The sequence below is a fragment of the Macaca fascicularis genome, chromosome 8 (genome assembly GCF_037993035.2).
Source record: "Macaca fascicularis isolate 582-1 chromosome 8, T2T-MFA8v1.1".
Lineage (NCBI taxonomy): Eukaryota > Metazoa > Chordata > Mammalia > Primates > Cercopithecidae > Macaca > Macaca fascicularis.
The window spans coordinates 30,377,454-30,449,542 of NC_088382.1; the positions used below are offsets into that span (position 1 = coordinate 30,377,454).

At 43.8% G+C, this 72,089-nt stretch overlaps 1 protein-coding gene across 4 annotated transcripts; it reads right to left on the reverse strand.

Moving 5' to 3' along the window:
• Window positions 1-36,787: 36,787 nt before the first annotated feature.
• Window positions 36,788-57,866, reverse strand: STMN4 (stathmin 4). 4 transcript variants are annotated; one of them, XM_005562896.4, is made up of 8 exons: window positions 57,813-57,866; window positions 44,272-44,362; window positions 42,954-43,049; window positions 42,234-42,314; window positions 41,612-41,820; window positions 40,481-40,672; window positions 39,738-39,791; window positions 36,788-37,392 (listed from the first exon to the last, which is right to left on the reverse strand). In XM_005562896.4, the coding sequence occupies exons 2-7, from the start codon at window positions 44,282-44,284 to the stop codon at window positions 39,771-39,773; spliced, it is 612 nt and encodes a 203-aa protein (XP_005562953.1). In that variant the 5' UTR covers window positions 44,285-44,362; window positions 57,813-57,866; the 3' UTR covers window positions 36,788-37,392; window positions 39,738-39,770. The 4 variants fall into 4 exon arrangements, with proteins under 4 accessions (XP_005562953.1, XP_005562955.1, XP_005562952.1 ...); XM_005562898.4 differs by lacking the exon at window positions 42,234-42,314; XM_005562895.3 differs by lacking the exon at window positions 39,738-39,791.
• Between the last annotated feature and the right edge of the window lie 14,223 nt (window positions 57,867-72,089).

A 72,089-nucleotide genomic window follows, 5' to 3' on the forward strand; every position in this document is an offset into this window, starting at 1 on the left:
AAGTAAATGTGTGGCTCATTGATTCTTATTTAGGCTGATAATTAAAGTCATTAAGCTGATCCACTAGGTTTGAAAAGGAATAATGCATTGATTACCAATGAAATCTAGGACAAATATTAATTTGTAACTAAAATATCCTAAGTAGAAGTCAATTGTCCACCTTTGGGTAAAATAACTTGTAGGCTTGATCAAAAGGAATCTGTCAATTTAGCATCAACTGGAGAGTTAAAAAAAATATGGAGGCCGGGCGCGGTGGCTCAAGCCTGTAATCCCAGCACTTTGGGAGGCCGAGACGGGCGGATCATGAGGTCAGGAGATTGAGACCATCCTAGCTAAACCGGTGAAACCCCGTCTCTACTAAAAAATACAAAAAACTAGCCAGGCGAGGTGGCCGGCGCCTGTAGTGCCAGCTACTCAGGAGGCTGAGGCAGGAGAATGGCGTGAACCCGGGAGGCGGAGCTTGCAGTGAGCTGAGATCCGGCCACTGCACTCCAGCCTGGGCAACAGAGCGAGACTCCGTCTTAAAAAAAAAAAAAAAAAAAAAAAAAAATATATATATATATATATATATATATATATATATATGGATAGATAAGCACCAAGGAAAAAGTCAGCCCATGTTATAGGAGCAAGACAAGATGGTAGCTGAGCCAATGGATGCTAAGGAATTGGATAAGATAAATGAGCTCAGAAAAACAGGTGAACGCGAACCTTAATCACCTAACAAAAAGTGGCCATTGAGCATGAACAAGGTAAAATTGTGAAAGCTTCTATTTTATAACGAAGTAAGCTTCCACCTATGACCCTAGGAGCACTGCCAGCCAAAACACCTTTGCTAGATTTATATGGTTTGTGAGCCTAAAATACCAGTACTTGTGTGTGCTGGAAATAAAAGAATATAAAGCAGAGAGGGAGAGGTGGGAGGATTTGTCAGCTCCAGATTCACCAAGTGGAGCTTGGAAAGAGTAGAAATTTAAAAGTGAGGATGTTTAAATCCCACTCTAGATATTGGTGTCTTTCCCTGTTATTTTCTTCCCACCCTGCACCCCAGAATTCCACTGTTGTTTGTTGCAGTGACATTGGGAGAAAGGCAAACAATGGAAAAAGAAAGTAAACGGAGAAGTAACATTTATTGAGCACCTAGCTGCATATCAGGCACTTTGCTGTTTTATTAAATACATTATTACACTTGATTCTCAAAGTACCCCATTCGGTGAGTTTTATCATCCCCATTTCAGAAATGAGAAAACAAAGACTCAGATGTATCTTCGCTCATCTCGTGCAACTTGTAAGTTGTAGGGAAACATTTTTGAGCCTAGATCTGTTTAAATCCAAAATCAAACAGGGGCTGCCAAATTTGAAGACGCCCATGAATGGAAATAGCATAATGTTACCCAGAGGAAAGGAGTCAGATACCTTCCATGTCGTGCCCTGTCACAGGCTTTGACTGTGACAGGGCATCCCCTTCGTGTGCCATGCTATTGTTCTTCTTTGGCTATCAGGAGGAGGTTCAGACATATGTGACCCTTTCCCAAAAAATGCAGGAGACATGGCAACATACACACAATAAACCGTTAGTGAGGATGACTCCCTGGGGAGACAAAACATATACAAGCAAACACTCAGTGTTCTTGCATTTTGGTGGGATTTTAATGGGTTACATTTTATCATCAATCAAAAATTGATTATTCACAAGAAGAAATGTGTTTTTCTGAAAAATGGCTAGCAACATATTGATCCTAAAACATCGGGGAAAATGTGATGAAGTAGAAAATTAATGGAGAGTAGAGAAGTGAAAGTGTTTCAATCTTTTGAGAATATGGTAATAATCCTGGGCTAAGGTACAAATGACTTATTACTAATGTTGTTAGCCATGTCTTGGATGCTGGATGGATTTATCCATTAAAATTTATCATTAAAGATCATTTATAGGAATAATTGCAATCAGTAGTATTCATGAATAGATAATCCAATTGGAAAATATTTCTTAGACGCCCCAAAACAACAATTAGTATTTATTGAGCCTCCCTCATGCACTAAGCCTTTGCAAGGTTAGTGCCAAAGAAAAAGAACTTGGCCAGGCGCCATGGCTCAGGCCTGTAATCTCAGCACTTTGGGAGACTGAGGCAGGTGGATCACCTGCGATCAGGAGTTCAAGACCAGCCTGGCCAACATGGCGAAACTTCGTCTCTACTAAAAATACAAAAATTAGCCAGGCATCATGGCGGGCGCCTGTAATCTCAGCTACTCCGGAGGCTGAGGCAGATGAATTGCTTGAACCCAGGAGGTGGAGGTTGTGGTGAGCTGAGATCATGCCACTGCACACCAGCCTGGGTGACAGAGCAAGACTCTGAAAAAAAGAAAAAAGAAAAAAGAACTCAACACCTTGTTGGGGAGACCTATATAAACGTATTAAATTACAATTGAACCTGTATTTAACATAATATTTATTAACCTTAAAGGAAGAAAATGAAGATAGATTCCCTATGTGTTAGTGACTATTCCATTGGAAGGGTTTGATTGTCATGTGAATCTGGGGGATGAAACAGGATTCTCATATATTTTAATATGCTGTTGTGTGTGGTCAATCTCCAAGAGCATTAACAGGCAATCTTTCCCACGCTTGTTGGACCAATGGAACCTTTCTTCGTGGAGCATTTTTATGAAAACCACACTGAGAAATGTTGGTGGTGGAGATAAAACATGAACAGAAAATGGCAAAAATCCACTATGGAATAAGATAAGCATGTTAAAAGAAGTATTTTCTGTCACTCTCAACACTCCAGTTACAGCTTATAAATCACAGAAGAACATGCAAAGAATAGCGACCACTGCAGTTTGCACAATCTTGGCGGATTTTCATGACCTTGCTATGCCAGCCATTATTATCAAAGGATATAATCTGATAGCTCACAGGCATCGGCTCTTCCAAAGCCATAAACATCCCAACAGCCTCTCATCACTATAGCAACCCTATCCCAATTACCAACCGTAACAGCCTTTCTTGTGAAAGTATACACTTTTGCAGAACTGTTGCTCAAGCTCCAGGAAAGAAAACAGCCAGAGCACCACCTGGTGGGCATAACTCTCTCCTGCAATCTCCCAGACCCCTTTGAGGGGCAATGCCTGGCGCTCAGAATACCAAGACTTCCTTGCTGCACAGATAGATCCTCCCCATTCTCAGAAATAGCGTGACTATAAAGAATTGGCACAGAAATAAACCTCCATCCTTATCTCAATGGAAAACAATTCCCAAGCCTAGTGGGAAATTCTCGATACATGATAGAAAACCAAGATGGAAAAGTAGGAAGGAGAAAGTAGAAATAGAAGCATAAATTTGGTCTTCAGGAAATGGATTTGAGGGAGAGGGGAGGAAGAGCATCAGGGTAAATAGCTAATGCATGTGGGACTTCATACCTAGGTGAGGGGTTAAGAGGTGCAACAAGTCACACGTTTATCTATGTAACAAATCTACACGTCCTGTACATGTATCCCAGAACTTAAAATAAAATAAAATAAATTTTTTTAAAAAAAGAAATGCATTTGATCTGGAAAATAAATATCCCTCATGAACTCTTTAATGAGATCCACTTTATCTACTTTAGTACTCAATGAATAGTGAGGAAATAAGTAGATAAATATAACCTTTAAAATGAATGTTTCTCCCCATGCCGCAAGGGATAAAAGTTGATCAATATAAACATAAAAATAGTTTAAGATAGCCAATTATGAAACAGCAGTCCAGCAATACCCTTGAAGTCAAAGCACTCTGAGCCCGCCTGGTTCTGTGACCCCATAAAGTCCCTTTAATATTTAAATTCATTTGATTTGATAGATGAGTTTCTAGCATCTATACCAAAAGAATACTTATTAATACATCATACATTTTGTTCATGTCTTGTTCGCTTTAAAGTTTCCATTTGTCTTTTTCCTCTGGATTCTGGCAGAATTTTCCACCTTGGTTTGACTATTTTATTCATGGTGGGTTTACTTATTTACTCACTTATAAATAAAAATGTGTGTATATATATGTATAACCAATTCTAATGCATGTCTCAATTCTGATACATATTTATTTTCCTGAAATACTTCCCAATATCATAGGGATCTTCTTATATTTTTTTTCTCTTCTCAGCCCATTTCACATAAATCTATTTTCTTACCTTTTATCATTAATTTGGTCCATAGCTTCTGGAATTTTATTGAGACAAAGCAGATGCTATTTAAAATATATTTCTCTTTTCTATGCTAATGAACATTTCTCAAAGCAATACCAACCATTCCTATGCGATTTAGTGCTATGAAAGCCTTGTTTTGTGCTTTTGTCTCTTTTCAGTCTCAGATTGCATTTTCCCTGTTGACACGTCCTTGAACAAGGACAATTCTACATGACACTGGCATCGGTGAGTCTCTTTGGGGCCATTTTGCGTCTCTCTTGTTTCTGTGGAGTCCTTATGACAGAACATAAGCTAAAGGACTGGCTGGTAATCATCTACATTACCATTCAGTGACACAGTGGCTGGAGGTGACTGAAAAGAAAAAATCCTTGGGGAGCCCCAGGAGGCAAAATCTACCCCTGTGCAGTCTCTTTTGCATATTTTACTGAAGTTTTCCCTATCAAATCCTGTCTATGGTTTGACCTCACTACAAGGTTCCCAGGCGGCTGTGCCTGGCTTTTTCCCTGGCTTTGTTTCTGGAACCACTGTTTTCCTAGGACAGTGGAGGGAGAGCCCCTAGGGCCGCTCTGGCTTTCTGCCTGAAAAAGCCCTGCAAGACCCCAGCCTCCAGTTCCTCCTGCTGCTTTCAGATTAGGTTGCTCCTCACTGGCAGGAGGAATTTCAAGAAGCATGTGTTTCCTTGTGTTCCTGAACCTGCCACCACCTTTCTCCAAGTTAGGGTGTGTGGTGTGCAAAACCCCAAAGATGGCCTCCCAAGATGCCCATCCAATGGAAATGGGGTTCTTAAACCAACCACCAGTCTAGCTGCTGCTGTGAAGAGATTTTGCAGGTGTCATTGAACTCCCAAATCAGTTGACCCGAAGCTATCCTTAGAACAGCACCACAGAGATTATCCAGGTGTAGCTGATTTAAGGACAGGAGTCCTTTAAAGCAGAAGGGAGGGGCAGAAAATTTGAAGCATAAGGATTAGATGGGTCCTTGCTGGCTTGAAAATGCAGATCCCACATAAGCAGGAATGAGAGTGACCTCCAGCTGCACAGAGCAGGTCCCAGCTGCAGCCTGCAAGGAACCAAGGACCTCAGACCTACGACCAGGAGGAACCGGAAGCTGCCAACATGAATGAGCTTGGAACTGGACCTTTCCCATAACTTCCAGATAGGAGTCTAGCCTAGCCAACCCCTTGGTTTCAATGTCATGAGACCCTGAGAGATCCAGCAGAACCCAGGCTAGAATCCTAAACCACAGAACCACAGCTGCTAAATGGGTAGAGCTTTAAGTTGCTGAGTTACAGCGGCAAGAGAAAATGAATACAGGATGTATTCGTGGGCTACTTCTAGAATCCCCTCTGCTCTCTTGAGTTGAGGTTGTGCAGCTTTTCTTGGGAAGGGAGCTTCAAGTCAACCCTCAGTGCCTGCCTTCAATCTGGTTCTATCAGCACGAGATGTAGCAAAAATGCTTTGAGATGGTATTCCCATGTTACAGAAGGGTAAAACTTGGAGATATCAATTTGCACAATATCACACAGCTACACATTTTTAGAGCTAAGATTTAATGCAAGTCCAAAACTCATCTTTTTTCAACAGTACTAAGTTTTGATGATATGGTTTTGCCCATGTCAGAAATGTCAAATACATGGCAGGTGTTTCACCACTTCCTTCTCCTCCTGTACTCACGTCAGACTGCTCCCATCAATCACAGGGTTCTTTTGCACTGAGTCCAGATGAAGTCTCAGAATTCTTCCCAAAACAGGGTCCCAAAACCTACAGTTAGCTCCAGTGATTGAAGCTGGTATAAGAAATGAAAATATATTCCCATCTCCAGACTAATCCACATCAGATAAAAATCCACCACTTGTTTTTCTCTACCCATTTCCTCCTTTCCTTCCCCAGTTCGCTAAACACCTCTTCGGTCTTCTCTTTTAACCACTTACCCAAACCTTTGACCTGGAACGCCACAAATCTAAAAGGCCTTCTATCCAGCAACAACAGCCCTTTGGAGACATATCAAAGTCCTTTGCCAGTTTAAGCTCTGCCTCTGCCATGTGTTGCATTCAGCACAGAATGACAAGGGGTGAGCAGCAGTGTTAGAACAGATGTGACACATCAGCCTACCACTGCAGCCTGACCTTTTTGGAGGAAGCTTTTCCTACCCTCCCAGACTAGGTCAGGTCTCCCAGGTGCACATCCTCTTAGCACCATGTCCTTCCCTACAGAGAACTTATCACTTTTATTCCAGCCTAATTTTCAGGTATTTTTTCTGTCTTCCCCTCCAGTGTCTTTGCTCCATGAACAAAGGCCACAACTGTATTTACCCAGCATTGTCTCTCAGCACCTAGCACAATGTCTAGAACAGCACTCAAAATGCTGTTTGGTTTCCCTGTATTCTGAGATACTCTCCCACCTGCCATGCAATTTTTCCCTAGTGAGCTTGTGGCGTTCAGTGATACCGTTTGCATAAGCACAGAAGGATCTAGGCTTTGCTGGACATCTTTGGCTTTTCATCAATATGTCATCAGTCAGACACCTGAATTATTAAAGGTTACATAGCACCAATTATGGGAGGGGAAGCAGTGGAAGAACAAGTTGCAGAGGCTGCACCTGAGTGCCTCTGTTGAAGAGGGGAGGATGTCGGAGGCTACAGTTACCAGACCCTGTGATCCTTCCATCCTATTGATCTACCATCTCTAATGTATTTCTTCGTGGTTTAAGTTGCCTGCTTTGCTCTTTGAAGATGCAGTCTGGGCAATCTGAAATAACTTTTGAATTAAGAGATTTGAACTGAAATGTTGCCTGTACCACTGTGTGATCTGTATGATCTTGGAAGAGTCACATTCTCTCTCTAGGCATTAATTTCCTCATCTGACAAATGAGGGGTATGGACTAATGGTCTCTAAGGGATTGTCTAGCCCAAAAGTCTGTGATTAAATGAAGGAAACATTAAGTCAATAGATTTGTCAAGAACATGTCAGGATATTATGCCACTATAGTTTGTTCGTTTGTTTGTTTATAATGGAGCCTCGCTCTGTCACCCAGGCTGGAGTACAGTGGCGTGATCTTGGCTCCCTGCAACCTCCACCTCCTGGGTTCAAGCAATACTCCTGCCTCAGCCTCCTGAGTAGGTGGGACTACAGGCAAGCACCACTATGCCTGGTTAATTTTTGTATTTTAGTGAAGATGGGGCTTCTCCATGTTGGCCAGGCTGGTCTCGAACTCCTGACCTCAGGTGATCCACCTGCCTAGCCTTCCAAAGTCCTGGGATTACAGGCATGAGCCACCGTGCCTGGCCCACTATAGTTTTGATTGGAGAATGATGAACATTCTGGGCTCCCCATTTAATCAGCAATATCTGGAATAATAACTGCTTCAGAATTGCCAATTTGCAGGGATAGGTTCAGTCACAGTCTAGTCCTGAATATGAGACCTGGAAGCTTTGTTAGTGGGGGAGGCATTATACTGGCTTCCTACTCAATAGCTGTTTCATGCATCTTCCTTACTGACAGCCTGATCTCCTACTTCATTCTCAATATAGAGACTAGAAGTGCCAATGTTCCCTCTGCCAGCAGAATTCTTCCCAAAACAGGGTCCCCAGAGCCTACAGATAGCTCCAGTGATTGAAGTTGGCATAAGAAATGAAAATATTTTGCCATCTCTAGCCTAACTCATGTCAGATAAAAATCCACCACCTATTTTTCTCGACCCATCTCCGCCTTCTTTTCCCCAACCTGCTAAATACCTCTTTGGTCTTCTGGTTTAGCCACCTACCCAAACCTTTGACCTGGAATGCCACAAATCTAAGAGATCTTCTATCCAGTGACAACAGCCCTTTGGAGACATTGCAAAGTCCTTTTCCAGTTTAAGCTCCATGTCTGCCATGTGTTGTAATCAGCACAGAATGTCAAGGGGTGAGCAGCAGTGTTAGAACAGATGTGACACACCTGCAGCCTGCCACTGCAGCCTGGCCCTTTTGGAGGAAGTCTTCCCTACCCTCTACCAGCCTGGCAACCTGAACATAGAACATGACAGCATGAGGCCAAAAGACCTGAAGAGAAGTTTTCTTCCCAAAGAAGAAGAGGTGAGCAGGAGAAACTTCTTCCTGCTTGTGGATGCAGTTGTGTGAGGATATAATTCTCAAAGCAACAACAGCAGCCACTTTGTGACCATGAGGTAACCAACCCAAATGGAAGCCAATGCAGTAAGGAAGGCAGAACAGAATTTTTTTTTTAATACAGATTTTTAATGATCTTATTAAGCCCTTCAAACCACGTTTAGAACTACCTTCCTCCGAATGAGAAAAACAAAACCAACTGTGAATTCTGTATCTGAGATGCTTATAGCCCGCCTTTCTAGCATAGGGTACATTCACTCCAGCTGGTTTACCTCTTGCTATCAAAATACATAGGGCCTTTGTTGGTTGTTTGGATTTCCTCTCAGTGTTGTGCAGACCAACAAAATTTGGGGGTCTATTAAAGTAAATATGCTTTAAAATTAGTGGTTGCACTGTGTTCTTATTTAACACATCCATTCAGGAAACAATATGAGAATGTACTTTGACCACATCGCCTAAATTTAAAACTCACATCCACCACTTACTACTGCTGGGATCTAAGGAAAGTTACTAAACACTCTACCTTGGTTCCCTTTTCTGTAAAGTGAGGCTATTACTGGTATTTACCAGAAGAGCTGTTCTGAGGCTTTCATGAGTTAGCATATAATGTGCTTAGGATAATGCCTGGGGTAGAGTAGCTGCTCCTTAAAGCTAGCAATTACAGTCAACCCTCCGCATCCACAGATTCTGTATCCATGAATTCAACTGTAGATCAAAAATATATTCTAAAAAAAGGATGGTTGCATTGAACATGTACAGATTTTTCTCTTGTCATTATTCCCTAAACAATACAGTCTAACAACTACTTACATAACATTTATGTGGTATTAGGTATCATAAAGTAATCTAGAAATGATTTAAAGTATATCGGAGAATGTGCAGCTTTTTGTTTTGGGCTTTTTTATATGTTTCTTTAATTTTTTTTTTTTTTTTTTTTTTTTGAGACAGAGCCTCTGTCGCCCAGGCTGGAATGCAACAGCAAGATCTCAGCTCACTGCAACTTTCACCTCCCAGGTTCAAGTGATTCTCCTGCCTCAGTCTCCCAAATAGCTGGGATTACAGGTGCGTGCCACCAGGCCTGGCTCATTTTAATATTTTTAATAGAAATGGAGTTTTGCCATGTTGGCCGGGCTGGGCTTAAACTCCTGACCTCAAGTGATCCGCTCGCCTCAGCCTCCCAAAGTGCTGGGATTACAGGCATGAGCCACAGTGCTGGTCTTGCACAGTTTACATTCTAATACTGTGCCATTTTCTATCAGGGACTTGAGCATCCTTGGGTTTTGGTATCTTCAGGGATCCCAGAGTCAATCCCCCATGGATACTGAGGGATGCCTGTTCTTCATACACTTGACTGTATAATTTTGGGTGAATTACTTAAAATTCCCTGAGTCCTGGTTGGTCATCTGTAAAATGAGAACTATCATACTGCACTCATATTTCTTGTGAGAGTTCCTGCTGATACCCAGTACCGTGCCTTAATACAGTAACTCAGTGTAAAAATGCTGCTTCATCCTCACTGAAGTCAGAACGTTTTTGTTGGCATATCAACAGAGAGTAAAATATTTTGGAGAATTGCTGTGAGCAAGAGTCCTGGTGCTGCTAAATGAACTATGGAATGATTTGTTTCCATTGTGTTACATTTTAAGGCAACGGGATCTGCGATTCAAAGAAATTCTTGGGCAAAGCAAATATCCTCTAATTTATCTTTTCTGCAAACGGGGATTTTCACATATCAGATTTGCCTGAAGAAAAAATGGCTTATATTGGATATGTACTTGTAACAAGGACGCAAGAAACATTTCTCTCAAACATCCAGTTGCAGTATTCATAGAATTCAGGGTTTGGGGCTACCTCCCAAGTAGACTGCATGTATGCTTCTTGTTTCTAGATGGGGATCTGAGTTTTAGTTTTCTATTTTCCCTTCAGTGAGCAGGGAAATAAGTAGAGCCCACTGTATGGCAATGACCCCAGAGCTTGGCAGTTTTGTACGGCTCAAAGAAGAACAACGTTAGAATCTGATGAGCACTTAATGAATGGCCATCCTGTATACTTCCGCACACCCCTGAGGGAGTTACCCCTAGTTTTCTCACTAGTAATAAAGTGGAAATATGTCTACCTCCTTTTATTTTTGGGAGGATTAACACAAATTGTATATTTGAAATACCTGTTCTGCACATGGACACAGGGAGGGAAACATCACACACTGGGGCCTGTCGGGGGGTGGGAAGCAAGGGGAGGAAGAGCATTAGGACAAATAGCTAATGCATGCAGGGCTTAAAACCAAGATGTTGCGTTGATGAGTGCAGCAAGCCACCATGACACATGTATACCTATGTAACAAACCTGCACATTCTGCACATGTATCCCAGAACTTAAAGTAAAATAAAATAAATAAATAAATAAAATAAAAACATTATAGATGTGTTTTACATTATGTATTACATAAAATTAGTAGACAAAATTAGCTCTTTTTCTATTACTTTTAAACTGGGGAAAATGACATTTTGAATTGTGTTATAGGCAATTTTTAAATTTGAAAAATCGTTGTTTTAGGTAAAAAGATAGACATTAATTTAGAATCCTAGTTCAGTATCTGTTTTGTATTTCATAAGGTTAAATTTGAAAATATTTACTTTTCATACCAAGAATTCTGGACCATCTTATTGTTTTATTTGGTATTTGGTATTAAATAAGGTATTATTTTTAAATAACCAATCATCTGAAAGTATTCAGTTTTGAAAAACAAAAATATCTTAAAACAGGTAGTTTATTATTATTAGCCTTGTGATGATTATATGGATATTTAAAGTTAATTGAATGTGCATTTTGAACCCAACATTCCTAGAATGGGGGGAATAAAAATAATTTCCATAAAGAAAAAAAAAAGAAATACCTGTTCTGCTATAAATCATAGCTATTATTACTTAAAATATTATATTTAGCACCTACTTTGGAGACATGGTGAGGGCATGGGATAAAAATATGAACGAGCAACGTTTCCTTTAAAATATCTCTGAGCTCTTTCTCCCCACAATAGGTTCTGGGCTCATCCTGAAAAAAGTTTAAAGAGAGCTGAAGAAGGAAGTTAACTTTTCCACTCTTCTCTCAGCCAGGGACCCGTGAGATGGCCTGAGGCAAGTCATTTGAAAGGTAGATTCACATATTCATAAAATGTTGGCAATAACATCCATTATTCTTATCACAGAGAAGTAACTTTAGTGTCAGATTGATGTAATGAAGAAAAGAGGAAGGAAGGAAGGAAGGAAGGAAGGAAGGAAGGAAGGAAGGAAGGAAGGAAGGAAGGAGGGAAGGAAGGAAGGAAGGAGGGAAGGGAGGGAGGAAGGGAAGGGACAAAGGGAGGGAAGGGAAGGCAAGGAGGGAGGGAAAGGAAAGAAAAAGGAAAAAAGTAATTCTGGAAAATAAAACAAAAATATTTTAAAATACTTAGAAAATATCTTAGAAAAATACTTAGAAAAACATCTTAGAAAATACTTTTAAACAAATTATTTATCTGATGCCCACATACAACTCCATAAAGTATGGAAATTAAAATAGCCTGGCTCTCTTTGTTATGAAAGCCAAGCAGGATATTTTTATAGCCAGAGCCTATTGAACTCAAACAAACTGAAATATTGATTATATTAAGCCACAATGCAATTGCCAAACAGCTAGTCAGGACAGACTCCCAGTTTCTGGTTCAGTGTATAAAGAACTGGAAGTTGTTGGCTATGCTCATAACAAAAAAAAAACACTGAACACACTGAAAATCGGCAACTCTTCATAGATCCATCAGAGAATTGAGGTCATGGGGCAAACCACTGCCCCCAAAATTAAAGAAACAGACTGATACAGAGAATCACAACTTACCAGAGCAGAAACCTCTATAGGAACCAGTACTGGAGTAGCAAAATCTAAACTGTAGCTGAAAGATTGCTGGGGACTCAGCAAGAACAAGTCATAGGGTTTAAAACTCCAAGGGAGGCTAGTCTTAGTAGAGCTCCCGTGTTTTGTGAATTTTTCCTCCAGGATCTCTATCAGCTTCTCATAGTGAAAGTCAGAGAAAAATCCCCTCTTGCTTCCAGCAGGGAGGTAAAATAGCAATTTTGAAGTATGCCCAGAGAATTCTGTTCTTCATAACAAATCCTACTCTCAAAATAAGCTATTTTACCAGATCCTAACTGACTGGGGTTTTACTAAAGCCTAACCAATCTGGGGAAAGGGAAATACCAAAGTCTAGACCCCTCTATCCTTCCTGTCTCACCTAAGGAGGAGAGGAATGAGAAGCACTTGTGTAGGTCCCAGCCCAGGGTACAGGCTCACTACATGACTGAATTCTAATCGTAAGACAACAAGCACTCCCCTTTCCTCCACACCTCACCAATACGTCAATAGAGCTCCTGTTTAACAACAGGGGGATACACATGGAAGAAATGCATATCTCAGACCTTATTTAAGAAAAAGTCTCCAGGGAAACCTAAAGACAGCAGGGGAGAGAAAACAAGGATGCCAGAAGAAATTTAGCCTCTGACACCTACAACTATAACAAACAGTAAACACAGTATAACTCCTCGATAGATAAACTCTCACATTAAAAGCCTGTTTACCACAGTTTCTTTTACCCAATAAATCCTATCAAGCAAAGTACTACAATCATGACAAAGTATCATTACAAAGTATACTGCAACCCAAAAACACATTCTGAAGACAGAGCAATCACCATAACCAGATTCAAATGTGGCAGATATATTGGAATTGTTAAACCAGGAATTTATTTTGTTTTATTTTTTTAATTTTATTTTTATTATTATACTTTGAGTTCTAGGGTACATGTGCACAACGTGCAGGTTTGTTACATATGTATACATGTGCCATGTTGGTGTGCTGTACCCATTAACTCGTCATTTACATTAGGTATATCTCCTAATGCTATCCCTCCCCCTTGTCCCTTCCCCACAATAGGCCCCAGTGTGTGATGTTCCCCTTCCTGTGTCCAAGTGATCTCATTGTTCAGTTCCCACCTATGAGTGAGAATATGCGGTGTTTGGTTTTCTGTTCTTGCAATAGTTTGCTGAGAATGATGGTTTCCAGCTGCATCCATGTCCCTACAAAGGACACAAATTCATCCTTTTTTATGGCTGCATAGTATTCCATGGTGTATATGTGCCACATTTTCTTAATCCAGTCTGTCACTGATGGACATTTGGGTTGATTCCAAGTCTTTGCTATTGTGAATAGTGCTGCAATAAACATACGTGTGCATGTTAGACCAGGAATTTAAAACAGCTGTGACTAATATACTAAGTGCTCCAATGGAGAAAGTGGAAAGATACAAGAAAATATGGGCAATGTAATCAGAGAAATGGAAAAATCTAACAAATAATCACAAGGAAATGCTAGAGATAAAAAACATGGTAACAGAAATTAAGAATGCCTTTGACGAGCTCATAAATTGACTAAACACTGCAAAGGGAAAACATCAGTGAGTCTGAAGAAAGTTCAATAGAAACTTCTAAAACTGAATGCAAAGATTAAAAAATATATATTAAAAACACAGAATAGAATATCCAGGAATTGTGAGACAATTACAAAAAGTATAAATGTAAGTGGAGAAATGATAGTCTTTTCACCAAAAGTTGCTGGAACAATTGAATATATATAGGCAAAAAATGAACATCAATGTATACTCAGATGCTATACAAAAACATTAACTCAAAATGGACCATAGACCTCAATTTAAACCTAAAACTATAAAATGTGTAGAAGACAACATTGGAAAAAAATATTTGTGACCTCCAATTAGATGAAAATTTTGTAGCTATGACACTAAAAGCACAATCTATGAGAGAAAAAAAACTCATTGAATGGACTTCATCGACATTAAAAACTTCTAAAGAAACCATTAAGAAAGTAGAAAAACAAGTCACAGACTGAGAGAAAATATGTGCAAAAAATGTGCTAATTGACTTGTATCCAGAATATACTGAGAATGCTAAAAATTCAACAATAAGAAAACAAGCAATCCAATTTAAAAAATGGGCAAAAGATGTAAACAGAGACTTCACCAAAGAAGATATACAATTGAGAAGTAAGCACATGGAAAGATGCTCAACATTATTAATGATAAGGAGAATGCAAATTAAAAGCAACAATAAGATACCATTGCATACCTATTAGGGTGGCTAAAATTAAAAAGACTTTCTATACCAAGTGCCAGTGAGGATGTGGATGAACTGGAACTCTCATACATTGCTAATAGTGATGTAAAATGTTATAACAACTTTGGAAAACAGTCGAACAGTTTCTTAAGAAGTTAAACATATGCCTAACCATATGGCCTAGCTGTGCCATTCCTGGGTATAAAACCAAGAGACAAGGAAGCGTATGTCCACACAAAGACTTGTCCATGAATGCTCATAGCAGTTTATTTTTATTTCCCAAAACTGGAAGCAACCCACATATTCATTAACCAGTAAACAAATAAACTTTGGTAAATCCATTTAATTAAATATTACTTAGTAATAAATAGACAAACAAATACAATAAAATAAAGCAATGAACCATTGACATAGGAAACAACATATATGAAACCAAATAATTATGCTTAATGAAAGAAGCCAGACAAAATAAAGAGTACATACTATATGATTCCTATTAAGTCTAGAAAATTCAAGCTAATCTGTAGTTACAGAAAGAAGATCAGTGCTTGCCTGGGCGTGAGGAGGAGGAGATTGGTGGGAAGAAAGGAGTAAAAAGGGCCATGGGAAACTTTGGAAAATTGTGGATATAAATTTATACTTGTACATTTATGTCAAAACTTATCAAATTATACACTTTAGATATGTACAGTTTTATTGTGGGCTAATTATATTCAATAAAACTGTATTTAAAACATAAATCATCTAAACACTCCCAATTAAAAGACAGATAATCAGATTGGGTAAAAAATGTCAGACTCAGCTATGTGCTACCTATAAGAAAGCCAGTTCAGCTTTATTTAGATTTGCACTAACATGATACGTCTTTTTCACCCTTTTACTTTAAACCTTTTTGTATCTTTATATTTAAAGAGTGTTTCTTGTAGGCAGTATTCATAGTGAAGAGGCAATACCTGAAGTTTTTTGAAAAATAATGGAAAACCTCAAACTGCAGATTCAGGAAGTTCAGAGAACCCAAAGCTGATAAATAATTCCTCTCTCCAAAAACTCACCACACACTTCGACACATCTGCCAAAAACCAAACATAAAGGAAAACTTTGGAAGGCAGCCAGAGGAGAAAGACACATTGCATACAAAGAAACAGAGTAAGACTAACAGCAGACTTCGCATTAGGAAATATGCAGAAGAGAAGACAATGGAGAGAGATTTTTAAAGTACCACAATACTTCCTTCTTTAGATCTAGACTGAGTAAAGAAAAAAGAGGCCAGAAATAAACTATGAGGTTTAGCCTCAGTAATCCCAGGTGTGAGGCAGCATAGAAATATGAAGGAAGCTAATAGTAATATCTAACACTAACATCTTAAGTGGTTACTATGTGTCTTGTACTATAATAAAGCATTCCAGGCAGCATCAGTAATTTCTCATGCCCCTATGAAGTATTAGTATCTGCATTTTACAGAAAAGATGCAGGCATTAAAATTGTTCATCCTTTTGAGAACCAGAGAAGCTGCATGTGCAGGTATTTCAAAGATTAAGTCCATGATATACCAGGTTGGAAGGCAAGGATACAGTAGAAATCCAGTGTCAAGAGTCACTGGGATCTGAAAGATCAGCATCAGGAGAAAGACGATGGTTGGCAATATGTGAGCAAACAGATGACTGCCGGGAATTAGGATAGGAGTGATCAGAAATAAGAAGATTGAGAAGAGAGCTGGATTAGAAGGAGATCATTAAAGAGAAGAGGTAGAGGTCTTGAGTGGTTCCACTCCACTTCCTTTTACCTTCTATGCAGCTGAAAAAAGAATCTTTCCCAGGGGCATTATCTAAGCTGTCCCAGGACCTGTCATTCATCAACAGTCATTTATTCAGCACTCAATAAATACTGGATGCTAAGAATACAAAGAAGAAACCACAAATATTGTTCTCAAATAGTTTAATTAGAGGCAAATAAATTAAGAGATTAAAAACAACACAAAGTAGCAGAATTGTAAATTCCAAGGGAAGGGCAGACTTTAAAACTACAAAGGCTTCACAGTGGAGATGAGATTTGAGCTGTTCTATGAAACAAAAGCAGGGAATAGGCAGGTAGATGAAAGAGGAGCACACTCCAAGCACGAGGACAGACAAAAAATTGGGAATATGTGTTTCGCAAGAGACAGATTGTAAGTAGATTACTCTGTAGGAAAAAGAGCTTTGCAAAAAGGAATATTAAGTTAGGATTGGTGAGATAAATGCAGGAATGTGTGAACTCTTGAATCTAGACTGTAGGGCAATACAAGATGTTCCATTTTCCAATCATTTTCTATTCCAATCCATTTCTATCTCTATTCTCTAGAGTCCCATAACCTGACAACCAAGATTTACGCTCATAAGACTGTCTTTCTACCTCCAAGTACATAACAATCCCCTGAAATAACCAAGGAAAAAAGAAGGTAAGAAAATTAAGTGCACATTACCATGAATGTTCAAATACTTTTCTTGAATATTAGAAATTTAAAAAGATTAATATCCCATTTTATTTGAGATATTCAAGACTTCTGAAACTAACTAAAAGTAGCCTGATAGCAAGGTATACCTATGTTCTTAAAGCTTTCCATATGGGTAAGGGTATTTCACTCCTGCCCTTTCACTGAAGCACGTGGTATATATGTGAAGAGATGTAGTGACTTTTAAAGAGGCTTAGCATTGCTCAGTTATTCTTTCTGTATCATTGAGCACAGGGCATTTCAAGTGGCTTCAGAAGACTCCCTTCTTTATAGATTCAAGGAATCCAAATAAAATTACCAAGAAGAAGAGACACATGAAGGCTATACTTCCTTCCCATGAGAAACTTAGCCTGCAATGACTCATATACTTAATCTTAAAGTTCCTAGAAGCATCTCCTTTGGGTATTTGAAGCACATCTTAGTTTACCTCATTGAGTATGCACAACATACCCAAGTTCTCTCAGCCTGTGGGAGGCACAGCCAGAAAGTTCTTGGTGTTTTGGAAAGATCGTGGATTCTAGAGTCAAGCTGATTAGAATTTAAATCCTGGTTCTGCCACTTAGAAAAATCTATACTCAGTCTCTGAGATCTTCAGCTGCTCTTTAAAGTGGGTCCAATAATGCCGACCTCCTAGGGTTTCATGATGATTAAACTGAATGAGGTAATATAAGCTACATGCCAGCCGTAGAATAGGCACATAGTGGGAACTTCGTGTTTGTTTTCTTCTCCAGTTTCCAGTATGAAATACAATCTTAAGATTATAAAATTTTCCTTTGGTATTTATAAAGAATGAATCTCAAATTAAAGTAATTCCACTCAAATAATACCACTAGGAATTCAACCAAAAAGACATTTAATATATATTACCATTAACCCATAGAGAAGGCACGTAACAGACCAAGGGAGAAAGTGTGAAGATCTCATTACAAATAAATTTAGAGACAGTTTTCTCCTTCCCTAAGGCAAAAATGTTCCACAGCCTTAATTACACTTTTCAAAATTTGTTTTGATTTTCCCTTCTATTCCTTTGAAATCTTATCTGATATTAGTCTTTAGGCTTTCTTCTCTCCCTTATCTGCCATCTGGAGCGTCTATTAAACATGCACAATGTACACATTCTCTCTGTCTCTCTGTCCTTCTGTCTCTGTTTCTTTCTGTTTTTGTCTCTCTCTCCCGTCCCCCTGCATCCCGCCCATAAAATACTTTTAGTCCCTTGGGAAAAAAAAAAAGTAATTATAATGTAATTCTGTAAAGACGCCCTTCACTACTTTGCTGGCAACAAACTGTGAAGTTCTGAATATGAGAATGTGTGATCATTTCAAGACAGGCTGTGAACAGATTTCTTGTCTTTGCAAATCATTTGCAAATCATTTTAATTACCTGTAGATTAAGTCCAGATTTCTCAGTCTGACATTCAGTGTCCTTCCTAATTGTCCATTCATTCCAGGCTTATCTTCTACCAACCCCATTGTACATGGTCTTCTGGCCACTCTGGATAATGTACCGTTCCCTGAACACAACAGCCTTTCAGGGAATGTTGCCTGGAAATTGTGCATACCATTGCATTTACCCATACATAAGCTCCTTGAGATGCCTTCACCCACCCCACTTCTTTACCCGATGATAGCATAAAAATGCTGAGGATTAATTTTCAATGTCACCCTCACACAGGCGAGGCTAAGCATTCCCTCTTTTGTGCCCCTTGAAAACAACAAGTAATGGAGCCTATCACCCATTGTTTTGGTTGGTGAAATGCAAGTCTTCTCCAGTAGAACACAGGCAGACCTCAGTGATATTGCAGGTTTAATTCCTGATGACCACAATAAAGCAAATGTCACAATAAAGTGAGTCACATGAATGTTTGGTTTCCCAGTGCCTATAGAAGTTATGCTTGCACTACACTGAGTCTAGTAAGTGTGCAGTAGCATTATGTTTAAAAAAGCAATGTGCATATCTTAACTGAAAAATACTTTATTGCTAATAAAATATAAAATATTTTATTGCTAAAAAATAATAAAATAAAATACTTTATTGCTTATAAAAATGCTAATGATCATCTGAGCCTTCAGTGAGTTGCAATCGTTTTTCTGGTAAGTGGTCTTGCCTTGATATGGACGGCTGCTGACCGATCAGAGTGGTGATTGCTGAAGGTTGAGGCATTTAAGAAATTGCTGTGGCCTATTTCTTAAAATAAGACAAAAATGAAGTTTGACACATTGATTGACTCTTCCATGAAAGATTTGTTTGTAGCGTGTGATGCTTTTTTATAGCATTTTACCCACAGAAAAATGCTTGACTTCTTTCAAAATTGGAGTCAATCCTCTCAAACCCTGGTGCTGCTTTATCAACTAAGTTTATGGAATATCGTAAATCCTTTGCTGCCATTTCAACAACTCACAGCACCTTCACCAGGAGTACATTCCATCTCAAGAAACCACTTTATTTGCTCATTCATAAGAAGCAACTACTCATTCATTCAAGTTTTATCATGAGGTTGTGGCGAGTCAGTCATATCTTCAGGCTCCACTTCCAATTCTAATTCTCTTGCTATTTCTACCATATCTGTAGTTCCTTTGTTCACTGAAGTCTTGAATCCCTCAAAGTCATTCCTGAGGGTTGGAATCAACTTCTTCCAAACTCCTGTTAATGTTAATATCTTGACCTCCTTAGGGAGTCTCTCTGAACCTATTCTGGTTCAGGAGGCTGCCCAATTGGCAAAAAATATTAAAATTTAAAATATATATATTTTGACCTCCTCCCATGAATCACAAATGTTCTTCACAGCATTTAGAATGGTGGATCCTTCTATGGTGAATACTAACAATAAGGCCGTTTCACATTCTTATGATTTTTCTGTTCACTGGAGTAGCCCTTTTCATTTCATTCAAGAACTTTTATTTGCATTTACAACTTGGCTAACTGGCAAAAGAGGCCCAGCTTTTGGCCTGTCTCAGCTTTCAATATGCCTTCTTCACTAAGCTTACTTATTTCTAGCTTTTGATTTAAAGTGAGAGACATGCAATTCTTTCTTCCCCTTGAACACTTAGAGGCCATTGTAGGGTTATCAATTGGCCTAATTTCAAATTGTTATGTCTCAAGGAATAGGGAGGTCCAAGGAGAGGGAAACAGACAGGGGAAAGGCCAGTGGTTGGCGCAGTCAGGACACGTAGCGTTCATCCATAAGTTCACCATCTCATATGGACGCAGTTTGTGGCACTCCTTAACAATCACAATGGTGACATTTAAAAATCACTGATCACAGATTACCATAACAGATATTATAATAAGGGAAATGTTTGCAATATTGAGGGAATTACCAAAATGTGACACAGAGGCACAAAGTGAGTACATGCTGTTGGAAAAAAATGGTACCAATAGACTTGCTCGACACGGAGTTGCCACAAACCTTCAATCTGTAAAAAATGCAGTATGGGCCGGGCGCGGTGGCTCAAGCCTGTAATCCCAGCACTTTAGGAGGCCGAGATGGGCGGATCAAGAGGTCAGGAGATCGAGACCATCCTGGCTAACACGGTGAAACCCCGTCTCTACTAAAAAATACAAAAAACTAGCCGGGCAAGATGGCGGGCGCCTGTAGTCCCAGCTACTCGGGAGGCTGAGGCAGGAGAATGGCGTGAACCCGGGAGGCGGAGCTTGCAGTGAGCTGAGATCCGGCCACTGCACTCCAGCCTGGGCGACAGAGCGAGACTCCGTCTCAAAAAAAAAAAAAAAAAAAAAAAGCACTATCTGGGAAGCCCGATAAAGCAAGTCATGCCCGTGTACGCTTCATGATGGCAGGGTCTTTTTTTTTTTTCCCCCATATCCATCATCCCAGAGCTTTTGATGCATTGTTACAATCTCAGGATGTGGGAAGGGCAAGAAAAGTTTCTTTCTCTGTTACAAAGGCTGAGGTTGCAAGTCTGGAGTGAATTTGGATTCCCTGGGGTTAGAGATCCAGGCTTCCTCCACCTGGCACCTCCATGCAGGCCTCTTCTCCCATCTTCACCTCTGGATCCAAGACTGTGATTCCATCACATCAACATTCAGTCCAGCCGATGAGAGGGAAGAGAAAAAGATTACATTAAAAACACTCCTGGAAGTTGTATATACCATTTCCACTTCTGGCTCAGAAATCGGTAAAATGACAATACCTCGCAGGAGCGGAGGCTGGGAAATGTAGAGTCTTTAATCTTTACAGTTTCATTATGCTAATTAAACACAGGTTCATGAACCAGACTTCCTCCAGCCACCAAGACTTGCAATCATTTGAAGTTATGCTGAAGGCAAGTTAAGGTGCAATACGTTTAGCATTCATTAGTTACTTCATCTTCAAGCATATACTTTCATACATATTTATAGCTAGGACATAAATTTAACTGGATCATGTGTTAGGATATTACTGCAGTCACTGCTTCTGAGATTGCATATGTCTACTTTTAGCAGATTGTTCTCCCCAGCTTTGGTTGTTAAACATAGAGCTCCATTACTCCCCTGATGGTGTTAATGAAAAACAACTCATGAGTGAGTTATATAACTTAATTGTAATCAAGAACTTGACCTAGTTATATTACCTAAGGAAATCACATCTTAAATTCACCATGCCCTCAACTGAATACTTTCCTCCAGAACTTTACCCTCCTCCCATATTCTCATCCTGAGGTAGCGTCATCATTTGCCCAGCAGGTCAAGTCAGAAACCTGGAAATCTCTCCATTCAATCACCAAATTCTGTTGATTCTTCCTGTTCCAATCCTTTCGGTTGCTCCATCATTATCAGAGTGTTTGTTCAGTCCTCGCCTACCTGGTCTGCTACACCTTCCCTGACTGGGCTTTCTGCTTCTGGTCACAGCCCCTCCTCACTGCTGTCGGAATGCCCACCAGTTACAAGTGTGCTGCTGCCCTGCTTTCAATCCTCCCTAACACACACAGGATCATGCCTGTGATGGTTAATATCGGATTGAAGGATGGAAAGTATTGTTCCTGGGTGTGTCTGTGAGTGTGTTGGCAAAGGAGATTAACATTTGAGTCAGTGGACTGGGAAAGGCAGACACACCCTCCATCTGGGTGGGCACCATCTAATCAGCTGCCAGCGAGGCTGGGATAAAAGCAGGCAAAGGAACAAAGAAGGACTAGACTCGCTTAGTCTTCCAGCCTGCATCTTTCTCTCGTGCTCGATGCTTCCTGCCTTCAAATATTGGACTCCAAGTTCTTCAGCTTTTGGACTCTTGGACCTTTGACCTTCGACCACAGACTGAAGGCTGCACTGCTGGCTTCCCTACTTTTGAGGTTTTGGGAGTGGAACTGGCTTCCTTTCTCCTCAGCTTGCAGACGGACTATTGTGGGACTTCACCTTGTGATCGTGTGAGTCAAGAACCCTTAATAACTCCGCTTTATATATATACATCTATCATCTATCATATTAGTTCTGTTCCTCTAGCGAATCCTGACTAATTCTATACTCATGCTCCTAACTCCCACCTCTGCTGGCCAAGTGAAAATCCTGGATCCTGCCAATCCTTTCAGCTCCAATTCCTGGCACATCCCCTTGATGCCTTATACTGTCCTTTGAGAAACCGTTGTCACTTTCACTTTGCAAGTGCTGATCCCTCTCCATCTGGAAGACTCTTCACTCCCTTCCCCTAATTCCTTCGTCTCTTTCTTTGCCTGCCTGATCTCCCCTAGTTATCCTTCAAAAGTCAGCTCAGTTAGACATCATTCCTCTGTGAAACTTCCTCTGCCTCCCCGCCTCCCACGCCCCTGTAAAACAAGGCCTTTCCTCCAGTCCACTCACATAAAACATATGCTTTTATTATATGACTTATCACATTATTTTAAAACTCTATTAAATTATCTTATCGATTGCAAGATATTTGAAAACAAGAAATTTTCCTTGTTTCTATTTGCATCCTCAGATCCTTGCACAATTCCTTTTTTTTTTTTAAAGATAGGGTCTTGCTCTGCTGCCCAGGCTGAAGTGCAGTGGCACAATCCTGGCTCACAGCAGCCTCAAACTCCTGGGCTTAAGAGATCCAGCTGCCTCAGCCTCCAGAGTAGCTAGGGATACAGGCACATACCACCATGCTCAGCTAGTTTTTAAAAATTTTTTGTTGAGAGAGCATCTTGCTATGTTGCCCAGGCTGGTCTCAAACTCCTGGCCTCAAGCAATCCTCCTGTCGTGGCCTCCCAAAGTACTAGGATTGGAGGTATAAGCCACAGTGCCAGGCCTCTTGCCAATTCCTAACACATAAGGTCTCAATAAAATGCAAAAACAAACAAATTATCATTCTGGTGTGCATACTTTTATATGGCTGAGAATAACTGAATGTATAATTTGATATTCTGTTTTTTCCAATGAAAATTATATAATAATCTTTTTAAATTTTTATACAGGCTAGTGAGTCAAGCTCTCCCTATAGTCTTAAAATTTTTTAATCAACATTTATTGTATAACTGTCCTATATTTTTAGAATATTTTCGCTATTGAAGTACATTTGCATTTGTTGCATTTTTTGATATTGTATTTAATACTTTGATGAACTTTATTGTTCATAAATATTTGTGTTTCAGAATATTTTATTTAGAATAGATTGTTAGGAAGCATAATTTCTAGAAAGACAAAAAGTAAGTCAATGGATATGGACCCTTTTTGAGGCTTGTTTTATTAGGCGGGTCCAAAGGTAACGGCAAAAACCTTAATTATTTGTGCACCAAGCTAGTAAAATGACCAAACCCATTTGGATTCACACAGGCAGTATATAAGAGCAAGCATCTCATTTTGAAAGAGGTTTAGGCCAACCAGAAAGCATCTACCACAGAATGAAAAGAATTTGAGGAATTGGTAAAGCGTAACATACAATCAGTCATTGAAGGTACACGGGGCTGGGTGCAGTGGTTTACACCTGTAATCCCAGCACTTTGGGAAGCTGAGGTAGGTGGATCACTTGAGGTCAGGAGTTCAAGACCATCCTAGCTAATGTGGTAAAACCCCGTCTCTACTAAAAATAAAAAAATTAGCCAGGCGTTGAGCTGGATGCCTGTAATCCAGCTGGTATCCTGGGAGTCTGAGGCAGATCTTTTCAAATATTTGAAACACCGTCATGAGGAAGAGGAAGCAGATTTTGAGAATAATGATAGAGTAACTTACTACTAGGTCCTGAGTGTTTACTGTGTGCCAGACATTGTGTTATGAGTTTTTGAATCTTCATTTCACAGATAGATAACTAAGACTTCAAAAGCTGTCATCACTTACCTAGTCACAGAGGTCACTAGTAGCAGCTCTGGTATTCATAAATCCAGCTTGCACTGGTTCTAAAACTTGCGTCTTAATCACCACACCAGGACTTCCCAAACTTTCCCATCAAGGTGAATTTAATGGTAAAAAATAGTGAAAGCAGATCCTTAGGGTAGGTGGGGTACAGATGAAGCTAGCCGTCTATAAGCAAGGGAATTCCTAGAAGCTTCATTTTGCTTTTAATCTATGTGCATTTTTACAGTCGCTATGGAAAACAATACGACAGTTCCTCAAAAAATTAAAAGTAGAATTACCATAGGATCCAGCAATCCCACTAATGGGTATACACTCTGTAAGGAAAGAGTAGTAGAAAATAGGACAGGAGGGTTTTCCAGAAGACCCCAGGAGTCCGATGGGTATCTTTCAAGACCTGTGCCTTAATGGTACTAAAAAGAGAGCAAGAGAGAAATCACCCTATGAAATATTTTATGCTTTAGCACTTCCACTTATGTTGTATTTCTCCTTATGTTTTGAATATTTAGCATTCTTAGCATGGCATAGTTTTGAGTCTCCAGATATGTAAGTTCATATAGTTAAAATGCTTGTATTTGCTTGCAACTAACCAAGATAAATCAAATAATTGATAGTAGAATACATTCTATCTGTATAGGAAGTAGGAAGACGAATGCCCTCTACCAACTTTCTGCAGGCTGCCTGGTGACCCTAATAATGGATTTGTATATTTTAAGGATAATTTATTGAGCTATATGCTCTTGACCCAAAATTCTTTGCTATGGCTGTCAAGGACATTGTCCCTCAGATTTTTAACGGACTCTTATAGCTAAAAGCAAGATGAGAAACCAGAATACCCAGGAACTACTTGATCAGGCATCAGCATGATTTCAGCTTGGAACAAGCCTCCCATCAGCAAGTTACTTTTATGTTTGAAACTAGAGTGAGACTTTGATTTAAAGAGAGATGATTGCCTGTAGCTGAACAGTGTGCATGTGTGTGTGCCCTCAAGTGTGTGCATGCATGCATTTGTACACCAGTTTGGTAGATTCCTCATTCTCTATCTCTCCTGAGAACTACTATTCTCATAGTCAAGCTGAGGCTATATTTCTTCATTCTTAATACACATGCTACTGAAAAGTTTCTCAGGTTCTCAGAATTCTTATTAAAAATTATAGTCCAAGGACATTTTTCAGAGTTCAGATTCTCCAATGAGAAGAAAAAAGCTTGATATTCTGATTTTATTTTGGCTTAGAGTGCTTCTTTTCAAAGGAATTTTGTTTTCCAGGATCAACACAGCTTATAATTAAAGCATATCATGTCTGCCCATCTTCTTTTCTCCAAATTAGTACTATTTTGTACTAAAAGAAATTAAAGGTGAGAAATAAAAATTTGGAAAGGACAAAATGTTAATACTATTTATGGATGACCTTATTGAAAATCCAAAAGAATTCAACAAGTATATTCCATTTTTCTATATGAACTTGCTATTTTGAAAGAATTTTTGTAGTTTGTGTCTTTCCAAGGAATGTGTCTATTTCATCTATTATGTATTGGCATCAAGTTCATCGTAATATTCCCTTATTGTCTTTTTAATATGTCCATGGTCATATTTCCTCTTTCATTTCTGATACTGGTCATTTGTGTCTTCACTGTTGTTAACATAATCAACTTACCAGAATTCTCTCAATTTTATTAATTTTCTCAATGAAACAATTTTTGTTCCCATTGATTTCTTTCTATTGTCTTTCTGTTTTTAATTTCATAGATTTCTGCTGTTTATGATTTCCTTCTTTCTACTTTGGGTTTAACTTGCCGTTCCTTTTCCTTTTTTTTTTCTTTTTTTTTTTTTTTTTTTGACGGAGTTTCACTCTGTCGCCCAGGCTGGAGTGCAGTGGCGTGATCTTGGCTTACTGCAACATCCACCTCCCGGATTCAATCAGTTCTCCTGTCTCAGCCTCCCAAGTAGCTAGGACTATAGGCGCACACCACCACACCTGGGTAATTTTTGTATTTTTAGTTGAGACGGGGGTTTCACCATATTGGTCAGGCTGGTCTCGAACTCCTGACCTCACGTGATCCGCCTGCCTCGACGTCCCAAAGTGCTGGGATTACAGGCCTGAGCCACTGCGCCCAGCCTTGCGGTTCCTTTTCTAAATTCTTAAGGTGGAAACTCAGATTATTGATTTAAAATCTTCCTTCTCTTCTAATCTGGCATTTAAAGATCTAAATTACCCTCTAAGCATTTCTTTAATTGCGTCCTATAAATTTTGATGTATTTTATTTTTGTTTCCATTTAGTTTAGAATATTTCTAATTTTCCTTGTGATACATGCTTTCACCCATGAGTTATTTAGAGTATGTTGCTTAATTCCCAAATGTCTGGGATTTTCCAGGTATCTTTCTGTTACGAATTCTACGAATTCTTTCTGTTACGAATTCCATCATGGTCTGAGAACCCAATGTGTGTGCATTCTACCTTCTTAATTTCTTTGATATTTATTGTATAGGCCTGAATATGATCTATCTTGATGATGTTCCATGCACATGTTCCATGTGCACTTAAAACAGAACATATATTGGGCCACTCCTGTAAAGTAATCTCAGCACTTTGGGAGGCTGAGGCGGGCGGATCACAAGGTCGGAGTTCGAGACCAGCCTGGCCAACATGCTGAAACCCCGTCTCTACTAAAGATACAAAAAATTAGCTGGGTGTGGTGGTGCGTGCCTGTAATCCCAGCTACTTGCAAGGCTGAGATAGGAGAATCGCTTGAACCCAGGAGATGGAGGTTGTAGTGAGCTGAGATCACGCCATTGCACTCCAGTGACAGAGCGAGACTCTGTCTCAAAAAAAAAAAAAAAAGTATATTCTGCTGTTGTAGAGTGTGGTGTTCTAGTGGGTCAAGTTGGTCAATTGTTTCTCCTTTCAGTTCTATCGGGTTTTGCGTCATGTACAATATTTGGAAACTCTGTTACTAGATGCACATACTCTTAGAATTGTCATGATATCTTTATGAATCAATTCCTTTATCATTATAAATTGTCCCTTGTTATCTCTGGTAAAAATCCATGTTCTGAACTCTACTTTGCCTTATGTGGATACAGCCACTGCAACTTTTTTTTATTGGTGAATATAAAGAATACATCTTTATTCATTCTTTTACTTTTAACCGATCTTTGTATTTATATGTAACACGGGTAACTCTTGTCCATCAGATAGCTGAGTCTTGCTTTTTTCCAGTGTGATAGTCTATGCCTTTTTCACTGGAGTGTTTAGACAACTTAAACTTAATGTAATTATCAATATGATTAGATTTAAATATACCATCTTGCAATTTTCTATTTGTTCCAGTTGTTCTTTGTTTCCTTTTATTTCACTGTTTCTCTCCTGCCTTGTTTTGGTTTTTTTAGTAGTCCACTTTATCTCCAGTCTTGGCTTATCAGCTATAACTTTTTGTTTTTGTTTTCATCTTGCTTATTGGTGTTACTGTTGTTTTCATTGTTGCTCCAAAGTTTACAATATACATCTTCAACTTATTTCAGTCTATCTTTGAACATTGCACCACTTCACCTATAGTGAGAGACTTTACAACAATATGTGGAAGTTATATGCTATATGTATATATGTACACAAGTTATACATTATATGTTCCTTCTCTCCTTTTGCCCCTTAATATAGTACATTTAAAACCCCACAGTGCATTGTCATTAACTTTACTTTAAACATTTAAAAAAAAACAAGAAAAAATGTCTTTATATCTACTTGAATATTTATGATTTCTGATACTTTTTAGCTCTTTATATAAATCTGATAGCATTTTTCTTCTGCCTGAAGAACTTTTATTACCATCTTGCAGTTTAAGTCTGCTAGCAATGAATTCTTTCAGATATTGATATAAGTGCTTGATGGGTTCTTCTTACCCACTGTCCAGAAGAGCCAATGCCCTGAGAACAGTATGTTTTGTAGCAAAGAAAGAGTTTTGTAATCATAGGACCAGCCCAGCAAAAGGATGAGAGATAATTCTCAAATCCACCTCCCTGATAATTTGGAGGCTAGAGTTTTTCCAGGATAGTTTGGTGGGGAGGGGGCTACGGAATGGGGAATGCTGATCGGTTAGGTCAGGGATGAAATCATAGGGGGATAAAGCTGTCTTCTTGCACTGAGTTGGTTCCTAGGTGGGGATCACAAGACCAGGTGAGCCAGTTTCTTGGTATGGACCACCAGTTGGAGTGATGCTAGCTAGCTCATCAGAATGCAAAGTCTGCAAGACACCTCAAACACCAGTCTTAGGTTTTAAAATAGTGATGTTATCCATAGGAGCAATTGGAGAGGTTACAAATCTTGTGACTTCCAGCTACATAATTACTGAGCCATAATTCCAACCCTGTGGCTAATTGACTAGTTTTACAAAGACGGTTTCAGTCCTTGAGCAGAGAAGGGGGTTAGTTTCAGTAAGGGACTGTTGTCATTTTTGTTTTAAACTATAAACTAAATTCCTCCCACAGTTAGTTTGGCCTATGCCCAAGAATGAGCAAAGACAGTTAGCTTATGAGGCTGGAAATAAGATGGATCAGCTATGTCAGATTTCACTTACTGTCATAAATTTTGCAAAGGCAGTTTCATTAAAAACTTAAAAATGGTGGTAGGCGCCTGTACTCCCAGCCACTTGGGAGGCTGAGGCAGGAGAATGGTGTGAACCTGGGAAGTGGAGTTTGCAGTGAGCTGAGATAGTGCCACTGCACTCCAGACTGGGAGACAGAGTGAAACTCCATCTCAGAAAATAAATAAATAAGTAAGTAAGTAAATAAATAAATAAATAAATAAATAAATGGTCTAAAAAAAAGTCTTTACATTTATTCTTGAAAAATATTTTTGTGGGAGATAGAATTTTAAATTGTCCAGTTCTTTTCTTTCAGTATTTTAAATATTGGCTTCATGACTGTATAAATTTGCTAGGGTTTTCATAGACTGGGTGATTTAAACAACAGAAATCTATTAGCTAACAGTTCTGGAGGCTGCAAATCCAAGATCAAGGTGCTGGCAGAGTTGTTTCTTTGTAAGGCCTCTCTCTTTGGCTTATGGATGATCATCTTTTCCCTGTGTCTTCACACGGTCTTCAATCTGTGTGTCTATGTCCTAATTTCCACTGCTTTTAAGAACTCCAACTATATGGGATTAGGGCCCACCCTAATGACCTCATTTTAACTTAATCACCCCTTTAAAACTCCTATGATATGGTTTGGCACTGTGCTTCCACCCAAATCTCACCTTTAATTGTAATAATCCCCATGTGTCAAGGACAGGACCAGGTGGAGGTAACTGAATCGTGGCAATGGTTTGTCCCATGCTGTTCTCGTGATAATGAATGAGTCTCAGAAGATCTGATGGTTTTATAAGCATCTGGCATTTCCCCTGCTGGCACTCATTCTGTCTCCTGCCACCCTGTGGAGAGGTGCCTTCTACCATGACTGTAAGTTTCCTGAGGCCTCCTCAGCTACGTGCAACTGTGAGTCAATTAAACCTCTTTCTTTATAAATTACCCGGTCTCGGTTATGTCTTTATTAGCAGCATGAGAATGGACTAACATACCCTATCTCCAAATATAGTCACATTGTGAGGTACCAGAAGTTAAGGCTTAAACATATGCATTTTGGGGATATGCAGTCAACCTATAACAATTTATTTCTGATAAAAATGTGCTGTGACTCTTAGCTTTACTCCTCTGTAGTAATGTCTTTTTTCTCTAGCTGCTTTTGGAATTCTCTTTATCACTGTTTTTCAACAGTTTGGTTGGGATGTTCTTTAGTATTCTTTGTATGTGTGTTTTTCTTTTCTGTGTTTATTCTTTTTGTTGGAATTTTAAAATCAGATGCTTTATATTTTTTTCAAAATTTGAATATTTGAATAAGCCATTTAAATTTTGAATATTTTGAATAAGCCATTACTTCCAATATTTTTCTGACCCCTCCCCCAGGGTTCTCACCTCTGGAGCTCAAATTTCACATAAGTTAAAGCACTCTGTCTTATTCCACAGGTCACCAATGCTGAAACCGCCTTTGCAAAATTATGACTGAGACAGTGAAAGATCTAACCTAACCACTTCCATCTTGCTTTTAACCTCCAAGCTGTCCTTGTTCCTTCCTGAGTGTAGGCTGAATTAACTTTGGAAGGAACTTAGCTTATAGTTTATAGTTTAAAACAAAGACAATAACAGCCCTTTCCCAAAACAAGCCTCCTTCTTGCCTAGGGACTAGATTGCCTTTGTAGGATTAACAAAGTAGCCACAAGATTAAAAACTTTGGTTTAGGGGTCATGCAGTGGGAGGCTACAAGATTCTGACCCTCCCAAAACTGCTCCTGAGATCAGTGCTTAAGATATTTTGCAGACCCTGCACTTGATGGATCAGCTGGCACCACCCAGACCAGCACAAGAGGATAGCTTCAACTTCCCATGACTTCATCTTCTAACTAACCAATCAGCAATCCTGGCTCTCTGACTTTTCCCCTACCCAACGAATTGTCTGTAAAAGCTCTGATCCCCGAATGCCTGGGGAAACTGATTTGAGTAATAATAAAACTCCCATCTCCCACACAGCCGACTCTGCATGAATTACTCTTTCTCTATTGCAGTTCCCCTCTCTTTATAAATTGGCTCTGTCTGTGCAGTAGGTAAGGTAAACCCATTGGGCAGCTACAATGCCTTCTTCATTTCTTTAGTCCTTTTCCCTCTCTGCTTTGTTTGGGTCATTGCTATTGTTTTGTCTTCAAGTGTTCTTTTGTGGTAGCTAACCTGTTGTAAATCTCATGCGGTACACTTTCTTTCAAATATTGTATTTCTTATTCTAGAAGTTCCAGATGGCTCTTTTTTATGTCTTCCATTTCTTTTATGTTTTCCAGTACTTCCTTGAACACCTGTATCATGTTTTTAAGGGCTGTTTTAGAATCCTTGCCTGCAAACTCCATTTTATCTGTAATTTCTATATCTGTTTCCATAGATTTTTCTCCTAACTATATGTAACATTGTTCTGCTTCTTTGTATGTGTAATAGATGTTTACTGGATGCCAGGTATTTTGATATTTACGTTGTTGGGTATTGGGTTTTGTTAGATTATTTTAAATTGATTTGGACTTTGTCTCCAGAGAGACAAAACTCATCAAAGAGAGATATATATATAGGCAGAAAGATAAGGGATTTATTAGGACAATTGACTCAATTATGGAGGCTAAGTCCCAAGATAATCCATCTGCAAGCTGGAGACCCAGGGATCCCTGTAGCATGGCTTGGTCCAAGTCCAAAGGCCTTAGGACCAAGGAAATTGATGGTGTAACTCTTGGTACAATGGGAAAGGCCCGAGAGGCAGTAGGGCAAGCAGAGGTGCCCGCTGGTGTGTATCCTGAAGTCTAAAGTATAGGAAACCTCGAATTTTGATGTCCCAGGGCAAAAGAAAGGTGTCCAGGCTCCAAAAGAGAGAGAATAAGAAGTTATCCTTCCTACACCCTTTTGCTCTATCCAGGCACCCAGTCAATTGAATGGTGCCCACCCATGCTCAGGGTGGATCTTCCCCACCCAGTCCACCGATTCATACACAACCTCCTTTAGAAACAGCCCACAGATACACCCAGGACAGCCCAATCATTCTAATCAGAAGCAAAAACACCTGGGTTTTTCTTTCAACAGGAGGAGGAGGATGGGTTCAGTGCCTACGGAAGCTTTGAGAGTAATTAGTGCAATAATTGAGAATAAATGATATTTTACCAGCTATCTGGGCATTCCTTAATCCAGTCAAGTTGACACCCCAAATCAACCATCACACACTTTGATTCTTTCAAGGCTCACTTTTAAGCTTTGTTGGGGTGACTCCAAAGTAGCTTTTTGCTGGGGGAAGGCACTGAGTAGGAGAATAGAGTTAGATCCAAGGACAGAAAGTAAACCAAGAGAAACAGGTCTCAAGCCATGGAGAGGGCACAAAGCAGTAAACCAAATCAGAGCAAAGATCAGAGACTAGCAAAGCTGAAGACTTGCATTCCTGGAAAAGCCAGTGTGTATTTAAACTGCAGAAAAGCTTTGTGTTTATATGTAAAACTGAGCTAGGTTCTCGGATTAGCTCATCATGAACAGGTTTCTCATTTACATTCAGAAGTGAAGAGTGACATGAAACATTCTCTTCATGCACATCTAGCATTCTTGGTCCCCACCCACTCACTGGAAGCACTGTGGCTGCCTGCTCCTTGTGTCCACCGAAATTATTGCCACGCATTTCCAAAGTGCCCCCTGTGGGAAGCATTACATCCCCACTGAAAGCCACTGGTGTAGGATCAAAGGATTTAAAATATGCCTCGCTTATTTTGCCCTTTATTGTCCCCATTTCCTCATCCTGCTGCATCATCAGGGAAATCCAAGGGCCCTTTTCTGTATACACTCTTCCTGGATGATGAGTCCAACCACTCCTGTGGCTGCAGCCACGGCCTTAATGCCCATTCCGATGCCCACCCCTACGTCTCCAGCCCTGCTTCTCCCTTTGTGCCTATTCAAAGTCTGCTCATCCTCCAAGGCCCAGCTCAGATTCTGCCTGCTCCCCTAAGGCTCCTCCAAGCATTTCAGCTGACAGTGACCTGTCCCTCCTCTTGCCCTTGGAGACACTGCCTAAGGCTTAGTTCTTAACTGTACAGAACTCATCAAACTGTGGTCATGATGGGCCTCTGAAAACCTGTGATTAGATTTAGTCATTCCACAATGTATATCTACGTCCAAACATCATGTCATATACAATACATATGTATAATTTAATCTGCCAATGTTAATAAATAAATAAGATGTTTAACAACCAGTTGGAATGGATGCCAGCCATAGTGAAACTGCATTCCCAAAGATTATGGCAGTGAGAGAAATCTACCATCACTAAGTCCATTTTGCTTCAACTTCATAAGCTAACTGCCCTTGGTGTAGGCCAAACTAACTATGGGAGGGATTCATTTTATAGTTTAACTTTTAAAGCAAGAATGATACTAGTTCCTTCCTGAAACTAACCCCTTCCTTGTTCAGGACCAAAACTGCTTTTGTGAAACTAATGAAGGGCCACAACGTTAGAATCATGATAGAAGCCTGGACTCTGCATAGTTAAGTGATAACCAGCCATTGTTCCCTGGTTTGCTTACTGCTCAAGTAGCTGGAGGTCACAGGATTTGTGACTTCCCCACTTGCTCCTATAGATAACATCACTATTGGAAAACCTAAGACTGGTCTTTGAAACATTTTCCCGACTTTTGCATTCAGGCAGACCAACTGAGAGCAGCTAGACCTGAACCTGAGACTCATGCCAAACAGCTGACTCCACAGGGCCTATGACCCCCACTCAGAAACTGACTCAGTGCGTGAAGACAATTCCAACACTCCTATGATTTCATCCCCCATCCAGTTTGCAGCATCCCTTCTCTAGCCCCCTGCCCACCAAATTATCCTTCAAAAACCCTAGACTCCAAGCTCCTGGGGAGCTGAATTTGAGAAATATCTCCCATCCTCCTTCTGGGCTGCCTTGCGATAATTAAGTGTTTTCTCTTTTGCAACATGCCTGCCGTCTCAGTGTACTGACTTTATCTGTGCAGCAGGCAAGAAGAACCCACTGTGCTACAGCAACCATGAAGTGAGGGTTTGGGGGCCCCTGTGGCACCAAGTTTGAATCCTGTAGTCTTTCTGGATTGTGGGGAGGCACAGAGACTCCCAGGGGAGGGGCTGCATAGCTGGAATGGCAAGGTCATCAGCCAAGCAGAAGGACACTGGATGAATCAAGACTGACAATAGCTGTAAACCACTAGTTTGCCCACCCTGGCATATACCAACTTGACATAAATTCTGCCAATGACCAAAAATAATTGAAAATGAGGTTAAAGCTTATTAAATCTTTAAAAAAAAAAAACACCTGGGGAATGATTTGCTAAAATGTAGGGTCCAGGGCCTGGGGAATTACTTGTAGGGTCCAGGGCAACACCCTCAAAAGATACTATAACTCTGGGTGATTATTTCCTTTCCCAAACACCCGAAGCAAAGAAATCTACACTTTAACAAGCTCTCAGAGGGATTCTGATGTAAATTGAAATTTTAAGAGCCATGGCTTGGGTAATTTCATGTGTGTCTCAACTGATTTGTAAACTCTTTCAGTGCAAGAAATGCTTTTTAATGCTTGGAAGCTAGCCCCATGCTGAGCACATAATTAGAGTTTTCAGTTTTTAGTGTCAGGAGCTGGGGATGATTCCAGTTCTGGGGCTGCCTCGGATGTGGGTTTTAGTCTCCTGTATAATCTTCATCAGCCATCTCCATTCTGAGTCTTACATTCAGTGCTGCAGTAAAGTCCTCACAAATGAAGCTTTCAGATAAGACCCCAACCTCTCTTTCCGCAGAAATGCTGCTCTTAATCCCATCCTATATGGTCATTCTGGAGTAGTCACTGCCTGAACATGAAGATTAATAAACCTGATTTCTGTTTTCAAGGGACATCATGTCTAAGAGATGGGAGGGATAGGTACATAAATAATTACACCATAACCTAAGTATATAAGAAATACAGAAACACTGGCAGAGTCGGGAAACTTAATATCTGGGCTGAGTTTAAAAGAAGGAGTAGTAATTAATTCAACCAGGCAGCGAAGAGCAAGCCAAGCAAGGGAACTGCAAGGGCAAAGAATGGGAGTGTCAGTCAATATGGTTTATCAGAGAATGGATGGCCAAGGGCAGGAGATGGATGAGACAGAGTGCTGGGAACAAGGCTTCCTCTTGGCCCGGAGTATTCCAGTGGGGAAATGGAGATGCTATGGGTAAATTTGTGAAAATAGACTCTTGAGGCCATCCATGTGCTTGTCTCTGTTTGCTCAGAAAAAGTTGATTCTTGATGGAAAGGCCACAGCCTCTCTTGCTTTCTCAACCACAGCAGCTTCCTAAAGCCTCCTGGGCTGCAGCCTGGATCCTGGCTCTGTCTCCACGTTGATTCTAAGGCAGTAACCTTCAAAGGGTTTTGACGGCCATCCCCGGATAAGAAATGAACTTTATGCTGTGACCGACACATACATACACAGAATGTAAAATTGAAACACAATTTCCATGAAATAATGCCTCCATTATCACCTGTCATCCATTTTGATATTGTGTTTTTCTATTCTAATCCACTTAAAAAAAAAAAAAAAAAGAAAGGTTGGGTGGGATCCACTAAGTTAATATCAAGATCCAGTGAGTCACCACTCACAGCTTGAGAAATCCTATTCTGGGACTCAAATCCTAGTTTGGAGGTGTCAAGAAGCAGCACACTCCAATGGCTAAGAATATGGACTCTGGGAAAAAAACCACCCAATTCAAGTCCCTGTTCTCCCGTTTACTGCCTGTGTGACCTTGCCAAGTTACCTACCCTTTCTAGACCTCAATTTTTTTTGTCTGCAAAATGGGATGATAAGAGTACCTACCTCCTACAGGTGGTGTGAAGATAAGTGAGATAATATAGATGTAAAAGTCCAGAAAAGTGCAGGGCATCTAGTAAGTGCTGCCTAAGTTAGCTGCTGCCATCATCATCATCATCATCATCATCATCTTTGATCCTCCTGTTATCTTATTTTAAAATAAAGCTAAATAATAGTACCACTGGTGAGAAGGAAAAAAAAAAAGGCTATAACAAAGGGTTTATTTGCAAAGCTGTACAAAACTACATAGTGTGCAGAGCAGAGTAGGAAGAGGCCCTGCGATCCGGTTAACACAGGCAGCCCCTGCACTCATGTTTGCCGGGGAAGGGAGGAGAGGAGCTTCTTTTCCAGCCATGGTTCAGTGTCCTGGAGACCAAGACTGCTGGGTCTGGATGCCTCCTTTGCCTTCTACTAGCAAACAGTTTATTCCCTTGCTCGCATTTTCTAATCTACCTAGAATCTCAAACCCCCAAACAAGCATGGAGGAACTTCTGCTATGGTCTGAATGTTGCTGGCTCCCCCAATTCACAGGTTGAACCCTAATCCCGACACTACAGACTTAAGAGATAGGGCCTTAAGAGGTGAAATCATGAGGACTCCACCCTCATGAATGGGATTAGTGCCTTAAAGAGGCTTGAGGAAGCCCTTTTGCCCTTTCCTTATACCATGTGAGGACGCAGCAAAAAAGCATCATCTTTAAAGCAGATGGCAAGCCCTCACCAGACACTGAATCTACTGGTGCCTTGATATTGGACTTTCCAGCCTCCAAAACTGTGAGCAATCAATTTCTGCTATCAATGACCTAGTCTAAGGTATTTTGTATAGCAGTCTGAATGGTTGTGACTAAGACAACTTCCTTCTTAACAATGCATCTTGGGGACCGTATTAGGATGTGAGTTCATTGAAAGGAAGATTGAGTTTCTTTTCTAGTCAATTCAGTGCATGCTATCCAATCAAGATTAGCCCACAGGGGGCATTTTAAAAAACAAAAGAGAAAACCTTTCAATTATGCCAAAGCCTGGCATGATTCAACCCACCTCCCCCCGGCTCCAGACGCTCGAATGGCAAAATTAAGGAAGCAAAGGGGCATCTGCCATCAGATGGATGAAAGCCAGATTTCGAGAACTTTTTAACAATTACCCAAAGGACACATTTGGGAAATAAAGCACTGGACACTTGGAGTCAATGTTTCATTGGTCATGATGATCAAAAAATGATGGTTCACACACACACACACAGACCTCATCCCACCTGCTGCAGGGCGGAAGCGACACCTCTGGTCCTCACACACCCTCTGGCTGGGCTCTCCGGTGCGCCCTGCAGCCGCTGCCCCACCCAAGGCTCTGTCCTTCACCCTGAAGTTCTACTGCCCTGGTTTTCATCTCCCCTCACCATGGTACCTGGAGGCTCAATGTCCAGGTAGAGATGTGAAAATCAGATCTGTGCTGGGCAGGGTTGCAACGTCCTTGAGCTCTTCTCCATCTCCCTTTCCCAAACTCTCTCCTCTCCCCTCTCCCACCCCATCATTGTTCCCCAGAAACAAATAGGATGGCTTCACTGGTCAATTCTTAACATGTACAAACACCAAAAGCAGAGGAAACGCCCCTTGGCCACCCCCCTCCCCCCAAACCCCAGTGCTGGGAGTGCAGCCGGCGGGCGAGGCTGCCTGGAACGTGGAGCTGCTGGAGCTGTCCGGCTGACCTGGAAAGTTCTTTGGCCTCTAGGCTTTACCTGGAGGCCTCTTCCTTCAGCTCCTTGTTTTTCCTCACCTCCTCGGCATGCTTGTCCTGGAAAGGAAGGGAGGGAAAAGGGCAGGTCACACAAGGCTGCCCCGGGGACAAAAAGGGAGGCCAAGGGGCAAGAGAACCAAAGGCAAAGAGTGGCCACCACAGGCAGTGAAGAGCTGTGTCTGCAAATGCATCCTGAGAGGGGCAGAAGGTGGCAGGTGAGGCTGGCAGGAGGCAGGGGGTGAGCCTACTGGTGCTGCCCCAGGGAGCTCAGGGGCCTGTGGGTGTCAAACTGTGGCAGGGGCCCACCTTACAGTGACCCTGGGCACCCCCCCAGCCTCTCCCTCCCTCACCTGGCCATTCTGTGGTTTGGATTAGATTGTATAGCTTGACTTAATATAAGGAGCTGCTGGGGGTAGTTTGTGCCAGAGGAGCAGGCAGAACAGACAGGCCTCACTGCAAGCATCTCCTACAAGTCACATGCACTTGCCTGCTGCTTCTAGTTCTCATCCATCTCCTTTGCGAGAATTGTCTTATCCCTCCTGGTGAAAGATGAGGACTCTTTGATTTTACTTTGTTATTATTTAAACAAAAATAGAGATGGGATCTGGCTATGTTGCCCAGGCTGTTCTCTCACTCCTGGCCTCAAATGATCCTCCCACCTCTGTCTCCCAAAGTGCTGGGATTACAGGTATAAGCCACTATGCCCAGGTGTGGACTCTTAAAGTACAAATCGACAGAAGAATTTTGAAAATGTTGCCCAACTCCAAACAGTGGACTTTCTTACACCTATCTTAAGAGAACCTTCTTTTATTTCACAGGGTAGAGCAGCCAAAGGATGGTATCTGCCTTTCAAGGCCCGTCTGCAGGAGGATCTTGGCTGGCTCACTTCTCCAACCAGGCCTCAGTTCTCTGATCTTTAAAGAGAAGGGCACAGACAGGAGGCTCTTTCACCCCTCAAGTTCTGTGATGTTTAGTGTTCACCTGCTCACTGTGCAGATTGCTGGGTTCTCTATTAGACGGTGACTTTCCTGTGGGCAGGGACCACATCTTTCTCTTCTTGGTATTTCCCAGTTTCTACTATGGCGCCTTACAGATGGCAAGCCCTCAACAAATGTTGTTCCTCCCAGAGCCTGGCACTATCACATCCAGATGACAGAATCAGCCTGAAGTAGACCCACTGAGACAGCCCAGGTTTTCAGTATAAACTATAAACTACAAATCTGTCCCTGCAGACACCCTAGAACCTTCCGTGGCCTAGGAGTGAGGAGTGGTGTGCACAGGGCAGGGGTTCCCAAACTTTGGTACGTATCAGCATGACCCAGAAAGCACCATCCCTAGACAGCCGGGGTTAGTATTCTGGGGAAGGATCCAAGTATCTGTATTTTTAAATTTCATACCAAGCGAGTCTGGTACATGGGGTAAGTGACCCACACAAACACTGGCATAGCAGGCTTTGTTGAAGGTGTCTGTGGCCTGGTGCACAGGTGGACAGGGCAGAAAACATACACCCAACTCTCACCCAACCTCCTGCCTCCACCAGTGGGTAAAGGGGAGAAAGGGGGCCGAGGTCCCAGAGGGATGCTGCTCCCTCAAATGTCTGCTCTGACATCACACCTCCTTGAGTCTACCCTACCTCCACAGCTATCACTCTACAATATGGACCTTTCCAACCTCTCTGCCTCTGAATCTGCTGATCTCTCTGCCTCTGAATCTACCTCCATTCTTGGGTGAGCTCACTGGGCAGAGCCCTAGGTTCTGCACTCCCTTTCCTTGGCCTCCAAAGTATCTCTTGATGACAAAAGGCTGGCAGGACAATCATGGGCTGGTCTCCCTGAACCACTTGGACTTGGAGCCAAAGAGCTGAGTGCTAGTCCTAGCTTCACTGCTTATTAGTTTCGTGACCCTGGGCAAGTCATTTGACCTTTGTTGACATGTTTTTCTCATCTGCAAAATAAGGATAACACCTGTCCAGCTTGCCTCAGGGACTTGTGGTGAGGATACTGGCGAGAGGAAATGAAAGTGTTTTGCAGAGTCTCTCACGTGCTATATCCTGGGTCAGGTGGAGCCTCAGCGATTTGTTTTGGGTCTGGTCTCAGGGCCATGCCCATCTTAGCTCAACCCCAGGTTTTTGTTAAGAGTTTGCTCCAGGTCATCCCTCCATAACTGGGGAAGCCTGAGGGCCGACCCAGATCACCTCCCTCCCATGTGGCACTTGGTGGAGGCCTTGCCAAGTTTCGCAGACTGGTGCATCAGAGCACAGGGGCTGCCTCGTGCTGCCCAGTTCCAGGGCCTATGCAACATTCAGACCCCTCGTGAAGAAACCAGATCCTTCTAGGACCTGTTGCCAAGGGCCTGAGACTCTAAGTGGATGGGCAGGAAGGAGCGGGGACCACGCTGCTCACCATGGGACGAGGCCACCGATCAGGTCCCGGGAGTCACCGCGCAGCAGGCGGTTCCTGGAAATAAAACACAGAGCTGGAGCTCTCCCAGGAGCTGCAGGAGAAACTGGGGCGGCCTTGAGACTCAGGAAATGAGGCCAACGTGTTCTCAGCAGAACGGGCTGATATTCTGCTGACACACAGAACCAACCCCGGCCTCACGTTTCTCATATTTAGGTGACACCGTTCCATTTATTGACAAAAGGCAACATTGGAAGGACCTTTGACTCACTGGGTCTGTGTCAAGAGGTTTAGAGAGAATCATGTTTCCTGCTCAGTGGGAATCTCAGCTCATCATACCCATGACTTAGAGCCGAGAGCTCAAGAAAGCATCTTTCCTTCCATTGAATTAGTCCATTCAGGGATGAAGCTAGGAATGCACACCTGCTTGTCTATCTCTACTCCTTTGTATTAGATAGGCTTCTTCTAGAGAATCAGACATATACTCTCCCTAAAGCAATGAAGGATTTTAATTGTGTAACTGTGCAGAATATCCCCCAAGGAAACCTTAAGTCTGGTTCCTGTTTCTTGCCTCTGACTTCCCGGATCATCCTTCGGAACTCTCTAAGGATCCTGCCTAAGAGAAAGATCCCAATTTTTGCCTGAGGCTGCTTCCTGCCTGAGATGATCAGTAGGTCCCTGTGTACTTGCTGCAGAAGGAAAACAGCGTGTCCCAGGAACCTCCTCTCTAGCCAGGGACCCCTCACCTTCTCTTGCAGCCGTTCCAACATGGCAGCCAGGTGGGCCTCCCGGTTCTCCTTATTGGATTCCATCTTCTGGGCCAGTTTTTCCTTAGCCATCTTGATGAAGTTGTTGTTTTCCTCAATGGCTTTTTGGATCACCTCTCTCTCATGTTCCCGTTTCTCTGCTAGGTGTTTCAGGAGCTCCGCTTCCTGGTACTGGGGAAGCATAAAGGCAGAAGGGGGCCCTTCACAGTGAGTGCGCCGGGGTTTGTTTTCACCATCATGGCTGAAAAGCTGCACACCCGGAACACTGGCCTCCCTGGGCCTGGTCCCCAGCCCATTAGCAGGAAGCAAGGACATTTCCTAAATTCTCCCCGCCACTTTCAGAGCCTTCCATATTCTTTGATTTTTTTTTCCCCCAGCCTTTTCCTAAATACCTTCACGGCCCTTTTGCTCATTGCCATCATTCATTCATTCATTCATTCATTCATTCTTTCTTTCATTCATTCATTCGCAAACCCTAAATGATCTTATACTATGTGCCAGGCACTGGTCTAACAGCTTGGGGTAAAAAAAAGTCTCATAGAGATAAAACATATATAAATCACTAAAACCCAGACTAGTGTAGACATATGCCTTAGGGTGTAGACAGGATGCACTGAAGGAATTCACGATAGGGGATTATTTTCTGATTGAAAGATGAAGAAAAGTTACACGTAGAATATGGCATCAGAATCAAGCCATGAGAATCCGTAGAAGACACAGAAGGCATCCTGGGCCTGGAGATGCACTACACCATGATCTACTCTCCCTCCTCCAATGAAGAAGCTCTTTCCTTAATTCCCTAGCCTTTCCCTAAATCCTTACTATTTGTCAAAGTCTTATTTTTGCCACCATGCATATAGGGCCACCTCTTGGAGGAAGGTGGTGCAATGTCCTATCCCCCTAACCAAACTGTGAGCGCCGAGAGGTCAAGGGCGTTTAGTTCTTTGTTTCCCTCAATGGTGCCTCATTCTCCACCGCACACTCGGGAGATGCTCCCTAAATACTGCAGATTGGTGATGAGCTTACCCCAGCTCAGTTCCACCACCTGTCTTCTCCACCTCCCTCCCCTTTATGCTGAGAGGGAGGAAACAAGGAAAGGGCAGCATGTACCTTCCTTCGCTCCTCAGCCGCTTCTAGTTTCTTCTGGATCTCTTCCAGGGATGGGTCTCGCCGCCTGGGCAGGGAGGCGTTGAACTCGGGCACCCCATCAAAGGAGGGTGGCTTCAGGATGACTTCGAAGGACTGGCCCGAGGTGCATTTGTTCAGCTCGATGACTTCCATGTCGGAAATGACGCACCAATTCAGGTCCACCGTGTCTGCTACAGAGGGTAGAGAAGGGGTTGCTCATGTCCTGAAGAATGCACAGGCACCCAGCCAGCACGCAGCGCATGCGCACGGAAGTGGGAGAGCTGGGGCCCCAAGCAAGCTGGAGACTGGGGTCTGGCTCAGTCCTGCACCCTAGTACCTAAGGGCGATGGCCTCTGACGGGGCTGAAGGAGTTTGTAGCCACAGTGAGGCTTCAGCCCCCAAGAGTAGGGGGCCCCAGGCAATGTGATTTCCTACGACGCTGGCTGCTTTTGCCTTTGCTTCCCCCACCAGCCTCCTCTGACTGCTGAGCTGCTCAATTTATCATCTGTGGTGACAGGCAGGGGTGCATTTCAGCCCCGCCCACCCCCGGCCACTGCCCATCTGACGCTCGGCCTGCGGAACCCCTCCGCTGCCTCCCTCCTACCCTGCGCTCTTCTTTCTCTCCAGTCAGCACTGTCTTTCCGCTGGCTTTCATCCTTCCTCCTACACTGTCTCCCACACCAGCCTAGACAGAAAAAACAACCTCAGGTCATCCGAGCATGCCTGTTCCTCGGTGCCAGACCAAACCAAACCCATCCCTGCTTCTAACCAGGTCATTAGGAGGTGACCTGGTCCCCGAGCACCCCTGGTGAGGACGTGGCCACCCAGTGCTCCTTGCTGGTGTCTTGGGGCTGTCTGGACTACAGGCCCCACACAGCATGGCTGTCACAGAACTTCCTCTTCCCACCTCTGGACTCTCCCAGAGCGTTCTCTACCCTTCCCAGAGGAGACCTATTGACCTGGAAACTGACTCACATCGTCTCATCTTCTCTTCTGGTCTAGATGTTCCCCACAGGCAGAATCTCTGTCTGGCTCAGCTTTGCATACCCCCCAGTCCCGATTTGCTGGACGAATGCACAGAGGTGACAAGATCCAGTGCACTCTGGGGGCGCCTGATGCAGACCTTCGTGGCCTCCCCCTAGTGCCCAGGCTGCACCACTGCAGCTCAGACCCTCAGGCTCACCCGCTGTGATTTCATCGGCACTGGGAAGGAAACTGTGTCTGGGGATGAGAGTTTCACTGAACTGGGGTCGGGGTGCAGGATCCATGAGGACAGGACACAGGGCCCCCCGCCCCTCACTTTCCTGGCTGAGCCTTCACTGACCTTCATATTTGTAGGAAGACTTATTCAGGGGATCGGCCAGGAAGCAGGAGCAGAACAAGGAAACCAGCGGAAGCTCCTTCATCTTCTCTTTGTAGGCTGCGGAAACATCAAGTCAGGTGAGGATGATGCCTCTCCTAGCCTCAGAAGCCAGCGTCCCCGCGGGTCTGGGGCTCTGAGCAGCCCAGGGTTCCACAAAGGCACTCAAACCACGCAGACCCATGCCGAGGCTGGGGATCCAGGCCTTTTGCCCTGAGCCGTGCTGTTCAGGATCCCTGTGTGGGATTCGAACCCACTCCTGTCTCCTAGCGAAACCTGAGCCTTCCAGAGCATCAGATCCTTCTCCACAGGATGTCTCCTCCCCTTCCAGACCAGAAAGCAAAATGCACTCATGGAAAGGTCCCAAGCAGCAGTGCCTCAGCTCTCTAACCCCCAACATCTGCTCCAGGACATTCGGATTCTTTTTCTCCAGGACACAAGAGACCCACACTCCATTCTACTCCAAACACTTGGCAGCGCTGGCCTGCGGGGTTAAGGAGCTAGATAGGAGGGGGCCGTCCTCACCACCATCCCTCTAGTCTGCCCCTCATAAGGTCAGGCTGTGAGCCTTCTCTGACCTTTCCAACACAGTGCACAGAGCCTGGGGGTCGCTGGTGTCCCCAAAAGTTGGAACATATCCCCCCACCTTCTAGTCTATCTGTGTTTGGGATGTTAGGGGCCAGAGCTGCCCTAGCTCCTAAAAGTCCCTCCCCCTACTGCCCTGGGGCCCGTGTGTCTGGCTGCTCCGACTACAGCCCTTAGCTGACCCCTACCTAGCACAGCGCAGGTGTTCCCCCCATCCTCATTTCCTTGTACAATTTTTTGTTGAGATGAGAGTCTCAATATGTTGCCCAGGCTGGACTCAAACTCCTGGGCTCAAGTGATCCTCGTGCCTCAGACTCCTGATATCAGGGACTATAGGCATATGCCACTACACCTGGCTTCCTTTTACAAATTTGAAAATACATGTAACTGCAAAAATAATATATAGGCATCATAAAGTCTAAAAAAAAACACCACATATACAGATGAGCAAAAGGAAGAAAATCTTAGCTGTGACACATCCCCCACCACTTGCTCAACTTGTCGCTTATGGTGACAAGCAGTGGCGTGCCTTCTGCCACTGCCTGCATGTTCCCATGCCTCCCATCACTACCTGCACCGCCCCCCCCCACCCCGTGTGCTTCCTGCCAGCTGTGTACTTCCCTGCTTCTGTGAGTACATGTTGGGTGAAGGCAGAGGGAATAACCTATGCCCCATCACACATGGTTTTTGTACCTACCAGCAAGGGTCATGTTTCTGGGATCTGGTGGCTGAATCTAGCTGAAAGTCACAGAGTGGGTCTGTCACCAGCTTAGGACGCTGTTGCCAACCTGAGAAAAGGGGAGGACAGGATTTTACCATCGATGGATTAGACAGGTTATTCTCATAAGAAAGGTCTTCATACACTGGGGAGGGAATCTCAGGGGTACCTCATTTGCTCTTCCTCCAGGCCCTCTCCCCACCAACTCTTCCTGGGGGTCCCCCACCCCACCTCCCTCCCACATGACACTAAACAAGCTCAGATTCCATGCACTAATGATACTTCATAATTGGCTTTCCAATCTCAAGCCCCCCAGCACATGCAAGCATGAGTTTCCCGAAAACGTATGGATCACAGGGTGCTCATCTGTCTCCTTCCGTAGCTCAAGAACCTGGCGCAATTCAAGGGTTAGAGTGAGAGGCAAATCCTCTGGCAGAATCAGCTGGGAGGCATTCATAAAATAACTGTGTCCTAAACTTCTCCCTGCATATGCCCCAGAACTCTTTGGGCCAATTCTGATATGGGATGAGAAGGAATTGGACATAGGATGTTAGCAGGCCTCTTCAGATACCTCTCACCTTCCCTTTCCTGAGATGACTGACCTAAGCTGTGTTTGACCCTATTTAAGACAATCCGGGACACAGGAAAGAAAAACATTAAGGAGTCCAGTCGTCACTATGGGGCCAGCACACTGCCAGAAATCAGCATGAGGAATTGCTGTGGGGCACAGAGATAGGGCTCCACACCCCCGGAAGCCTGGGAGGGGTCCCTGGTGTCGGTAGCACCTGAGCGGTGCCTTGAGGATGAGTTAGAATCAGACAGGAGCTAGTAGGAGGGCATTCTACAAGGGAACATCATGGCCAAGGGTCAGGGTGAGAACACCGCTCAGTGTCCATGGGATCAGGTCGAGCTGGTTGACACTAGACCAGAAAGTGGGAAGAGGAGGGGGCGGGGCAGGAGACGAAAGAGGAGAGGCAGGGAAGGAGCAGATCTGGGAGGATCAGAAGAGTGGAGGTGATTGGAACCCACGAAGGCTACTACCAAGAGAGTGAGGAACGGCCAGCAGTGAGTGGCCATCCTCAGGACCATTTGATCCTCGGTCATCCTCTGTGGTCACTGTGCCAGGGGAGGGTGGCGAGAGCCAGCAAGCTCACTGCCTGCATCCTCGCCAGCCAAAGAGACTCTGAGACCCACTTAAAGCCCCTTGCCTTTCTGTGCTGGCTGGGGACTGGCAGGAGGCGGCAATGGGGCAGTGAACTCAACTCTGGCTTTAGGGCTAGACCAGTGTGCGGTCAAACACAAGCATCACCTCTCTTACCAGCTCTCGCTAGTCTTTTTCTCCATCTTAACTGTGCACAGAGCTGTACAAATTAAATGAGAAAAGCCCATGCATAGCATCCAGCAGACAGGAAGCGCTGAATAAATGTTAGTCTCTTTGCCCTGTATTTTGCATCAGAGCTGCTACCAGGTACCACACGCCCACTTCAGAGCCATTACCTCTGGCCCCTCAAGGACTGTTGTTTCCATGTGCAGATGGGGAAACTGAGGCTCGGAGGGTTTATGTGCCTGCTCAGGATGATGCAGCTAGCAAGTTAGAGTGCCCATTTGAACCGAGGTCCAGCTGGACTTAAAGTGCTTTGTTCTCCTTGTTCTCGTTGTTGTGCTTTGGAGCCAGAGGCCCCTGTCATTGCAGCACAATGGGTCTTCTTTCTGCAGAACTAAACTGGTCCTGACGGTACCAGTGAGTCCCTGAACAGAGAGGCAAGCCTGGTGCCTGCATGCGACTTCCCTGGTCATGACACCCCATCCCACAGTCTCTGCTCATGGCCAGGCTGACTGACAAGTCACAGTGAGTAAGCCCTTGCCAGAGAGGCAGTGGCCTTGGACTTCTACCTGGGGAAAGGATCAGAAGTGGAAGCGCAGATAGGTGGAGGGGAGGTAGAGAGGGATGCCTGAGAAAGAAGGCAGACTGAGTAGGAGCAGGCAGTTGGAGTCATGGAATGTGCCCCCAGCCCAAGCTAGAAATGATGATAGGACCCTGTGCTCAGGGAGCACTCTATACCCACCACATTATCCTAGTGAAACTTTGCATGAAGCTGGCTTAAGCTGACAAGACAGGCATCACAGCTTTGCTTTCAGATGAAGAATCTGGGGTTCAGAGAAGTTAAGACGCTTGCCTGAGGTCACACAGCTCTAAGGGTACAGAGCTGAGTCTAGTCTCCAGGTCTCTCAACTTGTAAGCTCTTCCACTGTAACCAGTGGAAGAACTAGATACTCACTAACGCTTTCTCTTGTGGTCCTAAGGACTCACAGAAAGCCAGCCTGGCCTGGGGATATGAGTTAACTTTAAAATATGTAGTAAGTGCTTTCTACATGGAAGGACATGGGCTAGGAGTTTTAGGAACACAGAGAAGGTCGGAAAGCCAGAGAAAGACAACCAGGGCAGGAAACAAGAGATGTTGTAGAGGTGGGCAGAGGTATGCATGGTCATGGTCAAGGGATTTGCAATGGAGACCTCTCAGTGTCACAGGGTACGGACTGCATGTTAAAAATGTGTGTTTACCGAGCAGCTGCTATGTGATAAACTCACTTCAATTTTCATAATAGCCTCATAAGGTAGGAATTACTATCCCCATTTTATAGAGAATGAAATTGAGGCTCAGAGAAGCTACGGGCCTTTTCAAGGCCATTCAGTACAGTCGGTTAAATAATGTCCCCTACATACACACATCCTCATCCTAACCCCCACAACCTGTGAATATGAGCTTATTTGGAAAAAGGGCTTAATGAAGGATCTCAAGAAGAGATCATTCCTGCTTGCCTGAGAAAGCCTTAAACCCAGTGGCAAGTGTCCTTATAAGCGAGACAGAGAGAAAAGAGAAGGCCATGTGCAGACAGAGGCAGAGATGGGAGCAAGGCAGCCACAAGCCAAGGAATGTTTGGGGTCGCCAAAACCTGCAAGAGGCAAGGACAGATCCTCCCCTGGAGTCTTCAACAGAGTTCAGTCCATTGACATCTCAGCTTTGAACTTCCAGCCTCCCAGTTAGTGGTAATGTGATACAGTAGCCCCGGGAAACTAATGCCCTCAGGAAGTACCTAAGCCAGGGCTCAACCCCATGGTTTTTTTCACCTCAGGTACTAGCATTCATTCATGGGCTGACTTGTTCCTCAAGATGATCTGTGTGGCTGGGCGCGGTGGCTCATGCCTGTAGTCCCAGCACTTTGGGAGGCTGAGGTGGGTGAATCTCTTTGAGGTCAGGAGTTTGAGACCAGCCTCACCAACATGGTGAAACCCCATCTCTATTAAAAATACAAAAATTAGCCAGGCATGGTGGCACGTGCCTGTAGTCTCAGCTACTAGGGAAGCTGAGGCAGCAGAATCACTTGCTTGAGCCTAGCAGTCGAAGGTTGCAGTGAGCCAAGATTGCGCCACTGAACTCCAGCCCGGGAGAGAGAGCGAGACTTCATCTCAAAAAAAAAAAAAAAAGAGTGATCTATATACTTGTGCCTGTGGGTCCATGGGGCCCTTATAAATCCTCATGCCAACAGTCACATCATTTCTTTTGCACTCAAGACCCAAAAGATATGCCCGGGGGACATTCTGAGAAAGGACACAGAAGATAAAAAGGTGGGAAGCAGAGAGCACAGAGATGCAAGGAGTCTTTGCCACTGGGGGGCACCAGCTATGGCAGGAGACCCAACTTTATTCTTAATAACCTGCAGCATCTGTGCCCAGTGGGGCCGGTCACATGTGCCTCCCCAACACCTGGCCTGGTTGTGTGATGTTAGGTTGTCTTGTGGGGTTTGTTAAATGGCCATGGTCGTGTTACTATGCCACAGCAAAATACAGCCTACAATGGAGCAAGGGCCACCAAACCTCTCCTGTAACTGTCAAAGAAGGACAGTAAGGTTGTTATGCCCAAGGTCAGAGCACACAGAGTGCCAGGGATTCAGGTGGGCATGATGAAAATGAAGAGACAATAGAGGCCATAGGAGGCATGAGGCCAAGAATGCAAGTCCTCAATGGGAGATTCTAGCCAAGATGTCAGCCAGCAAAGCAATGTAAGGCAAAACCCAGTGCAGAGGCAAACCTCCATCCCCACCCCTCAGAGGCTCCTTATGTGTTTTCTGTTAGGTGAAAGCCAATCCTAGCCCTTCGAGAGGAAATTCACTGCACCCAGCGGCAACAAAGATCAAAGGAGCCCCCTCTGGAAGGTCAATGTGGCAGTCATTCAGTCAATATCCAGAACGAGAGCTAGAGCTCAGGATGGCAGGCCCTCCAGCTCCTGCCTGGGGCTCACTCTCAAGCACGTCTGATGGACACAGACTGGTTGGTCAAGAGCCAAGGTCTCCCTGTGCGGCTGAGCCCCTGTGCTGGCAGGGATTGATCCAGCAGAGCAGGTAGAGAGAGGACTCAATTTATTTACGTATTCATTTGTTTAGTAAATTCTGTGCCAAGCCCTCTGCTAGATCTTCAGATGGCAAAGATTCGAGTGTGGCCTCATCCCAGGCTGTGATGAGGTTACTATGCAATTGAGGTTCTGCAGTGCCTATCACTTTGCAATGACTCTGAACCTGACTGTGTGCCGGGGATGTGGACCGGGTTTACTCAGGAACGCAGGAGGCCCACTGGGCTGCATGCAGGGTGCAGTGGGACAGAATGCTAGAATAGGAACTGAAAGATCACAAAGCCCTCCAGACCAGTGAAGGACTTTGTGCTTTATCTCCCACCCAGTAGGAAACCACCGATATCTTTTGAATGAGGGGAGAAGGGAACAGTGATGCTGATAATAATAGCAATAATAACAACTACCATTCTTGGGCAGGAAAAGCACAACTGTTATCTCATTTTTCTATTAGGTTCTTTGAGAATGAGGACATTGAATCTCAGCAGTTAAGTAAATTACACCATCACACAGGTAGGTAGGGGCAGAGCTGGGATTTAGGTCCTCATGTGTTTCACTGGAAAGCTTGTCTCTGTCTCTTTAGGTTCTGCTTCTAGTGTAAAAATATTCATCTGGCAGCATTCGTTTGGGGAAAAATTTAGGAGGGAAAGGCTGGCAGCCAAATAGCAGTATGGGTACAAAGTGTGGGTCGGACCTGCTGGATTGAGTTCTACTCTGAAGTTTTCACATCTCACCCAGCACTATTTTTCCATTTACAAACTGATCCATACATTTCCCCCAGCACCAGCATCTAAGAGTCTGTACAGAAAAGCAAGGAACCAGAGCTTTTTGTTGATGGCTTGAACCATTAGCATAATTGTTAAGAAATAAATTAGTGGGTGATAATCCCACCAAGCAGAGAGCCAGCCATAAGGAAACACGGAATGAGTAAGTTTTGATTGGAGGCAGACATGGCTAAGAGTGAAGTTGTAGGCTGTTGACTGAGGAGGGATCTCACAGTGGGATAGTGGGGAGAAAAAGGTGCTTAAAATGACGAGATCAGAGTCCTCGATTTCACCCAGAACATTTGAATGTCAGAGATGGAGAGAAAAGGCAATCACAAGCCCGTGGTTCTCAATTCAGTGCAGTCTCACTCCCAGAAACTACATGGGACCTTTCAACGGTCATGAGACTGAGGATGCTACAGGCATTTAGTGGGCAGGGGCTGTGGAGTCTAAATGTCTTGCATTGTACACATCAGTTCCACACAATAAACAACTGTCCCTTCCAAAATGCCAATAGCCTCCTTCCTGGTGACCAAAGATTCTGAGGTCACGCAGAGAACTCCTGGCAGAGATGGGATGGATTCCAGTGTCAATGCCCTTCTCTTTTATACTTGTTCCTTCTCTGCCCCTAAATACCATCCTGGATGAGAGGGGATAGCCCACATGGTCACCAGAGCAGCTCTGAATAAGAAAGTGGATATGCAGAAGGGAGGCCCCAGCAGGGCACTTGCTTGCAACCCACACTCCAAGGCTTTCAGCTGATGTCCAGGTAATTCAGCTGATGTCCAGGGGCAGACAGATAAGCACCAAGCTCTCAGATGACCCGTGGCCACCTGCTGGGTGTATGCCTGACCTCTTAGTGCCTCTGACTGCCCATAGGACAGAGTGAACAAGCATTTTATTGGTCACTGGAAGAAATACCCCAAGAATGCTTGCAGAATGTGGTCTATTTTTGAGGGATAAGCAGATAATGCATGTCCCAGTGGCTTGAATAGAGTTGTACCTGGAAAGGGTTTCAGAAGACAAATCTAGAAACTCTGGCCAAGAATCAGGATGAATACTTCATGGTTGTGGGGGCAATGAATTCTGACTAAGGTCCTCTAGCCACAAGCAGTACAGGAAGGTGGTTCTTTAAGTCTGTGCCCTATTGCCAATCTTCTTCAAAATCCAGTTGAGGTTATATATTTACCTGAAGTTAGCTGCATAAGCTATCTAAATGCCACTTTATTTGCTTTGGGATAGAATCATGTCAGCTCAGAACAGTGCCCCTGGTTATTTCATGCTGATTAAAAGGCTCTGATTGGCAGCCATGTGTCTTCTTTGGGTTTAAAATCAAAAGGAGATAAATTATTTTTTCATGAATGTGGTTTTCATTCTTTCTACAGTATTTATTGAGTATTTAATTCTGTGCCAAGCCCTCTGCCAGATCCTAAAATAACCACAGGAGTTTTTGTTGGTGGGAAAGTAAAACAGGTCCCTGGGTGGGTATCTAGAGCCATTGGAGCCTTTGGAAGCTCTGCAGATGCTCTTCAGGCCTCAGCATGGTCTGCCGCGATAATGTGGACCATGCCATAAAGGGAGAAGGAGTGGGAATTAGAGCACAGACGAAGAAGGAACCAGTGAGACATACGGAGGGAAACTGGGCAAAACAGAACAGTGTGTGATTCACTGGGTCTGGGGAAATTGGCATTGTTTAATCACCTCTTAGGCTCTTGCTTCCAAGAGCATCAAGAGGAAGAGATGATGGGTGTCCCAGAGGTCAAGCTCTCTGCTCATTCTGCAGTCCCAGATCACCCTAGATCTGCGCTCAGCTCCTTTCTCTGGATTCATATTCTGCAGTTTGTTATCCAAACTCTCAAGTTGCCTAAAGCCCATCATGAATCAGGCCAACCAGTCCCAGGCTCCCGCCTTTTCTGATCTGTTCTGTTCTCCTGCCTCCCACCACCAGCCTCTGACAGCAGGACCCTAGGGGAGTGGACACGCAGCTCTCAGTTTTAATTGATGGAAAGGCCAGCAAGCTTTGGGCTTCAGTGGGGAGGGATAGGTATGCCTATGTGTGTGTAGGGGATGGAGTGGGAGCACTCATATGTGTGTGTAGGGGATGGAGTGGGAGCACTCACGTGTGTTAGGGATGGGGTGGGAGCACTCACGTGTGTGTGTCGGGGATGGAGTGGGAGTGTTCAGATGTGTATAGATGTATATACACACATATATGTGTGTGTATATATGTATATGCAGAAGAATTAGTGTGACAGAAGATAAGTTTAGGGGCACAGACTTCCATTCTGGGCTGCTGGAGAGTGTGCGAGGCATGTGATCCAAGCGCCGTGTGAGGTCCTGGGTTAAAAGCACATGAAGGCATCAATATATAGGGCAAGCCCTTTTAATCTTACTCCCAATAACAACAATGCAATTGAATAATGCTTTATGATTACATCTATAGGCATATGTGCATCTTATAAGTAATGCTTTAACTACAAACATATTCACATTATATTTTAGAAATTCTATGTGACAGAAAAAAAGAAAATAAATCCCTGTTGTCTTGCTACTTTATGCTATTGGCATTTTCTTCTAGGTTGTTTTCCCCTCTGTCTACTATTTTTACATAAGCAAGGAACCAGGGCTTTTACAGAAGTAAGGGAATCTACACTAAAAATGTTTTAAAGATAGAGATGGGGTCTCACTGTGTTACCCATGCTGGCCTCAAGCTCCTGTGCTCAAGTGATCCTCTGGCCTCAGTCTCCCAAAGTGCTAGGATGACAGGCGTGAGCCACCGTGTCTGGCCAGGGCATATACATTTTATCATTTTATTCCCCACACCAAATCCTATACACACTTAATAGATCATCAATTTAGGTAAGTGACTTGATTTGCCCAAAGTCATACGAGTAGAAAGTGGTAAAAATGGGATTTGAATTGAAATCTTCTTATATCAAAGCCCATGCAATTTCTGAGAAAGCTCCATGCTATGTCCTCATATCCAAGGCCATCCTAGATGTAAGTGCAATGGATGATTGCTGATGGCATGTGATTGAAGGGCAAGCGAATACCCCATATCAGCCTGCCTTCTATGGGTGCATTCCATGCTTAAAATTCTCACCATTCTATCTATCCTTCAGCTCAGGCATTGCCTCAGAGAGTCCCTGTTAAAATGCACACACCTGACCTATCAAGTGTACTAAATTAACTCATCTTCATATCAGCAGAGGACAAGCAATGAAACTTGTAGAAATTCCCAGAGGTCCAGCTCTCTGCCCATTCTGCAGTCCCAGAGTTAGTAGGAGCCATGGAGCTCTCTGGAGTTTCCATTCCTCCCTCTTTTCAGAGGAGGAGACAGGGAGCCCAAGAAGTGCCTTGCCTGAGGTTTCAGAGAGAACAGAGCCAAGCTTCTGGCCCACATTCAACTACACTGACAGAAATTCCTTATCTTTTGCAATATTGCTCTTGTTTTCTTTATTCTTTCATTCTCCAATGCTTTGTAAATTTTATGTATTACTTTTAATTTTAGCTTTATGTTAAAATCTTTTATGTCTATATTTCACTACATTAAGAATGAAAGAGTATCTAATGATTTTATTTGTGTGAGATGAAAGGTTTAGCAACAAACCTCTCTGTACAAACCTGGTTTTGTCAGAAAGATCTGGATTTTCAGTTCTGGATTATCATTATTAAGTTCTTTCTTACATTATTCATCCAACAAATATTGATTGAGGATCTACTGTGTGCACTATATAAAGCACTAGGGATACAGTGATGATCTTACAGACACATCCCCTAGCCTCAAGATGTTTGACATTTGCATTGAGCTTTATAAATATACCAATTTTAACTAGGCAATGGCTCTAAATTCTCGTGTTTTCTTTGCTTATGACCATCATTGACACCATGTAGGGTTTTTTGTTTTATTTTATTTCTTTCATTTGATAATTTTTTTTATTAGCTAGAGTACTTGTTGGAGTACTCTTGTTTTTCTTGTTTTTCAGAAAGGGATCATGTTTTGTTTTTGTTTTTGTTTTTGAGATGGAGTATCCCTCTGTCACCCAGGGTGGAGGTCAGTGGTGCAATCTCAGCTCACTGCAACCTCTGTCTCCCTGGTTCAAGCGATTCTCCTGCCTCAGCCTCCCGAGGAGCTGGAATTACAGGCATGTGCCACCGGCATGCCCGGCTAATTTTTGCATTTGCAGTAGAGATGAAATTTCACCATATTGGCCAGGCTGGTCTTGAACTCCTGACCTCAAGTGATTCGCCCACCTCAGCCTCACAAAGTGTTGGGATTACAGGTGTAAGCCAGCATGCCCAGCCCATGGTTTGTTTCTTAAGTCCTTATGCATCTGGTTTGATGGCAGGTGCAAATGCTAGACAACCCTGTCCAGGATCAATAGCTGAATTGTGTTTGTGTTGTGGGCAGACAGAGCCTTCCTGAAAGGTGCTACCCTCTATCCAACTCTTTCTGCATACTCAGTGTGAACTTTTCTCTCTCTAGTCTGGCTGTCTAGGCACAGACCCACATGGTCCACTGACACTCTGCTCATCCTCCCCTACTGGGTCTTTCATCCTGGATCTGAGCTCAGCTCCTTTCTCTGGATTCATACTCTGCAGTTTGTTATCCAAACTCTCGAGTTGCCTAAAGCCCACCATGAATCACGCCAACCAGCCCCAGGCTCCCACCTTTTCTGATCTGTTCTGTTCTCCTGCCTCCCACCACCAGCCTCTGACAGCAGGACCCTAGGGGAGTGGACACGCAGCTCTCAGTTTTACTTGATGGAAAGGCCAGCAAGCTTTGGGCTTCAGTGGAGAGGGATAGGTATGCCTGTGTGTGTGTAGGGGATGGAGTGGGAGCACTCAAATGTGTGTGTAGGGGATGGAGTGGGAGCACTCACATGTGTGTGTAGGGATGGGGTGGGAGCACTCATATGTGTGTGTAGGGATGGGGTGGGAGTGTTCAGATGTGGGGGTTCGTGTGTGCATGCATATGTAGGTGGGAAGGGGGCAAGTGTGCATGTATTCATTTGTCTTCCTAGAGGGACTAGAGATGTAAAACTCTGAAAAAAAAAAAACAAAACCAATTTTCAAATGGCAGGGAAGAATTTTTGGTATCCATCCGTCCCTAAAGAAAAACAGAAAAAGCAACCTTTCCCAGGCTGTCACATCTCTAAATACAGCAAATGCTAATTTAATAAGCAAACCAAATTATACATGATGCATGTTTATTTCTCAAGCTTAAAAAAATTGATTAGTTTCCTAAGTGGCATTACAAAAGTTACACTTTACATGTTGTATAATTCCCCAAAATTTCTATCCCTCCTCCCACAAAAGCAGTTTCATTTCTCCCCATCCGTGTCTTCAAAATCTCTGGGAATTCTGTTTCCAAATGAGAATCTCCAGGTAAGTATGAAATAATAAAAAGATATCAGAGGGAGCAGGGGAGATAATCTTAGGGGTTCTTGAAAAATTAAGCCTTTCTTTGATTATGATCTTGATAATTAAATATCTTATTATTTAAAAGCACGAGCACAAAAGATCTGAATTTTTCCATTCCTTCTACACAGTTGGTTTAATATAGACACTATTCTCCTCCTTTCTTTATCTCTCTCTTACCTTCCTAATTTCTTTGTCCCATGTTCCTTTTCTCTGCTCAAGTACCCTATTCTCTGAACCTCAATTTGTCAATCTTTGTTGCTCTATTTTAAAAGTCATCAATCAGCCCACATCCCCCTACAGGAAAAATGTGGTTAAAATGGCCTAGTCCAGTGAAAGAAGACAGTCCCTTGGCCTTTGCGTTTCTTTGATTGAACTAAAGTGAAATCTAGCTATTAAGCAGCCATCCAACCAAAAATGCAGGACACTTCCACTGTCCCTCCACCTCCAGTCGACAACCTGGCCAGTATGGACAATATGAGACCAAACTTCTCCATCTTTGATAGGTCTTTTAGAATGAAGTAACTCACTAAAGAAGGACAGCTTCCCATAAAAAACAGTATTTGTATTTAACTGCAACTTAAAGGCACTTATTTTTTGCCTGGGAATAGGGACACACAGTGTACAACATGGATAAGCCTTGAGGACATTAGGCTCAGTGAAATAAGCCAATCACAAAAAGACAAGTACTGATTCCACTTATCTGAGGTACCTAGAGGAGTTAAATTTATAGAGAAAGAATGTAGGATGGGATTTTCCAGGGGCTGGGGCATAGGAGAATGGGGAGTTAGTATTTAATGGGTATGGAGTTTCCGTTTTGCAAGATGAAAAGAGTTCTGAAGATTGGATGCACAACAACGTAAACCTTAATACTACTGATATTTACACTTAAAAATAGTTAGAATGGCAAATTTTATGTTATGTGTATTTACCACAGTTAAAAATTAAAAAAAAAAAAAAGGTTGACTATCTATTGGGAGTTTTTCATAGGCTTGTAGTCTCAGGGTTAGGAGAGGTAATTAGAGGTCACTTAGCCTAATGTTTCTCAAACTTTTTTGACTGAAACTCACAAAAAGTGCTACATTGTATATTATGATCCAGTATGTATATGTCATGATACGGACATATACACATATGTATGATTATGGATACAGACATATATGTACATTTGTACAGACAAATATCACATAACTGATATGTAACTGAAGACAGCATAGGAAGCATTATTTATCCTATTACGTGAGATGTGCTCTAATTATTTTTTACTTTATCTTATTTCATTTTATTAAAACAAAAAACCATTTACAATCCATAGATTGATTTCATAGTGTACTAATGGGTCTCAGCCTGCAGTTAAAACACTAACCTAGACCAATCCCTAACATAATGCAAAAACCTCCTCCAAAGCCTCCCTGGTGGGTGGCCATCCAACTTCTGCTTGAATGCCTCCAGTGTTAGGGAACTCACTCCCTACAGGGCAGCGTGCTCTATGGTAGATCCATCTAGCATTTTCAGATCCTGCTCACTCCAGAGCTGTTCCAGGAGTGGCCTGGGTGGAGCTGAGAATGCCAGGAGGGCTGGGACCAGCTGACAGGTGCTCAGTGGTTTCCAAGTGGGGTGAAAGTACAGCTCCTAGCAGCAAAGTGGAGGGTTGGGGTGAGCCGGAGACTAGGGCAGCATTGCTGGGAAACTGTGGCTTCCTTCCGTGGAGCTGCCGATCAGACCTTTTCCCCTCTGCCTTCTCACTGCTCCAGCACTATGATTATTTCCTCATCTGAAGGATGATCTCATTCCCCTAGCACCCGCCTGTGGGAGAGGTTTCCTCCCCCTGGGAGGTGGGGGGCTCAGCCTCAGGTTGAGACAGATTCCCTCATATTCCCTCTCAACCTCCCACCCATCCCTCAAGCCTCAGCAGGCCACCTCTGGCCATTCCCACCTTGTATTCTCTTGGTCTTGAGACCAGGGGTATCCCTTCCTGGGGTATTCAGACAAGGGCGCATGAACATTCCTAACCTCTCCCTCCCACCCCCATACACACACACACACACACACACACACACACACACACACACACACAGAGCATTCTGGAGACCTGCCCATGTTCAGGACAACAAGACTCCACCACACCTGATTGTGTCTTCCTGGGAGAAATAAAACAAAGACAGCACCACCACGTGGGGAAGGCTGACCGCTGGACATCAAGACCCTGGGTCCCAGGATGAGAAATTAATGATGCCTAAACTCCTGGCGAGGGTGGTGGGCTGCATAAGGAGGGGGGCGCTGGCCAGGGTCCCAGTCAGTGGCCAGGGCGTGGCAGTTCTGGGTGTCTGCAGTTTTCAGCTTTGGAGCCAGCCACCTCTGGCCAGGTAGGATTAGGCTGACCTCAGGGTGGGGCGGGGCCAGGAGGAGGTGATGATCTCATTGCATCCTGAGAACCAAGAGAAATAAGTAACCCGTGCATAGAGCTGAAGGAAAAGATGGGTGATAAAAATGGGAATGGGAGACAAGAAAAGCTGTGTCTGAGGAAGAAAAGGTAAAAACACAGGAGAGCTTCCCACTTGAAACGGATCTTCAGGTCACAGCCAGCTGCAGGGGCAGTCAGACTTGGCACAAAACCTTTCTCTCTAAGCAACAAAACATTTTTATGCAGAAATAACTCACCATAGCATCTGACAATTCCCACCCATCCTGCCTCTCCTGAGCTCTGGAATAAAAGTGGCACCTGGAGCCTACCCTCACCCCTTGGCCGAGCGCCATTCTTTTTGCCTCACCCCCTTTCCCCCAAGATCTGACAAAGTTTAAATGATTGAGTAAAACCAAAGGTGACACAATAGGTGCTAGGCCCCTCGCTTCTCCCCACTGTAGCTGCTGTCTTGTTTTTTCTTTTGCCTGAAAAGCCTCAAATTAGTTGCATTTTATTTCTACTTACGTGCAGTCCAGTTAGAAGCGAGCTGCTCTCTTCCTCACTCCCTCAATTAGTGGTACCCTGGGCTTCTCTCAACATCAGCACCACTGCTCGCTCTCGCCATGACATCACCTCCAAGCTCTGTGATTGGCCAGCAGTGGGTTGCTTGGCAATTGGACAGTCTCCTCTGGTGGAGCAGGGATTGCCTGAGTGAGTAACTCTTAGCAGGCCAGGGAGTGGAAGATGATGTCAGACAAAGAGCCTGCTTTCTCTGCTGCCTGTGGAGCTGGAGAACCAGAGGGGTGAGGGCAGAGAGGAAGAAAGAAAGAGGGAGTGGTACAGGGAAGGTTGGGGGGAAGCCACAGCTTGTGAGCTGAGGGGATAATGAATGATTTCCAGAATCTTTAGGTCCTTTAAATCTGGGGGTGAGAGAATATGGAATCCAGAGAAGAAATAAAAAAGAACAGATGAACCCTAAAAATAGCTTCCTGGAGGGCTTGGTGCCTGTTTCCAGCTCTGTCAGAAGGGCTGGTGGGTTTGAACGATGACTCAGAAGGCGGGGGGTTGCAGGGACTGCAAAAACCCTAGGATTGGGAGCTGATGAGGGCCCTGCACTGGAGTCTCTGGAGAGTAAGGCTTCCCTCTGGCCACCTTTGCAAAGGTATCAGCCACATCTCTGCTGACACTAGTGGGTCCTCACTGCCCCTCCCATCCAGCCCTCCTGGGCCTTCCAGAGGGAGCCACAGGTAGGAAGGTGGATTGGTCATTACACTGGTGATTCCTAAATATGGTGGATTTTTTAAAAACTTCAATAGGTTTTTGGGAAACAGGTGGTGTTTGGTTACATGAATAAGTTCTTTAGTGGTGATTTCTGAGATTTTGGTGCACCCACCACCCAAGCAGTGTACACTGTCCCCAGTGTGTAGTCTTTTATCCCTCACTCTCCTGCCACTCTTTCCCCCAAGTCTCCTAAGTGTCCATTGTATCATTCTTATGCCTTTGCGCCCTCATATCTTAGCTCCCACTTATGAATGAGAACATGTGATGTCTGGTTTTCCATTCCTGAGTCACTTCACTTAGAATAATGGTCTCCAATTCCACCCAGATTGCTGCAAATGCCATTATTTCATTCCTTTTTATGACTGAGTAGTATTCCATGGTATATATATACACACCATGGAATGGTGTGTGTATATATATATAAAATATATATTATATTATATATACATATAATATAATATAATATATAAAAATATAATATATAATATAATATATATTTATATATAATATATAAAATACATAATATAATATATATTTATATATATAAAAAACATTTCCTTTATCCACTTGTTAATTGGTGGGCATTTGGGCTGGTTCTATATTTTTGCAATTGTAAATTGTGCTGCCATAAGCATGCATGTGCAAGTATCTTTTTTGTACAATAACTTCTTTTCCTCTGGGTAGATATCCAGGAGTGGGATTGCTGGATCAAATGGTAGATTTACTTTTAGTTCTTTAAAAATTTTTCACACTGTTTTCCATAGTGGTTGTACTAGTTTACATTTCCATATGGTGAACTCTTGAGCGGAGATGACAGGTCAGTGATGGTGGCTTCTGTAGTTCCCTCAGGGAATGGGGGGGCCACTAACATAACCTTCATGGGCTGCTGCCCTCAGCCAGTGAGCTGGAGAGGGCAGGGTGAGGCAGGAGAGGAGCCAGGCAGCTGTGGAGCGAGACCCTCTCCTCCAGAACACCTCTAAAGATTAAAGCGCCCCAAGATGTGTCCATCATCCCCACATTCCACCATCCAGCCTGGCCTCATGTGTTCTTCTTGGAGGGCAGGGGTAATGTTTTTGGGGCTTTTTTGTTGGTTTTTTTTTTTTTTTTTTTTGAGACAGAGTCTCACTCTGTCACCCAGGGCGGAGTGCAATGGTGCGATCTCGGCTCACTGCAACTTCCACCTCCAGGGTTCAAGCGATTCTCCTACCTCAGTCTCCCACGTAGCTGGTGCCCACCACCACGCCTGGCTAATTTTTGTATTTTTAGTAGAGACAGGGTTTCACCATATTGGTCAGGCTGGTCTTGAACTCCTGACCTCATGATCTGCCCGCCTCAGCCTCCCAAAGTGCTGGAATTGCAGGCATGAGCCACCGCGCCTGGCCAGGGAAGGGTAATTTTATTGTGGCCAAACATGTACAACATAACACTCACCATTTTCACTGTTTTGAAGTGTACAGCTCACTGGCCTCATGTGCACACACATTGTTGTGTAGCCATCACAGCTTTGCATCTCCAGAACTTTTGCATCTTCTCCAATATTCATATGTAACCAGTAAGCAATAACTCCCCTTTCCAGCTAACCCCAATCTGCTTTCTGTCTCTATGAATTTGCCTATTCTAGGCACCTCATATCAGTGAAATCGAACAGTATTGTCCTTTTGTATCTGGCTTCATTCACTTGGCATGTCTTCAAGGAGCATCCATGTTGTGGCATGTGTGAGAACTCCATCACCTTGCTCCCCCCACTCCTTGTTTTTTTAACCAAGTCTTGCTTTGTCACTGAGGCTGTAGTGCAGGGATGTGATCATGGCTCACTGCAACCTCTGCCTCCCAGGCTCAAGTGATACTCCCACCTCAGCCTCCCCAGTAGCTGGGACTACAGGCATGCACCACCACACCCAGTTAATTTTTTGTAGAATCAGGTTTTCACCAGGTTGGTCAGGCTGGTCTCAAACTTCTGGGATCCCACCTGCCTTGGCCTCCCAAAGTGCTGGGATTATAGGCATGAACCACCACGCCTGGCACCTCACCCTATTTTAGGAGGGTTTGTTAACCTTCTACCACCATGCCCCTATTGACTGAGAACACGAATAATAACAAAAGTTGCCTTGAATTCAGTCCATGCTTTGAAGTTATTATTTTTAAACTACAACAGCATCAATGAGCATTTGAAAATCATAGTTAATGCATGGATGTCACGTGTTCACCCTGCAGACTGTGCTGGGGAGTAAGTAGATTCTCAAGCTCTGGCACGAACCCCTGACCTGCACCCCACTGCCAGGATCTGCAGGCTGGCATCTCACCGCAGCACCCCGTGTGATTCTCCAGGAGGCCTCATGTAGACACACATCTCCAAGCCCCCACTTCACATCAGGAGGGGAGGGCCCCAGTTAGGCTGCCAGCTCCTGGCCAAGGGGTGGCCAGCATGAGGAATGAGCCCTTACAGCCTTTGAGGTTTTCAAAGCACACCAGGGCTGAATCTATGGCGTAATCCCCTCAGCAGGGCTGCAAGGACGGCAGGACGAACACTGTGCTGTTTGACATTCAGTGAGTGTCATTGAACAACACACTTATCATTCATGCCACATGCCACTAACCCAGGACCCTCAGCCACCAAGCTGAGCCATTTCAGAGGGAATCAGGACAACTAAGGGTATCAGAAAGTCATTCCCTCAACATGTGGAGACAGGAGAGGCCACACTGCATACGAGGCTGGAATTTGGAGTCCAAGCAAACCCCAGATGCATGGTTGTCCTGGCTGTGAAGGGGGCCTCTCTGTCCTCCCCCAGTATCTTCCCTCCCAGCCCTGAGAAGTCTGGAACTCCACAAATCTGCTGGCTCTGGAAAGTGAGGGATGGGGAGAGAAGGCAGTGGGTTGCCATGGTGACGGCAGCCAATCAGAGATCCTCTGCTGCTAGGGGAGGAGCAAGTTCAGTCTGAGTCCCCCTCACTAACTGTGAAGGAGGGTGGGGCTGGAATGGGGGATGGGGGAGAAAGAGATGGGACATCACTGCCTAACAGCAGAGACCAAGGTGTGGGAGAGGAGTCATGGGGAGGGCTGCTTTATTTCTAGGATTACATAGTTTCCATTTGGTACTAGGTTGTGATGGTTACACACACACGCACACACCACACACACTCAGTACATCTCACAACTGCCCTGTGAGAAAGGGATTACCCACCCCATTTATTTAAAAAAAAAAAAAAAAAAAAAAAAAAGACTCTGATGGGAAAAGTAACCTCAAACAGCCTGCCTGTCATGTAGCGAGGCCTAGATTTGAACTCTGGGGAATGGGATGCGGGAGACACTGGTGAGAGAGTGAGTAAGGAAAGCAGGGTAGAGCCGCGGCCCCAAAGACCTACTGGGTGGGAGAGTTCCTGGGACTTCCCTGAGATGGCATAAAGCAATATGTTGCTAAAACAAGAAACACAGTGATGGTAAGAAAATGTACGAAGAATCAAGTCCATAGAACCAAGGGTGAGGAGAGACCAAAATCAGAAAAGAAATCAGCAAGGTCAAAACTAGGAGACTCAGAAGGATGGGATGGCGATCAGGGAGCAGGTGGAGGGGAAGGCAAGGTGGGCGCTGTGCTCCTCACACGTCTATATGGAAGGCCCCTGTGAGCGCCGTTGAGAAAGGTGGGCTGGCCCTGGACCTGCCAAGTCAACTTCAGGTTAGACCTGTTGCTTGTGATCAATCTACTCAAATGCTGGACTTCAATCAAAGGAGCATAGGTCCCACACCGCACAGATCAGCAACATCACCTCTGCAGACACCACCTCTCACAGCCCAAGTTGCACTATAGCACCAATACTTGGATGGGGTGTGTGCGGCCATTCCCTGAATCCCCACGCATTGCCTGGCTGCACCATGGGGACCCGATTCCTATAGCTCTGCCCAGGAATCCCAGGGCAGCCACTGCTCGGTGACTTGACTTCGCCATACAATAACTCACACTCACAGCCTCTCAGGCACAAAGGAAGGGGACCCTGCCCTTCTCGGAGGTAGTTCTACCATAGGACCAGCTGGGAAGTCACCCTGAAGACCCTCATGGAGCCTGGGATTTCTTCCCAACCCTCAGAAAAGGCGGACCTAGTCTCACATGGGAATTCATAGTATCTAATCCATACATGCGTCTCTCTTCCACTCACACCGATGTGGTTTGTAAAAACTATAGAACATCAACGGGAATTTATCAATGGGAAATTGCAGTTTGTGGGATTTTCTTCTGTAGAATTTGTTGAGTTGAACATTATCAGTTATTGACTTGAAACAAGTAAAAACACGTTTGCACTGTCTAATTTTAAAAATGTGAACTCTGTTATGTTATGTCACCTGAAGAGTGGCTCTCCTGACTCATATGCTCTGGAGACACTAGTGGCTTAGATTTTCCTTCAACCAATTAAAACACAAATCAACTCAACCGATTTGAAGCCAAGCAAAGCTGGATTGCTAGAGCTGTTTGTTTATGCCCATGGTTAGATTTGTTAACTAAATTGTAATGGCGGTTAATATTTATAACCACAACATATGATGTTTATAAAAGCAATATTTATCAAGTGAGCTAAAACCTGTAAATCACTTAGAACAGTGCCTGGCACACAGTATGGGCTCAGTAAATGTTAGCTATTATTATGATGTCATTAAATACAAGAGCAGACTGTAAATGAATCTTAGGTTTGCAAGTAACAGAAGCACATTCCAAGGCTGTTTATTAAAAAAAAAAAAAAAAAGACAATTTATATTAAAATCTAACAGTAAAACAAATTCTAAATATTCACTAGGCATGGTGGCTCTCATCTATAATCCAAGCACTTTGGGAGGCCAAAGCAGAAGGACTGCTGAACGCAGGAGTTCAAGACCAGCCTGGGCAACATAGCGAGACCCCATCTCAACAACAACAAAAAAATTTGAGAAACAAAAACAAACAAAACCCATTCAATCCAATTAGAAAAGGGGCAAAAGATATGAAGAGATGTTTCACCAATGAGGATATATAGATAGCAAACATATGCATGACAAAATATTCAACATTACTACCATAAGGCAAGTGCAATTTAAGACCATGATAAGGCCTCACTTGAGGTCAGGAGTAGGAGACCAGCCTGGCCAACATGGCAAAACCCCATCTCTAATAAAAATACAAAAATTAACCAGGTGCAGTGGCACATGCCTGTAACCTCAGCTAATTGGGAGGCTGAGGCAGGAGAATCACTTGAAGCCAGGAGGCAGAGGTTGCAGTGAGCCGACATTGTGCCACTGCACTCCAGCCTTAGAGACAGACAGGACTCAGTCTCAAAAAAAAAACCAAAAAAAAAAAAAAACCAGTAGGCCAGGCATAGTGGTTCACACCTGTCATCCCGGCACTTTGGGAGGCCTAGACATTTTATCTCAGGAGTTCAAGACCAGCCTGGGCAACATAGTGAGACTCCTGTCTCTATTCATTAAAAGAAAAAAAAAATAGTGACAATACCAAATGCTGGTGAGAATGCACAGAAACTAGGTAGTTCATGCATTGCTGGTGGCAACGGAAAATGGTACAACCATTCTGGAAAGTTGTTTGGGGGTTTCTTAACTAAACATATACTTGCCTGATCACCAAGCAATTGCACTCCTGGGCATGATTCCAAGAGAAATGAAAATATATTCACACAAAAATCTGTACACAAATATTCATCACAGTTTTATTCATAAAAGCCCCAAACTGGAAATAACCAACGTGCCCCTCAATAGGTGAACGGATAAACAAACTGTTGTTTATCCATACCATGGAATGCTATTTGGTAACAAAAAGGGATGAACTACTGATACACACAGCAACTTGAGTGGATCTCAAGGGAATCAAACTGAGAAAAAAAAAAAAAAAAAAAAAAAGCCAGTCTCAAAAGGTCACAAAGTGTATGATTCCATTGATAGAATATTCACAAAAGGACAAGATTATAGAGGTGGAGAACAGACTGGTAGTTGCCAGGAGCTAGGAGTGGTGGAAAGAAGGAAGGATGACTCTAAAAGGGGTAGCAAAAAGAAAATCTTTGTGGGATGGAACAGTTGTGTGTCTTGATTGTGGTGGTAGTTACACCAGTCTACACATGGGATAAAATGACGTAGAACTATAGAAACACATTGCACCCATTTCTTGGTTTGACATTGTACCACAGTTTTGTAAAATGTAACCATGGGAGGAACTGAGTAGAGGGTAGGTGGGACCTCTCTATACTATGTTTGCAACTTCTTCTGAATCTGTAATTATTTCAAAATAAATAGTTACCAGAAAAGAAAAGGGGAGAAAAGGGGAGTTGGGAATAATTTATGGAACCCAAAACAGAGGGTTCCTTCCAAAAAAGAAGAGTCAGGAAAGCAATCATGAGTCAGTCATTTCTTTCTCTCTCTCTCCCTCTTTTGTTCTCTCTCTCACTCTTTCTCTCTCCCTCCCTTTCTTTCTCTCTCACCCTTTCTCCCTCTTTCTCTCTCTCCCTTTCTTTCTCTTTCCCTGTTTCTCTCTCTCCCTTTCTTTCTCTCTCTCCTTCTCTCTTGCTCTTTCTCTTTCTCTCTCTCCTTCTGTCTCCCTCTCTTTCTGTCTCCCTCTTTCTCTCTCTCTCCCTGTTTCTCTCTCCCTTTCTTCCTCTCCCTCTTTCTCTATCTTCTTCTTTCTCTCTTCCTCTTTCTCTCTCTCCCTTTCTCTCTCTCTCCCTTTCTTTCTTTCTCCCTCTCTCTCTTCCTTTTTCTTTCTCTCCCTTTCTTTCTCTTTCCCCCTCTTTCTCCCTCTCTCTTTCTCTCTCTCTCCTTCTGTATTTCTCTGCATCTCCTCTCTCTGCAAAGCTGCGTCATTCATCTTTGCAGACCACCTTCTGTGCTGCTCCTGCATGTGGCTGCCTCACAGCCATGAAGGATGCCAGTGCTTTTTGGTGGTACTGCGTTTGTTGTAGTTGGGCCACACAGAGAAACTCATTAGCCTTCTCTTAGATTCAGTTCAAAGCTCTCAGGAAAACAAAATCCACTAACCCTGCCTGAGCCTGGAGTCCATGCCTCTTCCCATGGCAGTGGGGTCGCACAGTACAGATGTAACTGCCTCCGGGAATATGGTCACTTCCTCCTTTCTACACAGAGGTGAGGTCCTGATCCCAGGTAACGCCCCTTTCTCCTCCAGATCAGTCCCAGATGGATGGGTCTATAAAGCAAATGACAAAAGCCCACCATCTATAACCTGATACAGAACACTGGGAGAAAGGCTGGCCAGTAGCCATAAAGCTTTCCCACTTAAACACAAAGAAGGAAGGACCCTCAAGACAGAAGCCCCTGGGCAGGCTACTGGTGTTGAAACCACCTTTCCAAAAATTATTATCAGTGAGAAAATTATGGCAGTGGGAGAGATCTGATCTAGCCAAAACCCATCTTGCCTTTGGCCTTCAAGCTGCCCTTAATTATTTCCGGGCTTAGGACAAGCTAACTTTAGGAGAGATTTAATTTACAGTTCAAATAATAATCAATAAATAATAAAGATGAAATAATAACAGCCCTTCCCCAAAACTTTAGCCATTGTAAAGTTAATGAGAGATCGCCAGGCTAGGAGGAGGCTGAATTTGGCTAAGGTGCAGACAGAAACGACTGCCAGCCATTATTTCGGAGGTCACACAATATGCAACATCCTCTGTCTCTCCTACAGGTAACATCACTATTGGAGAACCTAAGATGGGCCGTTTGAGGTATCTTTTCAGGTTTTTTGCGCATCTGATGACCCACCTGGGCCCTCCAACTGCTCCTGCGGCCCCACCCGGAAGCAACTCAGTGTGCAGGAGGAACACTTCCCATGCCCCATGATTGCGCCCCCAACCAATCAGCAGCAACCACCCGTTGCCTCACTACCTCCACCCCTTCCTTCAAACTGCCTTTGATAAACCCTAGCCTCTAAATGCTCAGGAAGATTGACTTGAGTAAGAACTCTGTCTCCCCCATGACGTGACAGGCCTCAGGCCAATGAAACACCATGGTCTCCAGGAATTGCTTTTGTCTGTGCATTGGGCAGGAAGAGCTCATCAGGCAGTTACAGTGTCAAGTGCGAACTGCCTCCCACGGGACACACAATGAAGCTTGTGGCCCCCTGCATGGTGACTCCAGCTGACACCCAACAGAGTTCCTTGGTGAGCCAGTAAACCACTATAGGCTCTGCCCACAGGGATACTGCCCTTGTCCAGGGTCCTCCGGGCCCACCTCGGAAGGAGACTGACAAGAAACTGACTGTGGTCATGTGATGCCTTCTGAAGGCAGCTGGCAGCCTTCGGCCTTGGCCTGCAGCTTGCCTGAGGGATGAAGGCGCCCTGTGTGTGGCTGATTTGTGTTGATCTGAAGACCCTGTTCTCTGGGCTTGAGGTTTTTTTGGCAGCACAGCACCTATAAAACCTTAACTGGCAGCCCGTCAATTTAATTTAGGGAGACTCCATTTGTTGAAAGCTGTTTCTAGACAGCTTGCAAAGCTGAGCAGCCGAGCTGGGCCCTGCCTGTGGAGTTGCAGTTTCTTAGAAGGAAGGCGGAGGGCCCAGGTTCTCCGCTTCATGGATTTCGCCTTAGGGTGCGAAGGGCAGTTGAGAAAGCCCACCTTCACCTTGTTAGCTTGTAGATCATCCCAAACCTGGTTCCAAAGGGTGCTTCACAGTGGGAGGCACCCCCCATCTTGTCCAGCAAGAGGGTGCAGAAAAATGGACCGGAAGAAGTTTGGAAGATTCAGGGTTTCCCAGCTCCCCTGGCCTTTCCTGAATGTCCTTGTTCCAAGTGCCAGAACCTCACTGTTTCATAATTGGTGCACCAAATTTAGTTCTCGATGTAGGTTGCTGCCGAGTGTTACTGCTGCAGCTCTGTGAGTCCTGTGATTAACTTCGAGAATTGACCCTAAGTGGTCTCAGATCCTATACTATGAGCAGAAAGGACTTCAGGAGCAGAGTTTGCATAACTGACCTAGTTTTCCTGGTTTTCCCCATCCACTTTAAGCCCAACAGCCTCAGACTTGACCCCATGCACTTTACTGAAATCCCAGTCACCAGCACGGCCTGACATCCTTCAACATGGCCTTACAATCCCCTAAAGCCTCCGTCTCAGTAGAAAAACTGTCCAAGTTCCAAAAACCAGCAACACTGATTTCACCAGCTGTTTCTGTTTGTATATCACTGACAGGCAGCCAGCTTCCCCCATCGCAGAATGATGGGATCCTATTGTCTCCACGCCCTGAAACAGGTCAGTTATGTGGTTATGTGCAGCTTCATTTCCTAGTACCAGGTTGCATCTTATTTAGAGTTCATTTGGCTGCAAATTAACAGGAATCTACTCCAAATTACCATAAGCAAAAACAGGAAATTCATTCAAGAAAGATATCACAAAGAAACCAACACAAAAAGGACAGCTGGCTGGAATCAGGAATCAGCAGCAGCTCTATCTCTCTCTCTCTCTCTCCCTCCCTCTCCTTTCTCTCACCCCCACCTTATTCTGCATCTGCATCTTCCATCTCCAAGACAGATCCCCTCTCTGCTTCCAAGCAGTGGCCAGCCCACATTTCTTGGGGTGACAGAGAGACAGACTAGCCCTCTCTCCATCCTGATTTCAGAATGTCCAGGCAAGAGAATCCGTCTGGCTCACTTTAGGTCAGGTGTGTGTGTCTGGTGCCAAGGATTTTGACCAGGGGGTGGCCTGCATTGTGCAAATCTGTATGGGGTAGGGGTCCTGTTCTGGGGGGAGGGTAACGGAGAGCCCAGCAGACACCCCACATGTGTGCTCCATCAGGGTCAGCAACTAAAAAGCAAACGGTAATATTGTGCTCATTACAAAAATGCCTGAACCTAAGTTCATTGCCAGTGGTGGAACATTTTAATTGGGTTAGGCAAGCTGGGGATGGGAAAACCATTTGCCTTATGAGTATCCTGACCTCTAGCACTACAGCTGCCTCTCCCCATTGCAGAATCCCCAGGGGCTGAACACCCCTAGAGATGTCAGAGCAGGGTGTGCACAAATGAGTCTTTTAACATGGGTTGTCAGAAGGGCCAGAGACTGGGAGGGAAGGAAAGAGGGCGACCTCTTCCTCAGCTGTCCAGTTCTATCTGCTGCATGCTTTTATGTGCTGAAGGTGCTGGAAGCAGGGATCTGGAATCAGCTCTGGAGTCACCCAGCACATTCCCTCCCTGCCGCACTCAGGAGCACTTGACGAGGAAGGGGCCGGACTGGTCCACCTTCCCCAGTCCCCTAGGATTTAGATTTAAGGACACTAGGGACTTGGAAAATCATAAAGTAGGTTTTAAAAAGGGGTGGAATAGGAAGAAATGCATACAGTCTGCTGTGACTGCTAACAAAACACTGCTGTGACTCTCATGCCTCTTCCTTTGTAGTTTAGGGTCGGCCTCGTTCTGCTCAATGGGTTCAAAACCAGTTTCAGATATACATACACCAAATTCAAGCAAGCACAGCAATTTTTTTTTTTTTTTTGAGACAGGGTCTCTTGCTCTGTTGCCCAGGCTGGAGTACAGTGGCAGGATCACGCTCATTGCAGCCTCGACCTCCTGGGCTCAAGCAAGCCTCCTGCCTCAGTCTCCCAAGTAGCTGGGACTACAAGTGCACACCACTATACCCAGCTAATTTTTGTAATTTTTGTAGAGACAGGGTCCTACTTAGTTGCCTAGGCTATTCTTCAACTCTGGGTTAAAGCAATCCCCCTGCCTCGGCCTCCCAGAATGTTGGGACTATAGGGGTGAGCCACTGTGCCTGGCCTGCCTGATTCTTCTTGTTTCAATCAGATAATGGAATATCATCTTTTCAGTCCCCAAAGCAGCTTCAGTTCAATGATCAATATATCCCATGGAAACTTCTGACTCTGACGTTACCACTCTGGCCCCCCTCCAGCCTGGGCATGTTTGTGGGTGGCGTCAGCTCCTTTTCTGCCCCTCTTGCCCCATCTGCCAGAATGTGATACAGGGGATAGGAAGGAGAGTGAGGGAAAGAAAGGTCGTCCAAGGCTGTGATGGTCATGATGATGACCTTGGCATTCTCTGCGCCTTGTAGGTGTTTAGAGCTTACTTTTCCCCTTGTAGCACTTTGGAGAGTTCTTCAAAGAGCCTCCCTCCACCTGCCACCCATTTCTTATTTTTATTTACTTAAAAAAATATATTTTTTAGAGACAGGGTCTCGCACTATCATGCAGGCTGGAGTGCAGTGGTGTGACCATTGCTCACTGTAGCCTCGAACTCCTGGGCTCAAGTGATCCTCCCACCTCAACCTCCCAAAGTGATGGGATTACACACAAGCCACATCTGCTCCTCAGGGCATTGTCACATGCCCTTTGTTCTGACAAAGCTAGCAGACTGTCCCTGAAGCAGCAGCCTCCCTTTCATCTGCCATCAGAGCAGTCAGCCAAGCGTGGACACTCTCTGTTGAATTGCTCGAGCAATGGTCAGATGGTGGCCCACTGTGACCTCCCAGCTCCAGGGGTCACATAGCAAGTATTCCGGTAGTGCATTCATGTTGGAGGAAGAGAAAGACACGTCCTTCATTCTTCATGGTTGTGGAAGCTTGGACTTGGGGTGGGAAGGAATTGGAATGGCGGGATTGGGAGGAAGGATGAGATCACAGCATACCAACAACACCCTCGCTGGGCACGGTGGCTCACACCTATAATCCCAGCACTTTGGGAGGCTGAAGCAGGTGGATCACCTGAGGTCAGGAGTTTGAGACCAGCCCGGCCAACGTGGTGAAACCCCATCTCTACTACAAATACAAAAAATAGCTGGGTGTGGTGGTGCACACCTGTAATCCTACCTACTCGGGAGGCTGAGGTAGGAGAATCGCTTGAACGCCGTAGGCGGAGGTTGCAGTGAGTCAAGATCACGCTATTGTACTCCCGCCTGGGAGACAGAGTGAGACTCCATCTCAAAAAACAAAAAAAAAAAAAAAAAAAAAAAAAAAGGAAAGAAAAGAAATCCACCTTCTAACCTCAGCTCTGCCTTTGATTTTCTAACTTTTTATAGGCTGAAGAGGGAAGTCCACTGAGATTTGCAAAACAGGCTGTCAGCCTTCCTTGGATACCCTGATTTGGGGTCCCACTCCTCACTTTAGACTGTGTTAGGGGTGCATCCTGTTTTCTTGGAATCTTAGCCTGAAACAATAACAACAATAGCTGCTAGACACCGATTCTTGCACAGGCCAGGTCCTCTGCTAAGTTCTTGACATAGATTTTCCACAATAAACCTGTCTGGTGGGAATGACTATTACCAGTTTCCACATGAGGAAGCTGAGCCTCAGGGAGGTTAACTAATTTGGCCAAGGTCACATGGCTATATGGTGGGGGCAAATGATGAACTGGAGTTTTCTGACTGCAAGACTCTACGTTGCACTGGACCCAGGAGTAAATACTTTATGTCGGTTGATATTATGAAAGTAAAATTCATGGTTGTGTGTCAGCCTTCACGGAGTGTACAGCCTAGATGGGGCAGACATTACCTCATGCTCCTTCTCTTCTACTCATCCTGCCTTCCTCCTCACAGGAAGCCCTGCCTTCCCCTCCCCACTCCACTGTTCCTTTCAGTTCTTGAACCGAATGTTGTCCCCGCACTTGCACAATATCTTTTACTCCCATTAGACTATGAGCTTCTCAAGTTCGAGGACCATGTCCTGTTATCCTCTTATCCTCTGCATGTATCTCAGTGCCTGGCAGAGGCTCAAACACAGTGAAATTTGGGAAGTCATGAAAAAAGAAAAAAACATAAACAAACAAATAAATAAACAGGAAACAGACTGCCCTTGACTATCCCAACCTGGGCCTGAGGATTTGGCTGCAGAACTTGAGGTCCTAGGTGTTGTCTGGGATGGAGAAAGGAAGTGGGTTTCATGCTCCCAGACTGTAAGATGAAGGGGCTGATCCTATCAAAGGCCCCTTTCAAGGACGATCGCCACAGCTCTTCAAAAGTCCAAAGAGAAGAAAGAAGGAAGACAGTGCATTGTCTCTGTCTGCTTCCTTTTTTTCCTTGGACTGGGTGGAGCATTTCAACAGAAACCCATGGGCAGTGCAGGTATCGGGGATTCATCCAGCAGGGTTCTGAGCCCAGAATGTAGGAAACATCCCAGGAAGAAGGAAACAAAGAAGAGTACTCTTGGGGACAAAAGCTGTAGATGGAGTTATTCCGCAGTAATATAGAAGCAAACTTACTATCTCCTGGGTAATGCATTTCAAGTTTTGAACACCTATCCCCCAGATGAGCTGTTAGAACCCAGACCACTGTAATTTAAGATCCACCTTCATGGACTCTGAGGGAGGTTACACGGGATTCTGTAGAGGAGGAGCCTACAGTGCTGAGGACCTATTTCATGTTGGGTCTCTGTTTCTTAGGGAGATTATGAAAATTGACCAAAATCAGAAAAAGGCATTGTCAAATTTCTTCCCCATCATGGTCCATTGACTTTGTTGTTGTGGGTTTGTAACTTTACTAACTTTGTTATGGTGTCTCAGAAAGAGGAGGGAAACCTGGGTCCAGTCTACCATCTTGGACAGA

What these genes read in the sequence shown, in the direction of transcription:
- STMN4 (XM_005562895.3), bottom strand. An exon ending in GTCTTCCTACAAATATGAAG is followed by an intron (nt 42,315 to 42,953) that starts GTCAGTGAAGGC and finishes TTTTCTGTCTAG; the next exon opens with GCTGGTGTGGGAGACAGTGT. An exon ending in CGGCTGAGGAGCGAAGGAAG is followed by an intron (nt 40,673 to 41,611) that starts GTACATGCTGCC and finishes ATGCTTCCCCAG; the next exon opens with TACCAGGAAGCGGAGCTCCT.